Source organism: Armigeres subalbatus, chromosome 2 (genome assembly GCF_024139115.2).
Source record: "Armigeres subalbatus isolate Guangzhou_Male chromosome 2, GZ_Asu_2, whole genome shotgun sequence".
NCBI lineage: Eukaryota > Metazoa > Arthropoda > Insecta > Diptera > Culicidae > Armigeres > Armigeres subalbatus.
Window position 1 is genome coordinate 392,214,856 of NC_085140.1, and position 72,089 is coordinate 392,286,944.

At 38.2% G+C, this 72,089-nt stretch overlaps 1 protein-coding gene across 2 annotated transcripts; it reads left to right on the top strand.

Annotated features, from left to right (window-relative positions):
• The first annotated feature begins 21,375 nt into the window (after positions 1–21,375).
• LOC134217391 (tetratricopeptide repeat protein 8) lies at positions 21,376–37,439 on the top strand. 2 transcript variants are annotated; one of them, XM_062696139.1, is made up of 5 exons: positions 21,376–21,511; positions 21,609–22,449; positions 35,998–36,155; positions 36,288–37,142; positions 37,221–37,439. In XM_062696139.1, exons 2-5 carry the CDS (start codon positions 22,269–22,271, stop codon positions 37,431–37,433), a joined length of 1,407 nt encoding a protein of 468 aa, XP_062552123.1. In that variant the 5' UTR covers positions 21,376–21,511; positions 21,609–22,268; the 3' UTR covers positions 37,434–37,439. The 2 variants fall into 2 exon arrangements, with proteins under 2 accessions (XP_062552123.1, XP_062552124.1); XM_062696140.1 differs by having other exon boundaries at positions 21,502–21,556.
• The last annotated feature ends 34,650 nt before the right edge of the window (positions 37,440–72,089 follow it).

Here is a 72,089-nt window from a genome sequence, read left to right on the forward strand (position 1 = left end):
AGATATATCAAGAAAGCTTAAATGCTTTTCTTTGTAAATTGCTTCTCCCTTCATGTCTTTGTCATGTCATGCCTTAATTTTTCTTTCATGAAGTCCTTCACAGAAAATCAAAATTCGAGAAGCGCCTAACAATATAGGGAAGGATTGTGCAAACACACCCGAAGGGCAAAACGGCTCAGACATAAAATAACTCGTAAAATCGTTTATATTACATTTCTGAACAAATTTTGACGTTTCATTTAAAAAATTTAACGATTTGCGGTTCTTTCTCAAAACAACCATGCGTTCACCATTTGTCATGCATCACAACTCGGGCGTTGGAAAGTCACTAAAACCTTATTATTTTCAGTAGATTATTGTGAAATGTAGCTAGTTTTATAATTTTTAAATTTTTAGATTTTTAGATTTTTAGATTTTTAGATTTTTTGATTTTTAGATTGTTAAATTTTTAGACTTTTAGATTTTCAGATTTTTAGATTTATGATTTTTAGATTTGTAGATTTTTAGATTTGTAGATTTTAAGATGTTCAGATTTTAAGATTTAATTTCATTTTCAGATTTAAGGATTTTAGGATTTTTACATTTTTACTCTTTAGGATATTTAGATTTTTAAATTTTTGGAATTTTAGATTTTTAGATTTTTAGAGCTTCAGATTTTTAGATTTTTAAATTTTTAGATTTTGTTGATTCTTTGATTTTTAAATTTTTAGATTTTTAGATTTTTAGATTTTTTGATTTTTAGATTTTTAGGTTTCAGATTTTTTGATTTTTAGATTTTAAGATTTTTAGATTTTTAGATTTTTAGATTTTTAGATTTTTAGATTTTTAGATTTTTAGATATTTAGATTTTTAGATCTTTAGATTTTTAGATTTTTAGATTTTTAGATTTTTAGATTTTTAGATTTTAAGATTTTAAGATTTTTAGATTTTTAAATTTTTAGATTTTTAGATTTTTAGATTTTTTGATTTTTAGATTGTTAAATTTTTAGATTTTTAGATTTTATTGTTAAATTTTTCAGATTTTAAGATTTATGATTTTTAGATTTGTAGCTTTTTAGATTTCTAGATTTTAAGATGTTCAGATTTTAAGATTTAATTTCATTTTCAGATTTAAGGATTTTAGGATTTTTACATTTTTACTCTTTAGGATTTTTACATTTTTAAATTTTTGGAATTTTAGATTTTTAGATTTTTAGAGCTTCAGATTTTTAGATTTTTAAATATTTAGATTTTTAGATTTTTAGATTTTTAGATTTTTAAATTTTTAGATTTTTAGATTTTTAGATTTTTTTTAGAGTTTTAGTTTTTTGGATCTTAAAATTTTTAAATTTTTGGAATTTTTTAGAATTTTAGATTTTTAGATTTTTAAATTTTTGGATTTTTAGATTTTTAAATTTTTATATTTTTAGTTTTTGAGATTTTTAAATTTTTATGTTTTTAGATTTTTAGATGTTTAGACTTTTAGATTTTTAGATTTTTAGATTCTTAGATTTTTAGATTTCTAGATTTTTGGATTTTTGGATTTTTGGATTTTTGGATTTTTAGATTTTTACATTTTTAGATTTTTAGATTTTCATAGTTTTAGATTTTTAAATTTTTAGATTTTTAGATCTTTAGATTTTTAAATTTTTAGATTTTTAGATTTTTAGATTTTTAGATTTTTAGATTTTTAAATTTTTAGATTTCTAGATTTTTAGATTTTTAGATTTTCAGATTTTCAGATTTTTAGATTTTCAGATTTTTAGATTTTTAGATTTTAAGATTTTTAGATTTTTAGATTTTTAGATTTTTTAGATTTTTTGGATTGTTAAATTTTTAGATTTTTAGATTTTTTTTTTAGATTTTTAGATTTTCAGATTTTTAGATTTTTAGATTTTTAGATTTTTAGATTTTTAGATTTTTAGATTTTTAGATTTTTAGATTTTTAGATTTTTAGATTTTTAGATTTTTAGATTTTTAGATTTTTAAGTTTTTAGATTTTTAGATTTTTTAGATTTTTAGATTTTTAGATTTTTAGATTTTTAGATTTTTAGATTTTTAGATTTTTAGATTGTTAAATTTTTAGATTTTTAGATCTTTAGATTTTCAGATTTTTAGATTTTAAGATTTTTAGATTTTTAGATTTTTAGATTTTTAGATTTCTAGATTTTTAGATTTTTAGATTTTTAGATTTTTAGATTTTTAGATTTTTAGATTTTTAGATTTTTAGATTTTTAGATTTTTAGATTTTTAGATTTTTAGATTTTTAGATTTTTAGATTTTTAGATTTTAGATTTTTAGATTTTTAGATTTTTTGATTTTTAGATTTTTAGATTTTTAGATTTTTAATTTCTTAGATTTTAAGATTTTTAGATGCTTAGATTTTTAGATTTTTAGGTTTTTAGATTTTTAGATTTTTAGATTTTAGATTTTTAAATTTTTAGATTTTTAGGTTTTTAGATTTTTAGAGTTTTAGAGTTTTGGATTTAGATTTTTAGATATTTAGATATTTAGATTTTTAGATTTTTAGATTTTTAGATTTTTGGATTTTTAGATTTTTAGATTTTTAGATTTTTAGATTTTTAGATTTTTAGATTTTTAGATTTTTAGATTTTTAGATTTTTAGATTTTTAGATTTTTAGATTTTTAGATTGTAAAATTTTTAGATTTTTTGATTTTTTAATTTTTAGATTCTAGATTTTTAGATTTTTAGATTTTTAGATTTTTAGTTTTTTAGGTTTTTAAATTTTTAGATTTTTAGATTTTCAGATTTCTAGATTTTTAGATTCTTAGATTCTTAAATTTTTAGATTTTCAGATTTTCAGATTTTAAGATTTTTAGATTTTTTAGATTGCATGGATTTTTTTATATATCTTTTTTTTTTCATTTTTTGTGATTTCAGGTTCGATTCAATAAGGATTTGTTCGCCGCTCCGTTGGATTTTGTTTTTTTTTCTTCGCCTTCTCAATTTACTGAGTCTTCAGCTGGGATGTGACTAGAGCTTTTTGAATCGTTTTCGGTGTTACGGACAATTCGCGAGGATATTGGTGGTGATAGCTTGGTGATCGATGCTCCCTGATGTTGCCTGATATTTCTTCGAGTCGCATACAAATTGAACAGTCTATTCACCAGTGTCCGAAGACAGTTGTTGTTGGTGAGATGTTGAATGACGATCAATTTCATTGTTCCACAGCTCTAGCAGTACTACTTATATTTGAGTAAAAAAGTCAAATCCGGGTGAGACGCCACATCTCAGGGGGAGACACGTAGACAATGTTGGAGAAATGAGATTATAATTTGTTTTTGACGTTGAACTTACTTTTTCAGAAAAGCATAATCAAAATTTAATATAAAAATGAAAAAAATCAAAAACTCCTCGGTTTTGTTAAAGAATGTTTTGAAAATCCTCAAAATTATCCGAATTTTATTTTGTTGCCCCCTCAAAATAATATTTTTTGGCAAAAAAACGAGGGGGGGAGACAAAATAGATTTTAAATATTTGTATCGGCCTTAGTAGTGAACACGATTGATTTTTTATAACAATATAAAACGACACTGATTCGAAATCGTTCCTTGTGTAAATATTATCAATTTCGGAGGTTGTTATCAATAAAGAAACATATAGCCAAGAACGGCTGAATTTTTTGGGCAGGATTCTCCTCCCAATCCTTTTTTTTAGATTTTAGGCCAAGCGAGAAAGGCTTAGGAATGCCAATAAGGAGATGGCGATTTCGACAGCCTGGACAATAATGTTTCGGGTAGGAATTTTCGACATCATAGATCTCAAACGAATTTAGGTAAGGTAAGGTTTTGCTCTATACGAAAATATAGTAAAACTATTGAAGTGCTCCATAAATATCTATTTTATAATTCGTTGTTTCAAGTTGCAATAGAATATAGAATATACGCAGATTGCCTTTTTTATCTTTTTATTTCCCCAGTTATGATTATTCAATTAAAAGCAATCACATGTTACACTCTCAAGTCACGTACCCATTTCGCATCGCCAGCCATCATTCTTGGATGCTGGGGCCTTTGCTTTGATTTTCCGGCTCCGATAAGAACCGTTTCCTCTACGAAACGCGTCGAGCAAGACGATCGAATCGCGACGGGCGGGTGTGGTAAACGAAAAAGTAGTAGAAATGAATGTTCGGATGTGCGTTGCGTCGTCGTCACTGATGGCCAGGTCGCGATTTGGTGTTGACCTGGCCAAGCCAAGCGCGTGTTCTTTCAAGGGCCGGGCAGCCGGCCTGCTTGTCTTAGTTGGTAACATTATTTCGCCTGTCATGCCACTGGTGTTGTGTAAAATTTCTCTCTTGCTGCTGCCTTCCGTCGAAGATCGTGTGTTCAATCTGAATAGCCCTCAGTTTCTCTCTCTTTCGCTGCCTCGGCATTGCTTGCCCATATGAGGAGGCTACTTTTACGTATTCAATATCAGGTGTCGATTTAAGAAAGATAATGGGGAAGCGTCATGTTGGTATCCTCGCGAGAGCTCAAGCTTCCAACTGGTATTACCCGCTTTACCAAGGCAGCCTTCCTCGTTCCGCATATCCTCCCTTAGGTAATGGTTTGCGATAGATAGCGAAAAATACTGGATAATATCAGGTTTAGCATTGTCCAGGAGAGATGTTAGTAGTGTGGGAATATATGCAGATATTATGTCTGAAGTTTGTATAATCAAATCCCCAAAATGGTATCCAGATCGAAAAACTAGAGCTAAAGCAATTATTGTTCAATGAGTCTTTATTACTATCAACGGATGCAAAGAAATTTACGTTATCCAACATGCTGGTGTTAAATTTGCTACAGAAAAGACCAAGTGGGTGCACTTTGGCGACCACCAATTTAAAATAAGATGAAAATCACAAATTAATTCATCCAGTAGGTAACGATATGTATTGCTTTTCTGGAAAGTAGCAACAACATCTTTTTGCTTGTCATAAGACGAGTTTGTACAATCCAATTGAATTCCACCACTTAATTGTATCTTGACAGATACGTATTTCGACCTCAACAGTAAGGCCATTTTCAGTGTCTCGTACTTGACTCGACTCGAAGTCGAGTCAGGTACGATACACTCAAGACGGCCTTACTGTTGAAGTCGAAATACGTATCTGTCAAGATACAATTAAGTGGTGGAATTCAATTGGATTGTACAAACTCGTCTTATGACAAGTGAAGACATTCCACTAAAAAGCTCAAAATAATTTTCTTAACAACATCTTTTTGGTTTTTCATTACTTTCTAATGCAAAGGTTTTGTCACTTGCCAAATGCAAATTATTGCGTTTGCTTTTATTTTGGAAAACCTGATACATTGTCAATAAACAATAGTCACACAAAAATATTTTAGAAAAATCTGGTAGTGTTTGAGAAGCTTTGGTGTAGTGTAGTGTAGTCGTATTTCTGCATCTACTACTGTTCCATAATAATTCTGAGAGAAGCTGGAAATGACATGTTCATTGTTAATTTAAAACTTTGGATGTCTATTTCAATAGCAAATGTCAATAAAATTAAGTAATTTTCATATGCTTAGACTTCAAGAAAAACAAATATCGAAAGGTCTCAACAATGATCTAAAATTATCTCAAAAGAGTTGCCCATCCACATACCATTTATCCCAAACCCCGTCACTGTTCTGAAGGTACCGAAGGTACGCTAAGAGGAAAGAATGTTCATTTTTGCACAAACAGAAAAGCAAACGGCATGCTCGTGCTTTCGTGATGATGCTTGGAACCCTGTCAGCTCACACCACCAACAACCGGCAGGTCTTTGACCTGGCCTTTCTGGAAAGTACAATCTCAATGCAAGCATAAAAGCGCGCCTTTTTTCGGTATGTGGGAAGGTACACAGCATCGCATCTACATTTTGCTGGTCGAACGGAACGAAATACGAGCGTTGCGATGACGATGACTACGCGGCTTATCGAAACATCGAAAGGTTGTGGAGGTTTGTGGTTACAATGTAATGTCATGTCATAACCGAAAACGATTAGGGCCCTAATTTACAGCGAAGATGTGCTGTGATCACAGTGATAATTTAAATTTATTATTTTCAAACTTGAAAATAATAGACTAACATCAACTCTATCGAAATACCGTTTCGCTTTAAATTATATTATCGATAATAGTTAAATGATTATCAATATTGAAGCAGTTAGAGACCAGCTTCCGGCGGAATAGAGACAACAACAAAATTGAAGTAGAAAAACATTTATCAATTGATATGAGTTTAGTTTAGGTGTGTTGAAAATAATTGCAATTGGAAAAGATCGCAACAAGCTAGAATCATCGCCATTTTCAAGCACCGCTCAAATAGTAAACTATGTTTACAACAAAATTGTTTCTAATATATTATTAATAAGATGATATAGAGCGAAATGGCACAGCACATGCAATCTCGTATATAATGTTTTGCGCTAGTTTTGTGAACAGTTCAATTCTAATCCAATCTTGTACAAATGTGCTGGACAGTCCAAAAAGATAGTCATTTTGAATCAAATACCTATTTTGCAGATATTTCATATGTCCCAGCAAACCAGCAATCGTATATGAATGTACAAAATAAGTTACATATATAAACAGATCAAATCGTAATCATATATAGATTTATCAGAAGTTGTAAAAAATTGTAGAAAGGTTACATATAATGCAAACATACAATCTAATTGCAATCTTTATCATTAGTTGTAAATATGCTAAGTTAAACTCACAACGAAATCATATATCATGCATAATTGAACAATTGTTTATATGCGCATATGAAATTGCATTGTCATTAAGATTTGATTGCATAGTCTTTTGGAATAATGATTGCAAATATACAAACATCAACTCTGGTGTTCTTTGAGTCTGTCGTAAAACATTTTTATTAGAAAATGCTCTCGTTTGTCATTGAAAACAAATGAAAACGAAAAAGCTGTACTCATAGGCGTTTCCGCACACATGGGTAATGCCACCATTTGTAGTCTATCATCACAATTTAATAGAACAACTTTTTTAGAATGCCTTTTATGGAACAGACAGGCGACGAATATCCGACAAATTAGTTAAATTAATCAACATGCATTTGAACGATAAATTTCTTGTCCTTATATCCTTTGAACATATACATACACGCACTCTAAAATATAGAATTTGATATTAAACAGCACTTGTAGTCACTTATTGGAAATTTTCTCGCATAACAACTGCTAAGATGAAATTCAACTATGTACTGCAAAATGCACTATTAGTAGGCTTCAAACAAGCTTTTTTTAAATTAGTTTTATTATAGCAGCGATGTTTATAATCTATAAAATAATCTGTAATATCGTGTTTATGGAAATGAGCTTTTTGGAAAATTTAAATATATCAGCAGTATTGTATGTCTCCTTTTAGAGATCATATACACGTTAACATGAAATTGTATATGTGCTCAATCAAATCGCATATGCTGCTTTAAGAAATCATTGTTGAGGATGTTGTACAAGATGCAATACAATGCTTTTTCAAATTGTATTTGCAGGTGCAATAGTATCATTAGGTATAAATAATCGCTTAACAGCTGTGTACAAATGGAGGAACGGATAGCATCTAGACTATGAACTAGAAGGTCAATGGATCGAAACTGGAAGCTAGAGGTTAAATTTATAACATAAATATATGCATCAACTGATAAGCGACTAACAGCATTTTAACATGATGATAGAATCCAGTTCCGTCCTAATAAATATTTTTGCTGTAAATACAATGACACGTTAGTTTATATTAATATAATTGATATATTTTTATGCATGCATATTTGGAACTGTTCTTGCCTCTTCTAGATTTGAAAGTTGTAACAGGCCAAATATGTAACTTCATAACTGAACATGTGCGATCTCTGATAAAAACAAGCATGATTGTTCAAAGATTCAATTGAAATCGGGATACGTCCTATATCTCGTTATGCAATAATATTGATTTGTACGTATATGGCCTCCACTTTTGTTCACATAGAGGGAATCTATGCATTTTATACAATCCAAATTCATCGTATATGAGTGCATTAAACAGAACTGAAAGTTAATTATGTGAACCAATTTGTTGGCTGGGGTGCTTTGAAGATAGGTATTCGAGATTTTGCGTCCGGCCCTCTTACCACTGCACTGAGATACAGAAGCTCCGAAAAAAAAAACATTTAACAAACTGCTGGCTACAGTGCTTCAATCCCATACTCAACAGACTTTCGAAATCATGCGCCAACAAGAGAATGTCGGTAATTTCCATTTCCATGTCATTGTAACTATAATTTCCTTGCAAAGAATTTCAACCATCATCCGGGAGCATCACGTAAGCGACAGAACGCACATGATGCAAATGAGCAAGGACAAACTAAAATTAATACGTGAAGCACCTCTTCGACTGACGTTCAGCTACCGGTTACAGCAGCCTCTGGTAAAAGGTAGGTACTTATCTTCTCAAAAATAATTATATTATTTAAATTTCATCTCTCCAGCCGAGATCCGAAGTGACTGTGGATGTTTCGGGGTACACGTTACACGTAGACCCCAAACAGCATGCATCGAGCGGTGAATGGTGAGATGGTGAAGTGCACATAGCAAGATGATGATGATGATGATGATGATACTGTGCAGCAGATTTGGAATTCGCGTCAACCTTCGAAATATCTTTTCTTGTGTCTCGAACTTTAATTCTTCAAAAAATGGAACAAAATTAAGAAGACGAGTGCAAAACGAGTGAGTAGTCCAACTCCAAACATCGGATGAACAAAACAGAGGGGGCTTCCTCGTTAACGGACACCTAAACCATCAGTTAAAAATGTTTTGTCGATGATACACCCCCGGAGATAATCAAAAGCCATTCGCTGATTTTCATACAAAATGGTCATGTTCGAGGACCAAAATCTCGATTTCTAGCGATTAGATTCAGGACATATTTGGCATCCCAGCACAAAATGACTTAAATTATCAATTAATGAAGTTTTTATACACGTTTACTGAAAAGGCACGTTGGAAATAATTATAAAGCCATTACACTTGTATGGAGCGCCATATAAAAGTGATGGTTTTATAATTTTTAATTTCCGACTTAAATGCGCCTTTTCAGTTAATGTGTATTCAAAAAACCACCATTAATTGAAAATGTTGGTCATTTTAGGCTAGAATGCCAAATATGTTCTCAATCTAATCGCTAGAAATCGAGATATTGGTCCTCAAACATGACCATTTTGTATAAAAATCAGCGAATGCCTTATAATTATACATACAGTATTATGTATACATTTTTCTTAAATTCCACTGGTCACTTTGTAGCCGGCTCTAGAAGCCTCTAAGGTACCATGGTCAAAAATTTGTTCGATAGGTTGTTTTCGAAGCACAGAAATATTTTTGGTTGCTGAATTACTAAAAATATCTGTACCTACTATGGAGGTATTAAAAATAGATTCTGCTTCATCACGTTCATTTGCTTTTGTCTCGTGTTCTAAGTGTATTCCGAGAATTTGAGCTGATTAGAAAAAAAAACGCAGGTTAATCCACCTAGCGGTGATGATGCCTTTCTCGTTCATTATAAAGTGTGTCGAAGCAAGTTCATTAGGGAAGTAAAAACAGCACAAATAAAAAGCAATTGAAGGCCTAGCGCTGGAAATGTATATACGGTAAGTTGTTTAGGACACCAGTTTGTGATTACAATATAGACGTCCAAACCATTTGGAATGAATCCACTACAGACTTCCAAAATTTGGACATTGTTCATCATTGTATCTTGTACATATTTGTTTCTGGAATAATGCTATGACAATATCAATACAAAATAATGAAAATAACAATTTTTCCAGTTAAATTAAAAAATTACAATCAGAAGCCTAAATGCATTGATTTGAGATGGATTAGAAGCCAGAAATAGTAAAAAAAATGCATTTTGTTCCAAAATCTGAACAAAATCCACAGAACTTTTAAAATATTGAGAATGCATATAACACTTTTTTGAAAGCCTATTCAGACGACGAGCTTTATCACTCGATATTATCTTGATGTCAAAATTCAAATATGTCAAGCTATATAGCTCGTAATCTGAATAGACTATAAGTATCATTTTTACTTTCATTCCATTTTAGAAAACTAACAATGTTTACCCATACAATAAATTTTGACAAACTATAAAATATTAAAATGTTTATTTGAGTTTCTGTACAATCATTGAATAATATTAAAAGAGTATAAAATTATATTACTTGATAATTTTCTCTCAAATCTATAGATGGTCATTATTGATGAAATTTATTCGTTCGACGATATTTTGAACTTTAGCATTAGCATTAGCATTTAGCAATTCGCACAAATTCGTAGGTGGTACAAGCCAAGACTATTGTATGAGAGTAGTATCACTTTCATCCGTTACCACAGATATTGATTTGGGACTAATCACTAACTCTTAGATGAAAGCAATGGACTCTCCAATAGTCGAGATCTGTCCTGGCCACGTCCTTGCGAATGCTGAGGAAGGGAAGGATGGTTTGTTGGACACCTACTTTAGAAAGATGCAGAGAACTCTATGACCTCTCATAGGTGCCACGGGAGGTTTTGGGATTGTGTGGAAGGTTATAACAGTAGGATTCGTTTTGGTATAACGCGAAACACAGAAAGAACTAAGATAGAAATACAAAGTAGGAAAGAGACGAGCCTGGAATTGAACCCACGACCTCCTACTTATAAGGCAGAAGCGATAGCCACTAGACCACCGAGCTCGTCGATTTATTCGTTCGACGATATTTTGAACTACGGACAAATTAACTCAGCCCATACATAAAAGTGGATTAAGCCAGAAACTAAGCGGGCGACGAATAAAGGATCACGATTGGAAGCTTGGAACATGGAACTGCAAGTCGCTAGGTTTCTCAGGTTGCGACAGGATGATCTACGATGAATTACATGCCTGCAATTTCGACGTCGTGGAGCTGCAGAAGGTTTGCTGCACAGGACAGAAAGTGTGGAAAAGCGGGCATCTAGTGGCTACCTTCTACCAAAGCTGTGGCACCACCAACGAGCTGGGGACAGGCTTCATAGTGCTGGGTAAGATGCGCCGTCGTATGATTGGGTGGTAGCCAATCAACGCAAGGGTGTGCAAGCTGAGGATAAAAGGCCGTTTCTTCAACTCTAGCATCATCAACGTGCACTGCCCACACTGCGGGACTTCAAAATCGTCATCGGTGACATAATCGCACAGGGAGGAAGGGAGGAAATGTATAGACCGGTCATCGGACCTGCACACCGTATCGAATGATAACGGCCAACGATGCATAAACTTCGCAGCCTTCCTCGGAATGGTAGTCCGAAGCACCTTCTTTCCCCGCAAAAATATCCACAAGGCCACATGGAGATCACCTAACCAAGAAACGGAAAACCAAATCAGCCACGTTCTAATTGACGATAAATTCTTCTCTGACATCACGAACGTCCGCACTTACCGCAGTGCGAATATTGAATCCGACCACTACCTCGTTGCAGCCCGAGCAACACACATGTTGTAAATCAGTCTATTATACTCATATAAGACTAAATTTGGTCATATATGAGTTATATCAACCAAATCAACGTGAATTGTGCTGCTAGGGGTATGCCTGCGCTCAAAACTCTCGACGGTGTACAACACGCGTCGAAGTCGGACGCCGTGGATTAATATTGGGCGGCGACAAGACGGTAGACTAGCCCAAGAATACGCGCAGCAGCTGGAAGTGGCACTCCCAACGGAAGAGCAGCTAGGCGCAGTGTCTCTTGAAGATGGCTGGAGAGATATCCGATACGCCATTGGTAGCACCGCAACCGCTGCACTTGGCACGGTGTCCCCGGATCAGAGAAACTACTGGTATGACGGCGAATGTGAGCAGTTAGTAGAAGAAAAGAATGCAGCATGGGCGAGATTGCTGCAACACCGCACAAGGGCGAACGAGGCACGATATAAACAGGCGCAGAACAGACAAAACTCGATTTTCCGGAGGAGAAGCGCCAGCAGGAAGATCAAGACCGTGAAGAGACGGAGCAACTGTATCGCGCTAATAATACACGAAAGTTCTATGAGAAGTTGAACCGTTCACGTAAGGGCCACCTGCCACAGCCTGATATGTGTAAGGACATAAACGGGAACCTTCTTACGAATGAGCGTGAGGTGATCCAAAGGTGGCGGCACCACTACGAAGAATACCTGAATGGCGATGTGGCAGACGAAGTTGGCGGTATGGTGATGGACCTGGGAGAACGCGCGCAGGACATAATTTTACCGGCTCCGGATCTCCAGGAAATCCAGGAGAAGATTGGCCGGCTGAAGAACAACAAAGCCCTTGGGGTTGACCAACTACCAGGAGAGCTATTTAAACACGGTGGTGAGGCACTGGCTAGAGCGCTGCACTGGGTCATTACCAAGATTTGGTAGGAGGAAGTTTTGCCGCAGGAGTGGATGGAAGGTGTCGTGTGTCCCATCTACAAAAGGGCGATAAGCTGGATTGTGGCAACTACCGCGCAATCACACTGCTGAACGCCGCCTACAAGGTACTCTCCCAAATTTTATGCCGTCGACTAGTACCAATTGCAAGAGAGTTCGTGAGGCAGTTCCAGACGGGTTTTATGGGCGAATGCTCCACCACGGACCAGGTGTTCGCCATTCACCAAGTACTGCAGAAATGCCGCGAATACAACGTGCCCCCACATCATCTATTCATCGACTTCAAAGCCGCATATGATACAATCGATCGGGACCAGCTATGGCAGCTAATGCACGAACACGGATTTCCGGATAAACTGACACGGTTGATCAAAGCGACGATGGATCGGATGATGTATGTAGTTCGAGTTTCAGGGGCATTCTCGAGTCCCTTCGAAATCCGCAGAGGGTTACGGCAAGGAAATGGTATTTCGTGTCTGCTATTCAACATCGCTTTGGAAGGGGTAATACGAAGATCAGGGATTAACACGAGTGGTACAATTTTCAATAAGTCCGTCCAGCTATTTGGCTTCGCCGACGACATAGATATTATGGCACGCAACTTTGAGAGGATGGAAGAAGCCTACATCAGACTGAAGAGAGAAGCCAAGCGGATCTTGTCGGACTTGTCATCAATACGTCGAAGACGAATTACATGATAGGAAGAGGTTCAAGAGAAGACAATGTGAGCCACCCACCGCGAGTTGGCATCGGTGGTGACGAAATCGAGGTGGTAGAAGAATTTGTGTACTTGGGCTCACTGGTGACTGCCGAAAATGATACCACCAGAGAAATTCGGAGACGCATAGTGGCTGGAAATCGTACGTACTTTGGACTCCGCAAGACGCTCCGATCGAATAGAGTTCGCTGCCGTACCAAACTGTCAATCTACAAAACGCTCATTAGACCGGTAGTTCTCTACGGACACGAGACCTGGACGATGCTAGTGGAGGAAAAAAAGCGCACTTGGAGTTTTCGAAAGGAAAGTACTGCGTACCATCTATGGTGGGATGCAGATGGCGCACGGTACGTGGAGGAGGTGAATGAACCACGAGTTGCATGAGCTGCTGGGAAAACCATCCATCGTTCACACCGCGAAAATCGGACGACTACGGTGGGCCGGGCACGTAGCCAGAATGTCGGACAGTAACCCGGTGAAAATGGTTCTCGACAACGATCCGACGGGAACAAGAAGGCGATTTGCGCAGCGGGCAAGGTGGATCGATCAGGTGGAAGATGACTTGCGGACCCTCCGTAGACTGCGTGGTTGGCGATGTGTAGCCATGGACCAAGCCGAATGAAGAAGACTCTTATATACCGCACAGGCCACTTCGGCCTAATAAATAATAATAATAATAGATATTTTGAACTGTTCTGGTCAGAACTCGTTATCTTTTTACTCACACTTAATTTTGTTTCTAAAAAGTTGAATAAGAATGTTGACTTACACCCGAGCCTGTGACAAGCGCGGCGTCATCATCATCAATAGACATAGCCCGTTGTCATCATTGAAACGCAGTATGGAAAACAATGTGCCCGGGACATCCTGGCTACGATGTGGTGATGGACTGAATGTTGCAAAAATCATTTTTTTTTCTCATGACACTTCACATGTCTTCACTTATTGTGACACTAGACACACTGACGATTTTGGCGCGAAATGGCAGCAATAACATTTTGCTGTCATGAATTTTTCGGTAACTGTGAAGAAAAATAATTTGTGAGCCGAAATTCAATCTATCGATGTTTAGATGATGACTCTTGTTGAGTGACGGAAGATGCTGGGTCATTAGGCCGAAGGTCATAAGGCCGAATGGTCATTAGGCCAGAAGTGAGAAGTGAGTAGTGCGAAGTTGTAGAACGGAAGAAGAAAAAAGGGAAAAGGAGGAAGGAAGAAGGAAGACGGAAGACGGACGGAAGGAGGAAGAAGGAAGAAGGAAGAAGGAAGAAGGCAGAGGAAGAAGGAAGAAACAGAATGCAGATAGAAGAAAGAAAGATGAAGGAAGACGAGAGTAAGAAGGAAGAAAACGGAAGAAAGAAGAAAAATGAAGGAAGAAGGAAGAAGAAAGATGGTAGAAGGAACAGGAAAGAAGAATGAAGGAAGAAGTAAGAAGGAAGAAGGAAGAAAGAAAAAGGAAGAAGGACGAAGAAAGAAGGAAGAAGAAATATGGGTGAAGGCTGAGGGAAGGAGCAAGAAAGTTGCAAAAAGAAGGAAGAACGAAGATAGAAGAAGGGAAAAGGAAGGAAGAAGGAATAAAGAAGAAGGAAGAAGGCAGCAGGAAAAACGAAGAAGGTGGAAAAGCTGATGGAAAGAGGAAGAAAGGAAATGAAGTAAAATGGGAGAAGAAGTATGTAACAAAGAAGAAGGAAGAAGAGAAAAGGAAGAGCTAAAAAGAAAAAAAGGAATAAGAAGGAAAAAGAAGACAGATAGAAGAAGGAAGATGCAAGAAGGGAGAAGAAAGAAAGGGTAAGATGTAGAAAGAACTTCTCATTGTTCATTTTTTGACAATTCGGCCTAATGGCCTTCAGGGCTGATGACCGTTCAGCGTAATGACCTTCAGCCAATTGGTCTTCGGCCTAATGGCCTGACACCGTTGTAAAATTGCTTTATACTAAAGACTAATCCTTTCCTTTTCTTCAAGTTCAAGCCCGTTCTTTCCTCATTTTTTTTTTCAATCTGAATCTTAGTTACCTAAAGTAACAACAACAGTGGTAGGCAGAAGACAGTGCCCATCAACTGAATATGTGCTAAATATGTCTCCGGTCTACTGGTTTTTCCGAGGTATTTTTTGCCCTGCTTTTGTAGAATTTAGCATATGACTGAGTTTTGATTGGATTTCCGGCGGAATCGAGCCCCGAACGTATGGAATCTGAATCTATTTTTCTGCCAATGAGTGTATTCAACCCATGAATAGTTCTTCAAAGAATTTATTTTTCTCTTCGTTATAAATGATTAGAAATCTAAAAATTAAAAGTGGCTCCTTGGGCCAAAAGACACCTAGCACTGAATATTGTGCGATTAGGAATCTCGATGAGTAGCTATCAAAGATGATTCGAAGACAATAAAACATATTTATAGATCGAATTACATTTTTATTTCATACTAGCTGTATGTACCCGGCCTTGCTCGGAGTTGCCAGTTTGATTCGCAGTTTTTTCACAATCGGAAAATGAATAAACCAATTGGTCAAAAGCATAATTGTGTATTCTTATTGAAACTTCATCATCGCCTTATTCCAGGCAAACGTCTATTTCTAAAGAAAGAAAAACATCCACCGATGCCTTATTCCGGGAGAACGTCTATTTTTAAAGAAAGGATCACATTCACCATCTAGAAGGAAACACATTAACCATTGATTTTCACTGGGCAAACCATGATTTCGATGAAGTGCTGAGTTGATCGATAACTGAACAATACAACTCCTCCATACCCTCTCCTGTTCCATCCTTAACCCACTATCGTCGTCTCCTTAATATGAAGAATGTGTGTTCCAAATTTGACTCAAAGCTTTTAAAATCCTTGGTAACACCTCACAATCAGCTTTATTATCATTCTCCTTTGAAACTATACCTCAAAAAACTTTTACCAGAAGTTTAACGCGAAAAAACTAGAAGAAAACCAATTCGCTGTTTTCAAGGAAATAACGTACAGCGCCATCTACAAAGGTTATAGAGCATAGGTGTCTATGGAGCATAAGTCCAAAATGTCAAAACAAACCACTTTGTAGAAGAAAGTTTTGCTCTATCTCGTTTCTATCAAAAGATAACACTTATCTAGGTAAGTTTTAACTTATCTAGATAAGAATAAAATTTATCGAAATGAAGCTTAGAATCACCCGCGATAGTGTGCTGAAGACACCAAAACTCTAGAACGTATTCAGAGAGTGCTAGAGGTTTTGTCCAACGAATACAGCGGTCTGCCACAGTGTGCGGCGATGAAATCGCTTAGGTCTGGGGGAGCCTTTATCTGTTTAGATGTAAGCTGAATGAATGAAATGAGTATGGAAATGTATATGGAGGCGCGTGATACCTCGTACATATGCGTTGCAAAAGTTGTACATAATTTGCATAAAATCTCAATTTTTCATTATTCTAATGCTTTTTCCTCTACTAGTCTTGGTTCCAATATGGTTATGAAAACCACGATAAACATGGGGAAACTCATTCAAAGGTTTTACATCCGAGGGTGTTATGGGGCCTCTTTTCTATCAAGATATCCAGCTATCCGCGTATCTACGTACCGTTATGTTCACAATTTATTTCAAGCAGAAAACGATTCATAGAGCTTGTCACTCGAACTATATCTTTCATATTATGATTCTAAGTTAAGAGTTTGTCTTTAAGTTTTCGCACTAAAAGCATGGCAGTTTGAATTATTTTGCCTAAATGGGTGTACTGACCAGAGTTATTAATACGAATCACATGTACCTCTTACACTTCAATGATACCCATATGAGTAAAGGTCAATATATTACTCGAGCAATGGATGAGGCAACCAATCATTTAGATCCTATGATATCATACGTGATTGCTATTGAAAAACATCGTTTCATCGATTTCATTACCATCACGGACTACACATGATTACAAGACACAGAACCAAAATAGTGACCCTATCTTATTTTTAAACTAATTCAGTAAAAAAAATGAAAACAAGACAAGATAAGCCATGCAATTTTTAAAACAATCGAAACTTGAGTGATCAAATCTTTCACAATAAAAAACTTGAGTGATCAAATCTTTCTCAATAATAAACTTGATTGTTTTCCGTAATGTGGAAATTCATGTCTTAATTACGCTTTTTAATTCTAATTTTTATCGCGAACATTTGAAAAGCCAAGACAAAGATGGTTACATTGCAGTATTTGATTCCATGCCTATCATATACCATTCCATAGCAAAACATAATGTAAAATATGTGATAAGTGAAAACATACCAAATTAACAAACCAATTTAGCTACTGTTTCTACCAACGACACAGAGAGTCACATCAACGAGTGAGAAACGCATGGTAAAAAAATGCAGCTTTTCCTTCTTGCAACCATGTAGTACTTTGTTTTTACCTGTCAACCGATTAGTTGACCTGTAAAACTATCTTACTATAGTTACGGCAGTATCCACCCAGGGGGGGGGGGGGGGTGTAAGGTGCTGGCAATGACGCGACGAAGTCTGACGAATATATTTATTGGGAAATTTTCGACAAAGGCCATACAGCAGCTGACCAAGCTGACAAGTACGAGAAAGAGTTTTGATATTACTTTTCTCTTATAAGAAAATCAGTTAAAAACGAGACAGATATCTTTACGGCATACGCACATCATATGGCTTTTGATAGATATTGAAGAGTTGTAGCATTGTGTTTCCCGTAGTTCACTTCGACGAAAGTCCTCAAATTTGCATTTACAGCAATCATTTTGTGACATACCTATGATCCAGCCAAACCCTAGTACAATACCAGTGGAATTCGAAGAATTTATTTGGCTGGCCATGGCATTTTTTACACATATACACTACGAACATCGAGATCATTTCTCCCGGCGTTGCGTTTCCACGAGTTCACGCTCGCGCGCCAATAAAGCCAATCGTCCAGAAGGAAGAAAGTTGAAAACAGAAAAAAGCACAACTCGAAAGCACAAAGATGATGAAAAAGAAGTCAACCATAAACCTAAAACTCCACCTTGGTTTGGCCAGGCTCCGACATGCGACGGTGAAGGAGCACCACGGGCAGCACAAACCAAGAGAGGAATGGAATGAGAAATTAAAAAAAAAAAAAAAACTTTAAAACATTCCTTTGAGCGAACATCTTTTCTTCAACATCTTCCTTCAGTATGAGCACCTATCTTATATTTTGTCTGCTTCTTCCATGGTGCTGTTTTCCATTTCTTATTAACCACATTCTTCTTGTGATCTCCTTATTCTCCAGCAGCTTTCTGCTGCTGCTGTTATAAGTGGTTGAGCGTAAATAAATTTTTATATTCCTCTTTCTTCGTTTTTATATCGTTTTATTTTATTATATAAGGTGAGATTGCCTAAAACGTACTCATGGGTCAAAAGTAATTAAGATTATCTTTCGTAGAACTATTTATACTGCATCCATGAGCGAATTGTTCGAACAGATTCAAATCTTATTTATCAATTTTTGAGGCTCTAATAATCTAATTTAGTTTTATTTCTACGTAAAGGGCTACACTTAATAAACAAAACAATTTGCGTTTCTATTTTTGAGATAACATTTCGCCAAGTCAGTTCGTCAAGCTCGTCACCCGGGTATTTTGGTAATCAAAGTCGCCAACCTAGTGCGTCCAGTCCTTAGTTATCCGTCCAAATCCGTTCAATCGCTACGCCATGATAGACAGCGTTCACCATATTGGATCGACAATTTATCGTCGCTCTTACATACTGAATATCGATACTCATCCTCGCGCAAAGTAGATTCTACATTTGAGTGTACATAGGACTAAACTTCGAAGCTTAAGGGGTGCATTTTGGACCATTTCTCCCTATATACGTATTATGTGTTCGAGGCATTTTTGGTGAATATCAAAAGCCCAGCATCACCTTGCTGACTATACACGTTGCCTGCTGCCATACTGCCAACATCATTTCCATCATTGGCATCCACCCCGACTTGCTCCGCTTGACGCTGGTTCAGCTGCAGCTGTTGTTATTGTTGTTGTTTGATCGCTCCGGATGGTAAAACTTCGCGAACGTGGATGGAGTTTGTGGATTGGATATGTGGACAGGTCGAAACCGACGGAGATCGTCGTCATTGTCGTTTCTCTCTTGATGTTTTGGACCATTTTTAGCCATTTTCACGCATTGCTTCGCGCAATGTAAGACTCCTTCTGATTGGAATTCACTGTTGAATTCTTTTTAGCAAACTACTCCAAATTTGTGACACGACAGAGATGTAAGAATATTTAAATAAATGAACTATGGCTAAATCACTTCCTTGGTTTGTACATTAAAATCGTCGTGTGTTTAATAATTTTTTGAGTGCTGTACAGATGGCGGGTTCGGTTCTCGGTACAGTCTAGGATGTTCTCAGTTGCAAAGCATTCTCAACTTCTCGGAAAGTGGGACATAGTGCATCCATGGAGCTTGACACATAAGATGTCATAGAAGTGCATAGAAATAGAGAAGCTTTGCATTTAACTATGAAAATACGAATGGAACACTAAGTTGTAAAGAAGACCATGTTTTATACTTTCGATTTCTTGTAAGTACAAATCGAAAACAAAAAATAATGAAGCAAATATTAAGGACTAGATTTTTTCCTGAGACTGTAGCTCATGAATTACTGAGAAGAACCCTAAATTCTGATTTTTTTTTGTTCCAGAGAAGAAGATGTAAGGTAACTGGAGGAAATGTTAGCCTATGATGTAAAGTTGGGTCATCACGAGAATTAATCAATAATTTAGCAATATTTGTTTTGTAGAGAGATGTTTATCACTGCTTCTTTAAAAAAGTGTATCAAGCATATTTTAGTTACATTACGTTAGATTTATGCACTTTTCCAACAAACCATTATGCCGAAACCCATCTGGCCGAAAGTCATTTGGCCGAAAGGGTCGTTTGGCCGAAAGTGTCATCTGGCCGAAAGGGTCATTTGGTCGAAAGGGTCATTAGGCCGAAAGGGTCATTAGTCTGGAAGGGTTATTTGGCCGAAAGGGTCGTTTGGCCGAAAGTGTCATCTGGCCGAAAGGGTCGTTAGGCCGAATGCGTCATTAGGCCGAAAGGGTCATTTGGTCGAAAGGGTCATTAGGCCGAAAGGGTCATTCGGCCAAACGGGTCATTTGGCCGAAAGGGTCGTTGAGCCGAAAGAGTCATTTAGCCGAATAGGACATTTGATCGAAGAGGTCATTCTCACTTTTCACAGGGTGGCCACTCAATTTCCGTTTTCAAATGGAGAAATGAATAAAACTTATATTGTGCAACATTCATTCTCTTCGTTACAGGGTTTTGTCTATTTCGACGTTTTGTCATATTCGACTTTTTGCTCTTTTCGAACTTTTGTCTTATTTGACCTTTTGTAACGTTCGACGTTTTGTCCTTATGACCTTTTGTCCTTTTCGACCATTTGTCTCTCCGACATTCTGTCTTTCGACCTTTTGTCCCTAGCCCCTGTGTATGTGCTAATACAATAATACAATACAATACAATAGTTTAATTGGAACTATGAATCAATTTTATACAATGATTGGAAAACAGGAATAATATTTAAAACTAGTCGAACCTGCCCGATCTCGCTCAGGTTGTATTTTTTTCTCGATCAAACTGTCAATAATTTAGTTGATTGCTGCGTCGCCCTCTAGATCAGTTAAGTTCGAGCCTGAACTCTCAAAAACGTATTATTTCTACATTTGCTCAACTTTTCCAGCGAAATGTTCTATCTTTTCATATGTATGAATAGCACATATGAAAACGAATCAATTAGTGAGAAAATCTTGAAAATCGGTTCATCCGTTCGTGAGTTATATTGCCCCAAAGGAAATGCAAACTCATTTATATATGTACCTTTATAGAAGATATCCTCAGAAAGAGCCAACTTTTGAATAGATGCATGCTAAAAAACATTACCAGAGTCATACAACCTGACTTTCGAACTTACTTGTTCCGCAAATTCAAATACACTGAACCGGTTGGGTATGGTTTTTGAATTTGTTTGTTTCAAATAACACCTGTGAAGAAGAAGATGGGACAATGCGATCTCATCTTGCAGACTTTTGGAATACCCACAGGAGTTAAAAACGAAACATGTCAGAAATTGCAATATTTATTATTTATTTCAAATTGGTTACCAATACACTAGAAAATAACCAAACAAATCATAACCTGAGGAATGTTTTGCTATCAAGCTGCCTTCATATGTACGAGCACTCCCAATTTGTCATGGATACGCTTGTATACAAACAAAAATCGAAAAACGTATCTACGCTGAACGGCTGCGCAATGCAAAGTGGGACGGAGCACAAAAGTGCCCACAAATAAAATTATATCGCTGGAAGTCTTAAAAAAAAGTTACCGCACGAGTTCATATCATCTAATAGGGAAAGGAAATTATCAAGCCTAAGGTATTCAAGTATCTGAATTTGCCTTCCTACCTGATCGAACGACGGGTTAGTGGTGTATTGAGTTTTAATTTGTGTGTACATTCTTTCGCGTCCACAGGAAATTGCATCACTCCAGAAAATTTGTACAGTTCATGGACTGTCAAAGCAATTTGAACGAATCAAGCAAACTTTGCATTGACGGAAGAAAATTTAATATATAAAATAACGAAATCATTAAAACGAAAAAAATAAATGAAGAAAACTCAGAAGAACGAAAATAATGCGGCCAAAGAGGTGTTTCTCGAATTAATTCATCTCCCATCCTGGTTCGAGCCACAAACAACATCGTGAATTTGGAGAACGGGAAAAAGGAAACGAAATGTTGCAAATTTAAAAACATCTACATTTTTGTTCGCCGTCCCTTTCGCGGACACGGGCCCTGGCAAAAAGTGGTTGGACCAGGCCCTGAAAATTTCCACACCATAATAAAAGATTGCCCGAAAGATTTCGGGACAGGTATCCGGAACAAGCGGGTGCGGGGAGCAACACTGCTGGTGCCCCGAAAACGTGAAGAATTTGCCCAACGAAATTAAGAGAAACGATCCAGCAGAAACCAACCAGAGATACAGACGGCTGAGAATCTCGCTGCTCGACCAAGACGACGACGATCTTGCAAAGGCGACGTGGTTTCTCTTTTTTTCCGAAACGATCGAAAATGACCAACAAATGACCAAAAAGCGACGACTGCTACAACAACCGCCAGAAAGAAAATTATATAATGGACAAATTTTTTGCAGCTGTATCATTATTTCGTCGACGGAAATATGATGAGTGCATCGAGGTGTGCAACGAGCTGCTGCAGAATAATGCCCTTCATCAAGGTCCTTGGGAGCTGAAGATGCGATCTATGATCCAGCGAGTGTACATCGACGATATCGAAGCGGACGACGATGTGGCGGGTAAGTCCTGGTTTTTGGTTGTCGGTTGCATAGTGGGAAAAACTGACAGAAAAGCACATGCTTCTATAGATTATTTTCAATTTCACGGCAGCACAGTTGACACAACATATCTTCTTCTATGAAACTACATTCCACCTGGAGCTTAGTCTCCAGCCACTTCGATAGTTAATAATTGAGCGCTTTTTTAAAGCCATCCATTGCATGAATATGGCAAGCACAACATATACTATAGGCTACAATTTTTCCGTAAACGAACGTTTCATAGAAGCCTCATAATGTCCCATAATGTTATATATCAATCGACTCATTCATTCACTTCAAAATTGTACAAATAACTTTGACCAAAATATCCTTTAACAGTACTACGCTGTGCCAGGGAGTGTAAGTTCAGTGGCAACAACTGCCCAACCCATCGCGCGGACTGTCTGATTTACACCCGGCTGGTCAGCAGCAGTTGCAGCATTATCATCATCTCGCTGAGTGCTACTGGCTGTTGCTCCGCTATCTGTACTTTCGTATCGGAATTTTTTATGCACCTTGATGGTCACTATCAGCTCAGCTTCCTTATTTTTATTTTATTTTCTTATCATTATCTTGATCATTATTTTACATATTTTTCAGAGCTTCCCTTTTTCATTACGCATACGTGGTTTTTGAAAATTGGGAAGTATTAAATCGGATTCGTCGTGATGTTTGGGGTGTCGAGCAAACAGCAAATTCATTTTTCGGTAAAATTTCGGTAAAAATAATAATTTTATGCTGACAAGAACAGAAAGGCATAATAGTATCAATATTGCTTATTAAGAAAACAACTTTGTCGCATTGCAATAGATACAGATTCCAGTCTTCAATGGCACTACATTCCATCTGGAAGTTGTCTGGTCTTCAACTCATGCTCTTTTTTGAATTTTAACAGTTATAAATTAAAAAACTTTTCAAAATTGTTTTCTTTAGAAGATTCAGACAAATACACAGAAAAAATATGAATAATTATTGGCTCAAGAAATGCAGATATGGAATGTTACTTACATCAGCGGTTCTCAAACTCTTTCTTGAGAGGTACCTCTTCAAACTTTCACGTTAATTGAGGTACCCTCTATGTTGTTTTTGCTGTAAATGAAAATAATCGTAACTCTTCAGATATATAAAAAATGAACTGAAAACTAAAGGAATATATGGCTCTCCATAAACTTTTCTGAAATTTTCATTTTTTTTAAACTTCCCAATTCAAATTAAGTTCATACATCGAGCATCATACAGAACTTTTTTGATTATTGAAGGCTTCCGAGCATCTTGAAAGGACGCCTCTGAGCTGCTTGAAAGTATGCTTCCAAGCCTCTTGGAAAAAGTATTCCGAGCCCCTTCAAGAGACGTTTCCGAGCCTCTTGAAAGAAGGCTTCTAAAACTTTTCAAGGGAGGCTATTGAGCGTCTTGAAAGTAGGCTTCTGAGTATCTTGAAAGGGCGCTTCTGAGCCACATGAAAATACGCATCTAAGTCTTTTATAAAAAGAATTCCCAGCTCTTGAAAGGAAGCTTTCAAGCCTCTTGAAAAGAGTATTCCGAGCCTATTGAATGGCGGCTTTTGAGCCCCCTTGAAAGGTGGCTTGGGAGTAATTTGAATAAACACTTTTGAGCCTTCCGAGACTCTTGAATGTTGGCTTTTTAGCCAATTAAAATGAGTCAAGGAGGCTTTCGAACCATTCGAAAGGAGGTTTCCGAGCCTCTTGAAAGAACCCTTCCGAGCTTTTTTAGGAGAACCTTCCGAGCCTTTTAGATGAAAGGATGTTTCCGAGCCACATGAAATAAGGGTTTCTGAGTATCTTGAAAGGACGCTTCTGAGGCCTTCAAGAGTATGGTTTCAAGCGTCTTTTAAGAAAAATTCCGAACCTCTTCAAGGAAGGGCTTCCGAGCCTCTTGAAAGGAGTCTACCAAGCCTTTTGAAAAGAGCTTTCCGAGCCTTTTAAAAGAGGAGAATAAAAAAGTTTTAAGAAGAAAGCTTTAAAGAAGACTTCCGGGCCTCTATAAAGGAGGCATCCAAGCCTCTTGAAAGTAGACTCCCGAGTCTTTTAAAAGTGGGCTTTCGAGCCTGTTGAAAAATGCCCTCCGAGCTCCTCGAAAAGATCCTTCCGAGGCTTTTAAAAAACAGCAGAACAAAAAAAAAGTTTATACAAAAAAGCTTAAAAGAATGCATCCGGGACTCATGAAAGAAAGTTTCCGAACCTCTTAAAATAAGGCTTCTGAGTCACTTGAAAGAGGGGTTCCGTGCCTCTTGAAAGGAGGCTTCTAACCTCTTGAAAAAAGGCTTCCGCTGCTTGGAAGGAGGTTTCCGAGAAGCGTAGAAGGATGCTTCCAATTCTCTTGCAACGAAGCAACTGAGCTTTTCATTGTCTTCTTCATGTCTCTCAAATGGAGGCTTCCGAATCTTTAGACTCTAGATTTTAGTAAAGAATCATATTCTTAACATATTATTCAACATTTTGTTTTGATCAGGTAGATTGCATAGAGGATTTTTAAGGTTTGTTCATTCGAGGTTTTGCCCTTTTGATCTTTTGTCTCACAGCCCTTTATCCATTGTACTGGTTGTAGAGGGCAGAATTCAATAGGTCATGATTTACTGATCGCCATGCATATTATGTACAAGACAATGTTTTGTAAATTTGTAATTCATCCGCCATAACGCAGTTTTGTCCGAGGTACCTCCTGAGCCCAGCGAAGGTACCGCCATGGCTTAATGGTCACTATGGGTATGGCCCAATGTAAATAAATACTATCTATCTATTCTCTATCTATTCTCATTGGGTATGGCCTAAATCCACCCTCCAGCTATTGCCAGACCTGGGTCCTCATTACGCATCTTCTTTCGACAGCTCTCTCGTATGACAGTTTGCATGGTTTGCTCGTTTCGAGTCGAGGTGCGAAATACCACCCCTGGACTGACAAACGTTACGTCAATACCACGGGGATGACAAGCTATGCCATCTTTGTCACATCTTTTCTAAGTCACCAATACGAGTGCACTGCGAATGCAACACAAACAACTTCCAGGGTGAAAATGATATAAAACGAACGAAGGCATAGACAGTGCCTTACGCAAGTAACATTCTAAAGAATTGAGCAAATAAGTTAAACATTCTTAAGTTTAAAGCATGGAATCGAGTCTAAAATAGTTTTAATTTATAGTTCGTTCATTTTTTCTCTATTTTCTCATGATTTTATCATGTTGCATTATTGAGTGAAATAGGCGTTTTGCATCATATTCTCCTGTAAAAACGTAAACATTCAAAATTCGCGCACATACTATTGCAAAATAAATCAGTATTGGGGTGATTTGACACTGGGGGATACATTTATCACCAAAAAAGCACGAACAGGCGAACCTGTCAAAATCCATAGTGAAAAAATTGGGTGTCGTTCCCCTGGTCAATACACGACTCGACTCCATTCATACACCCAAAAAAATATTGCAGTCGAAAATACCATTCCGCGGGTTATTTTAAGAATATGCACCAACGATTTTCAGCAGATAACAAATTTGTTTGATTTTATCATGCGCGCAGTAAGAATCAACTGTGGTCCCTGCGGAATGTTGTTTCATGAACTGAATAAGTGGTGAATTTCTCTGAAACCATGGTCAATTTAACTGAAAATTTATGGTAGTTTTAAAAACAACGCGTAGTCTACGAAATAGTAGTTTTTACCACGGAACTTTTTTAGTTTTTACCACGGAATCACCTGTAAAAAATGATTTGCTGCAAAAATATGTCCGTTCTGATTTCGGGAAAAAAACTTGTTTTGTAGCTGATCCCAAGACATGCTGGAGCTGAATATTATCAATGCTCAAACCAAGATGAATACACCACTAGGTGTTCCAATCTGTCAAATTCACGATTCAGCCATTTTGGATTTTAGTATGGGAGAGTCAGCTGGTTTATTTATGTTTTGCACCGAAAATGAATTTTTCACCCCCACCTTCTTCTCGTCCATAAATTGGGCACATTGAAACACCTAGTTGTGTATTCATCTTGGCTCAAACGGTTCTATGTGTTCAAGGGGCTCATACAAAAACCTGTGATCGGTTTGAAGCTTCAATTCAAATTCAACTTCAAAGATAATGGTTTTTTTGGCGGTAGGTGAAATAATTCAAGCTTTCGAACCTGTTCAGATTGCTTTAGAACTACTCTGCCGTGAGTAGTACTCCACACTATATGAAGCTGATGTGGCGCTCCAATTTATCAAATCAAGCCACAGTAATTTCCTCCAACTTTTTCGATGCTCTCAAAGAACAAATCCAAGCTTTTAGTGGAATGTCTTTACTTGTCATAAGACGAATTCGTACAACTCCACTTAATTCCACCACTTGATTGTCTTCAGTGTCTCGTACGTCGAGTCGAGTCAAGTACGAAATACTGAAAACGGTCTTACTGTTGAGGTCAATATACGTATTTGTCAAAGGTAAAATCAAGTGGTGGAATTAAATGGAATTGTAAGAACTCATCTTATGACAAATATTATTTTCACCCAAAAGTTCAATTTTTTTCCCCTCCCCTCGGATATGTTACCTTGCCGCAGTGGGTCGGGTTACGCCATTAGCACTGATATGGCAACCAAAGACATATCCTGTCGTGGTGGTATCACATGTTGGCTATTTTTGTTTGGTGCCGAGTTACATATCTGGCATTGACGCACTAATTCACGGCATATGCATGTAATCCAACGGACATCGTGTCTTTTTTTTTTTTTCTTTTTTTTTTCCATTTTTTTTTTTTACAAGGGAGAATGCATTTACACACTAACCCAGTACACGTGCATTGTAGTTGCCAAACTACCACACGGAAGTGTACTGGAGTGTCGGACTCGACCATACCGGTAATACCGACTAAACTCCCTTGGGCTCCACCATCGTTTCCCCCAGGAACTACCTCGCAGTACTACTTCTGGAGGGATGGCAGTACTAAGCGTACTCGCTCATTATCGCTCACACAGGCACTCGTCCCACGCGAGACTGACTTGGGTGCTCGCACACCATTCACTCCATTTGAGTCTTACTTGGATGCTCTCCCGGGCGCTCCGCTGCCATGCCTCGAGGTGTCAATAGCGGTAACTGCCTGGGCCTACAGATATTACGCTATGACACTCCTGCCTAAGCACGAGCAGATCAATCACACCACTGCCGAAGCAGACCACACGCTACACATTGGAACAACTCAGAAAAAAGACGGTCAAAACCTCATTGTGGCGTTTAATACAGATTTAGATTCATGATTTTTTCATAGAATGTGTTCAAAAAGCTGCCCGACAAAATCTAGACCGTGAAATTCACTATTATGTTTTAATGCGATACCCGAGCAAAAATTTTTTTTCCACAATTTTTTTTTGGTCGGGTTTTTGACGATGTTTTAGAATATTGTGTTTTGAGAAATTTTGCTAAAGGTACTGTATGTTTTCTTCCTAATTTTAAAGGTTGAATCGTTGTTTTTCGATACTGCTGTCCAAAACTCATATAAAAATCGATTTTCAGTACTTTTAAAATAAATATACAACATATCAACACGTTTTATATCACAAAATAAAAAATGGCACTAATATACGATCGTTTTCAGATAATATGGTCTTTCTGATTTGAATTTCAGTCAACTAGAACGGTTTTATTGAAAAAATAGGCTAATTTCTTGATTAAATATCAGCCTTATAGGCACATTTTGGCAGCTAGATTTCCGTTATTCTAAAAGCTAATTTTGTATAAAAGAAGCCAGTGGCTAAAGCTCAGTTGGGTCTGATGAGGCTCACTGATTTTTGTTCCAATTTTTACAGTGTAGTTTTCGATAAATATTTCTCTTTCTCATCATGTACTCATTTCATCGACCTTATTGTGGATCTATTTATTATTTCTATAAGTGGGGTGAGCGTACCCTTTGCTTATAATTCAGTGCCTAATTTAACCAACTTTTGAAAAACATTGTATTCAAACTAAATCTATTGGTTTTAGAAGTAAATTTGGCTAAATAATAAGTGTATCTGTGTGTGTGTATGAGTGTGTATGAGAGCTAAAACATCGCCAAAACTTCTAAAATATTTTTAATAAATGCTCGAATATGGAGATATGTCCAAAAATAGGTACTGTACCCGTATAATACCTTATTGGTTAAGATACTTGCACCTTAATGCGGAAATAACTGCTTAATAATCAATTAAAGGCAAATTAAATTATAATAATCAATTAAACATCGCCAAAACTTCTAAAATATTTTTAATAAATGCTCGAATATGGAGATATGGCCAAAAATAGGTACTGTACCCGTATAATACCTTATTGGTTAAGATACTTGCACCTTAATGCGGAAATAACTGCTTAATAATCAATTAAAGGCAAATTAAATTGATAGTACAAACTGGGTACAGGTGGAACAGAACCTATTTTTTCGAAAATAACACTTTAAAAAATTGGAACAAAAATCAATGAGCCTCATCAGACCCAACTAAGCTTTAGCCACTGGCTTCTTCTATATATAAAATTAGCTTTTTGAATAACGTAAATCTAGCTGCCAAAATGTGCCAATAAGGGTGATATTTTTTCATGAAATTGATCTATTTTTCCGATAAATGTGTTCCATTTGATAGAAATGTCAATAAAAAAATGCCATATTATCTTCAGATTAGCGTATGTCAGTGCTATTCAATGTTTTGTGATATAACACGGGTCAAAACGTTGTATATTTAGTTTCGAAATATTGAAAATCGATTTTTATATTAGTATAAGACTGCAATATCGAAAAACAACGATTCAACACTTAAAATTAGGAGAAAAACATACAGTATCTTTAGCGAAATTTCTCAAAACACAATATTCTAAAACATTGTCAAAAACCCGAACAAAAAAAATTGCGGAAAAAATTTTTTTTTTTGCTCGGGTATCGCATTAAAACATAATAGTGGATTTCACGTTCTAGATTTTGTCGGGCAGCTTTTTGAACACATTCTATGAAAACATCATGGATCTAAATCTGTATTATCTGTATTATCTGTATTATCTGTATCGAGGGGCCCTCCTTAGCCGTGCGGTAAGACGCGCGGCTACAAAGCAAGACCATGCTGAGGGTGGCTGGGTTCGATTCCCGGTGCCGGTCTAGGCAATTTTCAGATTGGAAATTATCTCGACTTCCCTGGGCATAAAAGTATCATCGTGTTAGCCTCATGATATACGAATGCAGAAATGGTAACTTGGCTTAGAAACCTCGCAGTTAATAACTGTGGAAGTGCTTAATGAACACTAAGCTGCGAGGCGGCTCTGTCCCAGTGAGGGGATGTAATGCCAATAAGAAGAAGAAGAAGAAATCTGTATTAAACGCCACAATGAGGTTTTGACCGTCGTTTTGCTGAGTTGTTCCAATGTGCGCTACCCTGCCGAAGCAGGGACACTCCCCATGCACCACATGTGCACAACTGTAGGTGTGTGGGTACAACCCACTGCTACCCTGCCGCCGAAGCAGCTTCTCCAAAGACCATTCGCTCCATGTGACCCTTTTTCGGGTGCTCACTCTAACACTCCACTGCAATGCCTCGAGGTGTCGATGGGTACCTCGACTCCTACCTCAGCATGTGCAGCCCATACTCAGACTTCTGCTGCGCTTCGAGGTGACAATAGCGGTGACACGCTATGACACTCCTGTCTCAGCACAACCAGATCACTCACTCCCTGCCGAAGCAGCTCACGCGCTACCCTACCGAAGTAGGGACACTCCACAACTCACTCTAACACTCCACTGCCATGCCTCGAGGTGTCGATAGCGGTATGTAGGGACAAATCAACCATACTACGCTACGACACTCCTACCTTAGCATGTGCAGTCCATACTCAGACTTCTGCTGCGCTTCGAGGTGACAATAGCGGTGACGCGCTATGACACTCCTGCCTCAGCACAGACAGATCACTCACTCCCTGCCGAAGCAGCTCACGCGCTACCCTACCGAAGTAGGGACACTCTCCATGCCAATTGACACTCCCTGGGCTTGTGCTTTTGAAGCGGCACACAGTCGCTTTGATAGTCTGATTACGGGCACTTGTGGTTTTTTGGGAGGGATTTTAGCAGAGCCCACTGCTAAATCCCACCACGCCCTAGCCAGTTCTCTCTCGGACATCGTGTCTTGGAGCCTTGAATGGTAGTGCAGTCAGGCAGAGGCCTTTTTCATCAGTGATAATGATGTGAGTTCTCTTCTATTCGGCAATACTTTTCTGATGCGTTCCCTGTGACGCTGAGTCGTTGCCATGCTTAAGCATATGCGGTATTTCGAAAAATTTCGTTTCAGGTGGTTCGAAACGAAATTCCGCGGAATTTCGCGGAATTTAAGCATGGCGAAATCTGATTTCTTGATTTCGTTTCGTTTCGTAAAATTACAAAAATTTCGCTAGAAAAAACTAGCTTCTAACGAAATTTAACGGAATTCCGCGGAATTTCGAAACAAATTTAAACTTAAACCATACTTTATATGATCAAAAATTTTGGCTGCGCCGCTGAACTATATCGTAAAGTTGTTTTCAAAACTTTAGGTTATACATTTTTGTCTATTAACGCTTACTACATAACCCCATTCTTAGTCGACAAATACGTATGTAGTTTTCTTCTATAAAACGACTTCAGTGTTTCCATAATTCAAATTTAAATTTTGTGATATTTTTTCACTATTTGCACAATATGAATACGGAATCGATTGTGGGACGGCAGTGAGTGAAAAAAATCTACCTCGCGTAGCAGAAATTTGTTTAACCCAGCCAGCTAATATGGGAGAACATGAAATGATAAAACTAATGTCTGCACCGAAGAACACAAAATTATTTAGTGCGGAATCGATCGTGTTGTAGAAGCTTATTAAACGAAGCACATTGATCTTGCGTTAGATTGATTTGAAACACAATTTTCGTCTCCTTTTTTTGAAAATAACTTCGTTTACAATAAATAATTAGTCGCTTACCAAAGGGCTTCACATGAGTTACCTTCTCAACCTTCTCCCAGAGCATTCCTCGGTCTCTTATAACAATGAGTGGTTAACTAATTTTCCGCTCCTAATCCTAAATTGACTGTAAGGACATGACCACCATCGTTATCTAATATGTAAGGAACATTACAGATTTGTTGGAATTTCAAGATCGTCGCATGGAATTTGCAAAAAGATCCAGAACGAGTTGAAAGATCATTAAAATTGCTGAAAGCTCTTTACTTATGATTGCTTTAAGCTCATACTGACAATAACAGCTGTTCTCATATGCAAAGGACACACAGACAATAGCTCAGTTCGTCGAGCTGATTGTATATAAGACTATGGATCTGTGAAATTCAATCTGAAATACATATCTTTATGCATTGTAGAAAGGTGCTTCTGGTGAGCAAATGTAGGGGAAGAGGCACCAAAACGCCCCCCTCCCCGGGGCAAAAAGACTTTCGGGTATTTACTTATATTTACCATGTTTGAGAAAGCCTTAATAAAACTAGACGTGAAATTATATAGGTTAGGCGAAAAAAGTGTCAAAATAATAGATAGGAATGTAGAAAAAACTGAAATTTTCCACATTTTGATGAAACATCTAACATTTCGGCGAGGCAAAACGCCCTAGTGGAACTATCCTACAATGTACTCGCGTCTCCACGCACTGTCCATACCAGAACGATGAAGCGCCGACGCGTGGTACGTTGTTCCCTATAAGCTGCCGGCTAAAAGGCGTTTTGCCTCATGAGTTTTCCGGCAACGAAATATCTCCAATTTTTCGAAATGTGAATATTATCAATATGATTGAGATTTTTTCTAATTTTAATATGGCATCAGCTAGCTATATTGTTTAACTGTTGCGTGAGGTCCATAAAGGAAAAAAATGAACGACTAAAAGGAACGATCAATCGGAAAGAAAGAGGCGAATATGGCAACGCAAGGTGGGCAACGGAAATCGTATTCAGGTGTCGTTATCGGATTTGATGCAGCAACCCGTCAGAGATCATCGGATGCAGCGTAGAACGGCGTAATTGAAGTGGCTAAGGAAGAAGTGGTTGGATTGGATACCGATTCATGGCGTTCAACTGGTCTGCAAGGACTCTTCTGCCATTACCCTCTCTATTATCGGCCTTGGATTGACTTGCGCTCTCATTGCCCCACCAAACGCTGCAAACGCAACAAATACCGGTATTTTTCTTGTATGTTCGGTATTAACTCCACCAAATACAGAATACGGATTTTTATCAAAAATTGTCAATACCGACCAATTTTGCATGACTATTGTCGCAATAAATAACATCGAATGCCAAAGAGCTGTTAAAATGTTACTTGGACCAGAGCTTAAAATATTCATCTTCATGAAGCAAGTTTGGATCGAATTTTGAAAAACATCGCATGATTATTCAAAACATAGAATGACATAATCAGATGACTACTCTACAAACTCATTCATTTGACTTTCACTGAGTGTGCTTACTATGCACAATGGTCCCAGAGTCGAATCTAGCAAGACAAAAATGTTTGCGCCAAAACTATTAGTTTTAGATATATAGTGTCTTTGGGAAAAAAATTTCATATTTTTTGACGATTTTTTTCCATGTAGTGAAATTAGGGTGGTACCTATATTTCAGAAGTTCATAATATCAACTTTTTAATTTTTCGATAAAGACTTGTGCAATGTTCCACAAAGTTTTAGAGCAATTAATTTTGAGCAACTTTGCCGAAGAAACCATTTTTCTATCACTTATGCTTCACAAGTTATGAGCTTTTTCAATAAATACGTTAGGGCGGTCCCTTAAAATCGGTATTCTTCACATAACTTTTTATACATTCATTTCTCGCAAAAACTTTGTTCCGAGCACTTTTAGGACTTTTGAAGACGCACATTTTTGTTAAAGAAGCATGGATCTATCTCTTATAACACACAAGTTATTCGAGTTTTTGTATGAAAAACATGTTTTTTTCATATGCGTATATTTCAAAATGGAGCAAACCGATTTCCAATCTATTGGTTCTATTCGAAAGCTCACACTTTTCTGCGTTTATGGTGGGAAAACTGAGAGAGCGTTTTTGTTTAAAGCGTTTTATTTCATTTTGAAAAAAATATGTTTTTAATCGAAAAACGGCTATAACTTGATAAATAAACGAGATAGGTCCATGGGTCTTCAACAAAAAGATGTGTCTTTAGAAGTTCTAAATGTGGTCCATACAAAGTATCCCTCAAAAATCAATACATAAAAATATATTTAAAAAAACGGTTTTCGTAGAGAAATAAACATTAGATCGATCAAAGTAGGCTGAACTAGAGAGTGCATTTTCTCGATTCACCGGTTCATTCATACTGAATGTTTACATACGCATTGAGACTGCCATGTCGTTTGTGTGCCATGCTAAACATCAAACAAAAAATCAGGCTACTATGCATATTAATGGTAGTAGCTTGGTTTTCTGTTGGATATGTAGCGTTAAAAGTACGTCACTTTTGAAGTACAGCCTTTGTTACAAGCCTATCTTGTTTTGATTAGATTGTTTTCGGTATCGCCAGTGGGAGAAAGTGAAGATGACCAGTGATTAGCTACTGAAATGTTTTTATTATTATTACGTTAAAATCAAATCTTCACATTTGACCGCCACGTGGTGCATCCTAGCGGTGAATGCTTGGATAGCACGTGCTATTTGTACTGCGGAGAAATTTTTCACATCTATGAGAGCTTTGGAAAATTATCACGAAAGTTGTAATTTTTGTTGCAAGGCACAATAACGTCAAGAAAAATCAAACGCTCTGTCGACCAGCCTACTTTGATCTAACTAACGTTTATTTCCTTACGAAAACCGTTTTTTATAAATATATGTTTATGTATTGATTTTTGAGGGATATTTTGTATGGACCACATTTAGAACTTCTAAAGGCACATCTTTTTGTTGAAGACCCATGGACCTATCTCGTTTATTTATCAAGTTATAGCCGTTTTTCGATTAAAAACTTATTTTTTTCTAAATGAAATAAAACGCTTTAAACAAAAACGCTCTCTCAGTTTTCCCACCATAAACGCAGAAAAGTGTGAGCTTTCGAATAGAACCAATAGATTGGAAATCGGTTTGCTCCATTTTGAAATATACGCATATGAAAAAAACATGTTTTTCATACAAAAACTCGAATAACTTTTGTGTTATAAGAGATAGATCCATGCTTCTTTAACAAAAATGTGCGTCTTCAAAAGTCCTAAAAGTGCTCGGAACAAAGTTTTTGCGAGAAATGAATGTATAAAAAGTTATGTGAAGAATACCGATTTTAAGGGACCGCCCTAACGTATTTACTGAAAAAGCTCATAACTTGTGAACCATAAGTGATAGAAAAATGGTTTCTTCGGCAAAGTTGCTCAAAATTAAATGCTCTACAACTTTGTGGAACATTGCACAAGTCTTTATCGAAAAATTAAAAAGTTGATATTATGAACTTCTGAAATATAGGTACCACCCTAATTTCAATCATTGGAAAAAAATCGTCAAAAAATATGAAATTTTTTTCCCAAAGACACTATATATCTAAAACTAATAGTTTTGGCGCAAACATTTTTGTCTTGCTAGATTCGACTCTGGGACCATTGTGCTATGTGCAGAAAAAAAAACTTATTAGCATTGTTTATATTGATGTTTACCGTTGAAAGTGCCTCGCGGATGAAAATCGGATTCAGTTCTATTCGATAGATTACTCTACTCATTTGAAACGTATTCTGGTTTCAGATAATTTATCAGCTTGTAGAATGTGCATAAATATTCAATGACTGATATTCAACTGAATACTGACAGTCCAGAGCCGACTATGAATTCTGTCTAGAAGTGAGCTGACCAGTGAAGAAAGATGGACTTCAACAAACAGTTTCGATTATTTGAAACTCTGCTTGGAATTGTTACCTGACGGAGGCGCGTGGTGCATCGTAAATAAGTGCCGCTAGGGCTAGGCCGTTTGTTTCTCCAACAAGTTTAGACATTTCTTCCAAATGCAAAATTTAGGTTTCCTCTACCTTCAAGTCTATTACTTTTACATTTCTTATTATAATTTTAGCCTTTTGTTTCATCCTTTTCGGCCATGATTCATATAAGTGAATATCTAAATAGCGTTTTGCCGCGAGGGATCAGGAAATTCTTTGGAATTCTTCCCCTCTATCGTACAAGTGAATGGAATAGAAATATTTGCAATCTGTAATTGTATAACTTCCGCTCACCTTGTTGAAAATAATAAATTATAGTTTCCAATGCTTTCACAAGGTGGAATAAAATATGTATTTCCATTAAGATGTAAACATGTTGAGTTCATAATGATTATTTCACTAAATTCTACCTAAAACTCAATCCAATAAATCGGCTTATGCGAGTATATGATGTGCTAGTTTGCCATGCTGTCACGGATGGCCTGTTTCGTTTTTGCACTGTGTATTTTTTTTCCTATCCCTTTGGATGCATTCCAAGAAGAGCACACCGTGGCTGTACCCTTCCATACTCGCAACAGATGAAAATGCATTTTCGTAAATTATACCTGAAATTACACACATTCCTTTTTGCGCGCAGAGGATATTCTGGACACGCAGACCATCGCAACGGCCCCCAGACCGGGCACTTCGATCCGCACGGCAATGGCAACAGCAGCCGCTTCAACCGCCGCAGGAAAGGCAACGGCAGCTGGTGCTCGACCGCGAACTGGAACTGGGAGACCAATTACTGGCATTGTAATCAAAATCATATTAATAGGCTTTTAAAAATGATCTACTGATGTGTGTTCGTTACTCTGTTGTTTATTCCTTTTCATGCTTTCTCGTGTTGTTGCATGTCTTTTGACTGGTGGATGCTGCTACTGCCAGTCCCGTCCGGGTACGCTTTCGCTTCAACGCCCTGGATCTACCTTGGGCAATAAAACTGCGATGAAAACTGCAAGAACAGCCGGATCTGCACGGAACATACGGCTCGGTTCGGCGTCGATGTTTGCCGTTGGCGATCCAACTGGGCCACTGTTTCACATTTCACGGCTCCACCCGGACAAATATGCCGACAAGGACTCACTCTCGAAGCCACTGTTCCAGTATCTGTACTATCACGAGGGGGAAATCCGGAAGGCGATGGCACTCTGCGATGCGGTGCTCAATTTGAAACGATCTGCTGCCGGCTGGTGGTGGAACACGCAAAAGGCACGCTGTCTCATTGCTACTGGAAGTCCACGCGAAGGGGAGCAATTTCTTAGAGCGGCCCTCGCCGAGGTGTTCCACCCAGATACAGTGCTCCTACTGGCGAGGATCTATATCAAAATTGATCAGCCTTCGGCTGCTTTGGAGGTTTGTAAGAGTGGTCTGGAGAAATTGCCGAACGATATTACCCTACTCACTCAGCAAGCAAGAATTCTCGAACTGGTAGGAAACATCGCTGCCTCCGTACGGCGATATCGTCAGATATCTCAGTTAGATTCAATGAACACGGAAGCACTGGCCTGCATTGCGGTGAGTTATTTCTATGGCAATCAACCGGAAACTGCGCTGCTTTACTACAGACGGATTCTGTCGATGGGCGCTCACAGCGCTGAACTATATTGCAACATTGGAATGTGCTGTTTGTACGGTGGACAGCTGGATTTGGTATTCCCCTGTTTTCAACGAGCTATCCGAATGGCGACCACTCCAGAGTTGAAAGCAGATGTTTGGTACAATTTGAGTTTCGTTGCATTGGTGAGCACCAGTCAAAGTGTCGAAAATAAAACTAATACTCATTGTTCAACTTTTCATTTTTAAATTGTTTTCTTTTAGACTACTGGCGACGTTCATTTGGCGCGTCGTTGTCTGCGACTCTGTATCGCAACCAACGGTTCGCATGGTTCTGCCCTCAACAACATGGCCGTAATGGTTGCCCGCCAAAAGCAGTATGCCAAAGCCAAATCTTATCTGATGGCCGCCAAGGCAGCCCTACCCATGTGTGATGAGATCATAAGTAATTTAAAATACATAGAAAACTTTGAATAAATGTAACTTGCTACGATATCACTCTGCTGAACCATCAATGATTCATTTATCACAATCTCGTGAATTTTCTTTCATTCTGAAAAACTATCCAACAAAGCAAATCATGTCAGTATTTCATCGCGCTATTGATGATTTTTTTTCCGGTTTTGTGTGCAAAATGATTCTGCACTAAATGGTATGGTGGTTGACAAAAAAAAACTTTCCTCGTTTGCTGCAGAAATCTGGATCCGCATTCAACCACCTGGCCATTAGTTTGAACAGCGATAATAAATTAAAGATTTATTTTTAGCAAATTGTTGTGCCCAAGCTTTCGGGTCTCCAGATGAGAAGAGGAAGAAGAAAAGAAAGACACCAAACCACGCAATGCCTCTGCATCGATCTTCTTCTGCATGTATCCATTTCGATCATGGTCCGTCGATCGCCACAGTGAAATAAGTTTTCTAAAATATGAGGTAATAAATACGTTCACATTATTGAAGAAGCTGAAACAATTATTTTACGGTAGCCCGATCTTTTCTGAATATCTATGCTGAAGGAGCATTAAAGACAATGGGATAACCATTAAAAAAGGATTTATTTCAGGGCCGATGTAAAATTAAGGTATGGCCTAATTTGAGTCCGTTTGACTGTCGGCATTGAGAAAATTTATTTTGAATACCGGAAAAAATGAAATGTAGAAAACATCTGGTGTGGTCTGTTATATTAGTGAAATTGACAAGTGACTATTGCATAAAGAAAATACAAGTAGAACTTATTAGCGTTGGCTTGTAGTTTCTTCTACAAGTTTGAATGGTGCTGTAATTTAATTTACAAGTAGTTTTTATTTTATTATTTCAGCTGTGCAAAGCAAAGCAAAAGCACATCATTTAATTGTTTTTAACGCCTTAACAGGGAAAGAAACTATTATTCTAAGTTCTTCAAATTACCATTGAAAGAAATACTATGATTTAAGAATACATCTCTCGAATCAATACAAAACTGAGAATTATCTGATGATTTATCTGTCAAGTAAAGTTTTTCCTCCAAACTTAGACGTTCATTTCCCATAAGACGAGTTTGTACAATCCAATTTAATTCCACCACTTAATTGTACCTTGACAGATACGTATTTCGACCTCAACAGTAAGGTCGTCTTCAGTGTCTCGTACTTGACTCGACTCAAGAATTTTTAGAATGGCGATTGTGCTCTTGATTCAAACTGTTTTGATCAACTAATGTACCCAACCGGAAGAATAGATTGCGATCTATCTGGTAGTAACATCAGTTGAACGAAATATGCTCAACAGAGAGAGTATGAGTCGTTTCAAATTTAAAGGTCAAATACTGTTACGCCTCTTTGAAAAAAGTTCCTATAGTAGTACTTTTGTTATACGATTTAGATCCAGATATTTCATTAGTAAGTTAATGCGCTCCTTAGAAGGTATATAGCTTAATGATCGATTCCTCTAAAAGTGAGACGCCAAGTTCGTAATTTCATTAATTCTGGAGATTACTGTTCATGCCTACAAGCTTTATCATATAAAAATACAGGCATATGGAGACGCATGGTACATTGTTTCATCAACTCCTTTGGACTAAACTTTTTGTGCAAAAATCAAAGGTTTATAACATTCTGCATACCAGTGAGAGCATATTTGCATTAAATTATGACAAAAACAACCTGACATGTTAAGGACAACCCTCGCGGAATCCAAAATTGAAAGTACTCGCGTTTTTAAGGGCACACCACTAAAAACGGAAGCCACGTACAACTGTCATTTTTATTATTCCAGCTTTGCTGCGTCGCAGCATGCATGGAATAATAAAAATGACAGTTGTGTATGGCTTCCGTTTTAAGTGGTGTGCCCTTAAAACGCGAGTACTTTCAAATTTGGATTCCGTTTTTAAGTCCCAACAGTCAGTGAATGGCGTATTTTAATATAATCTATAAAGCTTCATAGAACATGCAAAAAATGTAGAATTGAAAATAAAAAAGATTTGATGCAAAACCTATTTTTAGGGGTATGTCATGTTACAAAAATAATGAAATTACGAACTTGGCGTCTTCGACAAAGTTTTTCAGGGAAAGTTTTACTACAACTTTTGTGAAGACAAAAACCTTGCATGCCGGAAAATGATAAAAAAAACTACTCATCTTGCAAATTTGATTGATCATTAAGCCGAATAGGGGAAGAGGCCCCAAAACTCCCCCCCCGATGCAAAACGCCTTTTGTGGTTTCCCTCATATTTACCGTCATTAAGATGTCCGTAACAAAACTAGATCTAAAATTATGTAGGATAGGCGAAGAAAGTTTCAAAATAGTGCATGGGAAGGTCGGAAAAACCGAAATTTTCCACATTTTGAAGAAACATCTAACATTTTGGCGAGGCAAAACGCCCTAGTGGCAATAACCTATAAAGTACTTGCGTCTCCACGGACTATACATACTAGAATGCTGATTCGCCGACGCGTGGTACTTTGTTCCCTAGGAGCTACCAGCTAAAAGGCGTTTTGCCTCATGAGTTTTCCGGCAACAGAATATCACCACTTTTTTTTAAATGTGAATATTATCAATATGATTGAGATTTTTGACAATTTTTGAATGGCATCAACTAGCAATCTTATTTAACTGATGCATGATGTAAAAATACCCATGAATAGCGTTACAAATAAGACAATAGAGCAGTTTTTGCTTAGCTAGGGCATATTGCCCCCCTTCCTCTACCTGTAAAGAGACGCAGCAACTTACTCATAAAATGTCTACGCTAAAATTGCATAATAAAGGTACTATTAATTAAACGCGCTAAAACTTTCCGTTTCCAACTACTGGACCGCGTGTTATTAAACTGAAGACCATAGGAGTATGAACAAATTATATGCAATATTTTATTGCAGTTTTATTACCACTCTTAATACGGTTTTAATAACTTATCGTAGAGTGGTTTATTTAGCCGGAAAGCTATCTTAACGATATTATGATGAGGCTTTGGTGGAGTTTTTAGTTTTATTAGCAACTGGTCATGAGCATAATAAATCCTAAAATGTTAGTTTGGTATCACAATATAGTAATCCAATTTTCGAAGAAAAAAAAAAACAAATTGAGTCCCACGTTGAAAAAAAAATCAGTTTTCTGAATTCGATTGGCAAAAGTACACCCATTTTTATAGTGATGAAATTTTGTGTCAAGGTAGGTAATTATGTTCCCTATTACCCGTTGATTCTTCACAAGATATGCACCACCAACAATAACTTTTTCTTGCCCAATATGATTTTTTTCAAGGGTGTCCAGCGTTAAACCAGTGTCAAATCAGCGAAGATCATTATCATCACAGAATCCAATTAAACTCAATTTGTATAAGATTTTGTCTAATTTAGCAAGTAAGTATACTTTTATTTATCGAGAATTACATTTGAAAGGTTGGTATCCTTGGAAAAATATTATATGATTCTTTACTCTCTTATTTAGTTTTGAGGTAATATGAGGCAGGAAAATTTATATAAATATAAAACTGAATGTTTGTATGTTTCAATGTATATTTTTATGTATTTTTGTATATTCCAGCATAACCAGGGTTTGCAGAAATTGCTAACAATAGATAACGAACATCGATAAAAGAAAGGTAAAAACTTTGCCGAATCATTACAAACCATAAGAGAAAATGTATCGAACTTGTATTAAAGTGCGAAATAAAAAAATAAGATATGCAGCCCCCACCGAAAATTGATGACAAAACTCTTTACTCACGCTAATTTTGTGTTGGGGACCACATAGCTGTATGAAATATGTTGAAATCAGAACAAGTACCCTCAGCTTTTGTAGCTTTTTTAAAGAAATTTATCATGGAGTATAGTAATTATTTCGGGAATCAGTTATTTATCATGACAGCTTGAGAAAAAAGTCTCTCACGGTATGCACATAACGAATATGTATACAGAGATGATTAAGCGAGTGATATTTTTTATTCTCTCTTAGATTCAACCTTTTTTTCTTTTTTCTTTTTTTATGGTTAGATTCAATCCCTGAGCATAACTTCTAAACGCTTTTAACGATTTCAACCAAATTTGGAACACTCATTCTTTATCTTAAGTAGACGACTATATGGGTAATCTGCAGGGAGGGGTATTCTTTAGAAAACGAACAAATCAGTTTAACTTTTGAGCCCCTTGACCGATTTACACTAAATATGGAAATAAGGGGGCCCTCCTTAGCCATGCGGTAAGACGTGCGGCTACAAAACAAGACCATGCTGAGGGTGGCTGGGTTCGATTCCCGGTACCGGTCTAGGCAAATTTCGGATTGGAAATTGTCTCGACTTCCCTGGGCATAAAGTATCATTGTGTTTGCCTCATGATATACGAATGCAAAAATGGTATCCTGGCTTAGAAACCTCGCAGTTAATAACTGTGGAAGTGCTTAATGAACACTAAGCTGCGAGGCGGCTCTGTCCCAGTGTGGGGATGTAATGCCAATAAGAAGAAGAAAAAGAGGATGGAACATATATTTTCTGTCCTAAGGTTTATGTCATAGTAGGGAAGACAGAGTCATTGGAAAAGAGGGGATATTGTTTAGCTTTCGATCAACTCAGTGTAACTTCTGAACTCCTCGACCGATTTCTACCAAATTTGGAACACATATTCCCTGTCCTAAGGAGTGCTAAGGAGAGGAGAGTCCTAAGGAGTGGGAGGGTCAGTGAAAAAGTTTTCAACAAAATTTGAAACACGTGTTCCATATCCTAAGGAAACGATTATAACGGGGTTGGGAGGGTCATTTGGAATGAGGAAGATGATTGGGGTTAAGTATTGTCTAAAAAACCGAAAATGCAATATAACTTTTGAACTCCTTGACCGATTTTCACCAAAAATAGGATACATATTCTCTATCCGAAGCAGACGATTATATAAAGAAGGAGTGGGATGGAAAAAAAGGTATGATGTGTGCGAAGTGTAGAGTGCAAGGTTGTGCATAAATATGAGAGACGTAAGAATGAAAACCAGTTCAACAGAATGGAAAACTCCTCAAAAATAACATATCCTTGAAAATAACATTTTACCAAAAATAATATATGTATACCAAAAATAAAATTTCACCAAAAATGACATTTACCCAAAAATAACATTTTCCCGAATCCCTTGATAACAATATTTCCCTGGAAATAATATTATCTACAATTTAACAATAATTTTTGTGGCTTATAAATTAAATACATACTAAAACATTAAATTTTAAAGCGTAACCTGCCTTTCTTTAATCATTTGATGTTCTTTGGCGTTTTTCTATTTTGCGTAATTACTGGATTCAAAAGTGAAGTCTTGCTTCTTCCCATCACCAGATGATCTTGAGCCCACATATATCATCATGCGGTAAAATATTAGTAACACGATAGCTACGTTTACCAATCGGTTTCATCATTTAAGCTGGTATTTTAGGCTGAAGAAGCTAATTTTGAGTAAAATAAGCCCTTTATCAGTTTCCAATGTTTGATTTACTCTAAAACAAGACCAATCAACACTTTCCTACCGGGATTTAGTTTTTTTTCCGAAGGATCGATAGATTTTTTTGAGCGCAAAGAAAAGCTTGGAATTTCATGAACACTGAAGAACAATATTTGGTTTAAAGTTCAAACAGGTATTAAGTTTAAAGTTTAAACAGGTTTAAACAGGAAACAGGGTTTCATACTTTTTTTTAGCAAAGGTAAACGAATATTTGTATAAATACACCCCCCGGGGAGAATGCTCAGATTGTGTGAGGAAGATCCAAGATGTTAGGTACGTGTAATTCTGCCTTTTTTATGTCATAGGATGTTATGTGAAGCAATTTGTGCCTTAGGTCATTTATGCCTAACGTCCATTATGACTAACGTACTTATGTTTGACGTGCTTATGCCCAAAGGACTATACCCAAAGTGGTTGTGAGTAGTCATAATTGTTCTTACCCGACCCACTTACACCAAAATCCTTTACACTACTCCTGATACCCTTAGCCCGCAATACAGAAATATATCAGGTGCAGACTGAAGGGTTTAAAACTCTTTATTTAACACGTTCGTCCCCAACCCCCATTTTACGACAAAACTCAAATTCAAAACCACGTAGCTCAGCCAATTTTTAACGGATTTTCAAGCAATCTTCTGGGATCGATCACAAAGGTCCTATAGTTTTAGGAACCGAAATCAATTTTCGTGCAATGACCATGGTTTCGGATATATTGCGGGGAGTACTGGGGTTACCTCCCTCCCGGACAAAATGGTCACTTGCAAATCGGCTTCGAAATCCATCTTGCGACATATCAAACTTCATGATTTTGCAAAACAAGTACTTAACTTACTTAACTTATGGATCCTGTACACCTCCGGTGGTGCAAAGGGCCGACTTGAAAGATCTCCATCCTGAGCGATGCCCGGCTATCGCTTTAACCTGTTGCCAGGTTAGATTTCGGTCTACTTCTTTTATTTCTTTATTGAGGCTTCGCCGCCATGAGCCTCTGGGTCTGCCTCTGCTGCGATGTCCCGCTGGGTTCCAGTCTAATGCTTGCTTACAGATTTCGTTTCCGCCCCTACGTAGAGTGTGGCCGACCCAGCCCCACTTCCGATCCCGAATTTCTGTTGTTATCGGCCTCTGGTGACAACGACGATGGAGCTCGTTGTTTGAGATCCAGTTGTGAGGCCACCAGGCCCGAATTATATACCGCAGGCATCTGTTAATGAACACCTGCAGCCGTTGAGTGTTCTCCACTGATACACACCATGTTTCGCTAGCGTATAACAGCACAGATTTCACGTTAGAGTTGAAAATTCGTATTTTGGTGCGTTCACTTATCTGCCTGTTTTTCCAGATATTTCTTAAACTCGCAAAGGCAGCCCTTGCTTTCTTGATCCGTGCGCCTATGTCGATCTTGGTACCGCTGTCTGACGCCATTTGGCTACCAAGATATTGGAAGCTTTCAACATTCTCCACTGGTTGTCCGGCTACTGTGAAACTGGAAGGAGTCACCGTGTTTACATCCAACGATTTGGTTTTGTTGACGTTGATGACTAAACCTGCCGAGGAGGAGCGATCGGCAAGGTCGTTGAGCTTACTCTGCATATCAGAGCGCCGTTGCGCGAGTAGTGCAACGTCATCCGCCAATTCGAAGTCGTTTAGGTGCTCCATGGTTATAGGCTGCCATAACAGCCCGCGGTTTGGTTCACGGTCAATCGCATCTACCAGAATCTCATCGATTACGATGAGGAACAGTAACGGTGATAGAATACATCCTTGCCTCACACCAGCTACGACCCGGATAGGGTCGGACAGGACCCCATTGTGCAGCACTCTACACGAAAAGGCCTCGTACTGTGCTTCGATGAGGCCGATGATTTTCTCAGGAACCCTCTTGCGTCTCAGGGCGCCCCATATATTATCGTGATTGAGAAGGTCGAAAGCTTTTTCGTAGTCAATGAATCCCAAGTAAAGGGACTCTTGGAATTAGTTGACATGCTCAAACCTGATGCGGAGCGTGACAATATGGTCCACACAGGATCTTCCGGCACGGAGTCCGGCCTGCTGCTGCTGGAGAGTCGCATCGATCTTCTCCTGAATCCGGGCTAGGATAATTTTGCACAGAACTTTGAGAACGGTACACAGCAACATAATGCCTCGCCAGTTATCGCATACAGTCAGGTCACCCTTTTGGGCACCTTCACTAAGATACCTTGCATCCAGTCGACCGGGAAAGTTGCGGTGTCCCAGATATTACGAAATAAACGATGCAGTAGTTGAGCGGATGTCATGGGGTCAGCTTTGAGCATCTCGGCTGATATGCGGTCGACCCCTGGGGCTTTATTCGATTTCATGCTTTGGATGGCTGTTTGAATCTCTAGCAGTGATGGAGCTTCGGTATTGACGCGTGTTATACGTCGGATCCTAGGCAGGTCATGCCGAGGTGGTGATGGCCTGGCTGGCACTTGAAAAAGTTGATCGAAGTGCTCGAACCAGCGTTTCAGCTGGTCAGTTGGGTCGGTCAATAACTGATCATTCGCGTCTTTCATCAGGCATCGTTGCATTCATCTTCGCCCCGCTTAAGCGTCGTGAGATATCGTAGAGGAGGCGAATGTCCCCGGTTGCGGCGGCTCTCTCTCCTTCGTCGGCCAGAGAGTCTGCCCACGCTCGCTTGTCCTGTCGACATGAGCGTTTTACTTCCTTCTCAAGAGCCGCGTATCGTTGACGGGCTAAGACTTTGGCTCCTCTGGTTTTCGATCGCTCTATCGCGGCTTTGGCTTCTCTTCGCTCCTCTATCTTTCTCCAGGTCTCATCGGTGATCCATTGTTTTCTCTGGGTGCGTAGTTCGCCCAGATTGTTCTCGCTGGTGGTGATGAAGGCATTCTTGATGGCGGTCCATTGGTCTTCCACGCTGCCACCTTCCGGAATATCTGCAGCACGCGTCTCCAGTTATTCAACGAAGGACCGTTTCACCGTGGCATCTTCCAGTCGGCGTGTGTTGAATCGTCGTCCAACTCTTTCCTCCTGCCGACGAATCCGCGCAATGCGCAGGCGTATTTCGCCGATGAGGAGGTGATGGTCAGACGCGATATCGGCACTACGTTTATTCCGTACATCAAGAAGGCTCCGTTTCCATTTTCGGCTGATGCAGATGTGGTCGATTTGATTTTCTGTAAAGCCGTCACGGGAGACCCACGTGACCTTGTGAACCGGTCGATGAGGGAAGAGCGATCCCCCGATCACCATGTCGTTATTACCACAAAATTCTGCGAACAGCTCTCCGTTTTCGCTCATTTCTCCGAGACCATGGCGTCCCATAATGCGCTCATGGTTCGAGTTGTCGGATCCGATCTTCGCATTGAAGTCGCCCAAACAGATCTTGATATCACCCTTCGGAATTCTATCTACGACGGCATTGAGTTGACTGTAGAAGTTCTCTTTGTCTTGCAGATCGGCAGCATCGGTTGGCGCATAACATTGGATTATAGTAAGGTTTCGGACCCGTGTTCTAAATCTGGCAACGATTATCCTTTCACTTATAGGTTCCCACTTCATAAGCGCAGAGTGTGCCTGAGCGCTTAGTAGGAAGCCAACTCCGCGATGCCGGGGAGCGTGTTCACCTCGTAAACCAGAGTATAGCAGAACTTGTCCCGACGGCGTTCTGTGTTCTCCAAAGTTTGGCCAACGGACTTCACTCAGTCCCAGGATCTCAAGCTTCATGCGGCGTGCCTCATTGGCAAGTTGTGCCAATTTACCCTGCTGGGCTAGGGTTAAAACGTTCCATGTTCCTATTCGTGTCCGTTGTTTCGCGCTAAGAGTCGTCGCCGTAAAATCAGTCCGTATTCTTTCATTATCGGATTCTCGAACAAATTGATGTTTCGGGAACAGTAGGTTGTTGGCCCAAGGTTCCCTATCCACCGGGATGGGGCTGCCATCTTAGGTATAGCTTCCGCCCCTTCCCGGATGTCAACTCACCATTTCGCAGCCCAAGCAAAACAAGTACACTGGAGTATATTTCGGCGATTTTCGATCGAATTGGCCCCACTCCGGGTACTTTCTGGGTCTGATTCCCTTTGGTAAGCGGCCAATTTTCGTTCAATCCTGGAATGCATCTTGCGGCATGTCAAACTTCATAATTTTGCAAAACAGGTACACTGGAGTACATTTCGACGATTTTTTATCGAATTGGCCACCCTCTGGATACTTCCAGGGCCAGGTTCCATTTAAATCTTGGAATCTACCTTGCGGCATGTCAAACTTCATAATTTTGCAAAACAAGTACACTGGAGTAAATTTCGGCGATTTTAGATCGAATTGACCACATTCCGGGTACTTCCAGGTAGACCTGTGCGCTGATTGAAATTTTACCGGCGGTGGCGTGATACATCATTTTCGGCCAGCGGCGGCGGCCGGGCGTCGTCACGCTGTTGGTGAACGGCGGCGGCGTGGATCGGCGTGAACCAGTTTCAAGCGCCAAAATTTCTTCAGAAGTACCTCCGGAAATTCTTCCAGAAGTTCCTCCACGAGTTTTTGAAAAGATCGACAAGAAATTCTTTTGGACATTACTTCAGAAGTTCATCCAGAAACTCCTCCCGGAATTCCTGGAGGAACTTCCGGAGAAATTCTGGGAGGAACTTCCGGAGGAATTCGTGGAGAAACTTCCGGAGGAACTCCTGGAGGAACTTCCGGAGGAATTCCTGGAGGAACTTCCGGAGGAAGTCCTGGAGGAACTTCCGGAGGAATTCCTGGAGGAACTTCCGGAGGAATTCCTGGAGGAACTTCCGGAAGAATTCCTGGAGGAACTTCCGGAGGAATTCCTGGAGGAACTTCCGGAGGAATTCCTGGAGGAACTTCCGGAGGAATTCCTGGAGGAACTTCCGGAGGAATTCCTGGAGGAACTTCCGGAGGAATTCCTGGAGGAACTTCCGAGGAATTCCTGGAGGAACTTCCGGAGGAATTCCTGGAGGAACTTCCGGAGGAATTCCTGGAGGAACTTCCGGAGGAATTCCTGGAGGAACTTCCGGAGGAATTCCTGGAGGAATTTCCGGAGGAATTCCTGGAGGAACTTCCGGAGGGATTCCAGGAGGAACTTCCGGAGGAATTCCTGGAGGAACTTCCGGAGGAATTCCTGGAGGAACTTCCGGAGGAATTCCTGGAGGAACTTCCGGAGGAATTCCTGGAGGAACTTCCGGAGGAATTCCTGGAGGAACTTCCGGAGGAATTCCTGGAGGAACTTCCGGAGGAATTCCTGGAGGAACTTCCGGAGGAATTCCTGGAGGAACTTCCGGAGGAATTCCTGGAGGAACTTCCGGAGGAATTCCTGGAGGAACTTCCGGAGGAATTCCTGGAGGAACTTCCGGAGGAATTCCTGGAGGAACTTCCGGAGGAATTCCTGGAGGAACTTCCAGAGGACATGTCGCAAGATGCATTCCAGGATTGAACGAAAATTGGCCTCATCCCGAAGGGAATTAGGCCCTGGAAGTACCCGGAGAGTTGGGGACGTACGTGTTACAGCATCAGGCCTATTATCCAGGCCAGTTCATACGTGCAGCCTTTTCTCAGTTTTAGCTTTTGATTTTTTAAATAGTAAGAACACAGACAAATAGACGTAACACTGATGGAATTACCATCGTACATGCTCTATAAATGATTATTTTAAATCAAACTGATTACTTGTTTCATACCTAGAGACGCGCGCATCGTTTATCTTTAGAATTGATATCTCACACTAGCGCCTTCTGTTGACATTGTCGTACTAAACAACATTTCGGGCAACATGCACGCGAGATGGTGATAAAGTAACTGAGCGATGGATTTTTCTGGAAATTTTCTAATCATTACGTCTGTTTGTCTGTGGTTAGAAGCTTAAAAACATGGGTTTCTTTTAAATGCCGACTTTAAATAAAGAAAGGTCAATAAAATTGACTTAGACAATAGAACGAGATACATTTTTAACGGAAAAGGCAATTACTACGGCTATGTAAAACAAACATACACCGTAAAAACATTTTTTTCTTATATATTGAAAATAGAAAGTTTTGTCAAAAAGGATCCCTAGACATTTTTTTTACACATATATTAGCAAATATTCATGAAGATGGTTTGAAGATTAAATTTTCTATTTTTTCTAAGTGCTTTGATATATTTATTCATTGTTTTTCCTTTATTAAGGGGTCGTACACTAATTATGGACGTTCCGATACTTCAAAATATCGATATTTGATTCGATACGATAATCGAATCAAAGTATCGATATCACCGATATATTGGAATGAAAATATCGATATATCGGAAAATCATATGATATTTCAAAAATGAGAAAATTTAGAATATATTTATTGTGGTTATTCAATTCCTATCGTATTACCGTATTACCCCTTCACAATAATTATTAGAAATGACTTTCCTATTAATTGATCCAATCTGTTTCAAGAGTGTACCAGTCCAAAAATTATCGGAGCCGTCGTACGTCATAGTTTTAACTATTTTCCGTTCGCTCGTATTTCTCCACAGGTTATTCTAATTCTTGACAACCGAGAATTTCAAAGAAAAATCAGAATTTTCATAAGAGAATGCATTTAAATATTCTTAACTAAGAAGGAGACTCTCTAAGACATTCACGGGAAATTATCTTTTTGTTTCACATGGAATTTCCTTGAATTTCGGCAGGAAATTCTCATGAAATTCTCACGGGCCTTCTTCAAAATTTACGCAAAAAGTTTCATAGGAAAAAAATAAAATTTTCATCCGAAAACCCGTAGAAATATTTAAAGGAAATTCTCTTTAACTCCTACGGGGCATTATTTTTAAGGAAATTTTCATATATTTTCCAATTCTTCTAAATTCCCATTTCCACAAATCACTACATAATACCTAAAGCTAATTTATCTAATTTATTATTGGAACACGTCAAATATATGATTGAGTTCGCATAAGAATTCAAGGACCAGCGGACAGATGTTGCACAACTGCGCGTCAATGCAAAATGTCGAGTTGCCAAACCATTTGTGATGGCAGCGCACACCTCGACCTCATACCACCCGCGCTACCAAGAAAAATCATCTGAATCATTAAAAAATCGGCATTTCATTTCCTGATTCAATATATCGATATCGAAAGCAAACATATCGATATGACCGATTTATTGAAAGCAAAATATCGATTCAAAAATATCGGATATCGAAACAAAAATATCGATATTCCGATATATCGGAAGTATCGGAACGTCCCTAACACTAATTATGGGCCCTCCTTACTGCCGCTAACCGCAAGTCGAGCACATCTGTATATGGAGGCCCATATACAGATGTGCTCGACTTGCGGTTAGCGGCAGCTTTGCCGAGCGGTAAAACGCGCGACTACAAAGCAAGACCATGCTGAGGGTGGCTGGGTTCGATTCCCGGTGCCGGTCTAGGTAGTTTTCGGATTGGAAATTGTCTCAACTTCCCTGGGCATAAAAGTATCATCGTGCTAGCATCATGATATACGAATGCAAAACTGGTAACCTGGCTTAGAAACCTTGCAGTTAATAACTGTGGAAGTGCTTAATGAACACTAAGCTGCGAGGCGGCTCTGTCGCAGTGTGGGGATGTAATGCCAATAAGAAGAGAAAAAGAAAACTATTTTTTTTTGGGGCTTTAACCTTTATATTGGTTATTGGCCCTAGAACACTAATTATGTAAGCACTTATGCTGGAAGGTGGCGTCTGCCTTTTTCTTAGAATCCATATAAATATAAAATGATATGTATGGTAAAAATTGTATCTGAGTTGGGTCGAAAAACCCAGGAAAATTGCTTACGTAATTGGTGTACGGACCCTTTTCAGGTTTCTTATTAAACTCTGGATACGGTGTGGCTGAGTTATTTATCTGCAGTTTATCTATTTTTTCACATTGTTCCGAAAGCCACCGAAAGACAGCAAAAAATAAAGTAAATTATTTTCGACTATTTTTTTAGTAAGAGAAATCGGGAAATAAAGAGTAGATAGTTCATTTTGCATTTTTACTTACACACTTATCGTTAGACAGAAGGCTCTTTCGCTTCTTTTGGTTTATAGCCGAATGCCAGAAGATATTATTAAAGGCGAATCACAATGAAAATGGGGCCTTTAGTAGCTTGATGACTACGAGGCAGATATCCTGAAGGTAACTGCGGGTTTGAATTCCGGATATTTTTGGGATATTTTTTTAATTTCCTTGAGCATCGTCTTTTTCTTGAGAGCTAGTTAATCATTGTCCAAGTGCTCAAAGAAAACAATGTCTCAGAAATGATGCTTAGCAAACCATAATGAAGATGATGAAGAAGCCAATCATCAAAATTTACCGAATAAAAAAAAATAGTCACATGAGCGCAAAAAACAGGTTTCTTGTCTGAAAGATTTTCTGATGGTTATTTTTAGACCGCTGCTCCGGTTTTAAACTTCAATCTGGATCGATTCAGACAGCAAAAAAAAAGAAAATATGCCGCATGATTTACCCCTTGCTGTGAAGCCTCCAAAGTGGGCACGTGGCCCTTCATTGAAAAATTGGTGCATTCCATGGCGATAATGCCTCGCGCGCTCGACCGAGGCGCGGGAGACCCATCATTCGTTTTAGGTTTCAATAACTGGCAGCTTTTACCATTGTTGATTGAACACACAGTTTCAGCAGCATCCGGACGGCTTCGTGAAATTTCGCATTTCGAAAATCGATCGAAAACAAGGCATTTCGTGACTTATTGAGGTCACATCGAAATTTCATGACCTGCACGTATAATTTGGGCAGTCCATGTTTTCTGAAAAATTTCACCAACCCACCACGGGGTGATCCCTTGCAACATGGACTGTGTTTCGTCCACGCACTCCACGTTGTTGCTGAATTGATTGTGACTGCTTTGGCATACATTCGAGGAGTGTGTAGAAATATTGCCATACAGGTGGAATGGCATAATAGTTATTAAGCATGCGAAACAAAAAAATGTAGAATAAATTATATTTCGAAACACTCAAACGTTATGACTTAGTACTTACTGATGGAATATTAAGGCCTTGTTTCTCTGAGGGTGAAGTAAAAAGTGATTGTGATTGTATTTTTTTTCAAATGGCAATTAAGCGAAATAGCCACTCGCAAGGAAGGAAAGCAAGAAAAAAAAAACGATTGAAATTAGTTTTCGACAAAATTCACATTTAGGAGGTACCTAGATGATTTATTTATTTCAAAGAAATTTTAAAACATTCTACAAAATTGTTGGGTTTTTCATTTTATTTTAGTAATTATTTGTTGTTTTACACCGCATCCGCCAATCAAGAAGCACTAGGTTATATTTATGTAATTGGAAATATGTTCAACAGCCTTGATTTTTGAATCAGTGTTGGAAGAATCATGCTTAATTCTCCATCACCGAGGCCACATACTCGAGCTAACTCGATTGCAATTCTGCAAGGAGAGCATCGCGCATGAGTTTTTAACGCAGAATCTCATCGTTTCGCTCATTTGACGAAAATAAATTCGTTTCAAAAAGCGTCAAAAATCAATCGAAACTTATTTTATCTTTACGTATGGAATTTATTATCCATTATTATAAGCGAAAAGAGTTAATTCGACGCATTCAACAAAGCAGGACACGTAAAAATCATGCGATGATGCAAATCGCGGGTCGAATTAAAAACGATTCTGTGGGTCATGATCCCGGTGGGATTTGCTTTGCATCGTGTATGAGATTTTAGAATTTGAGTTCTTACCAACACCGCTAGACGCTTTTGTGCCTAAAAGATTTAACGCAACAATAAACTTCATACGAAACGATGATCGAATTTTATTCCAAATGACTTTATTTCGAATGACCCACGACCAGTGGTTACACATTGCTGCTCTTACCCTCTCCACGGTTCGACGTCAAGGGAACGAAAACGAACCCAAGAAGACATCGCCCAGGCTCCACGGGAGCCAATCTCCAATCAGCAGACACTGCCGAACGTACGGTAGCACTTTATAATTAATTAAACCTGCTTTGGTGAATTTATTGATTCCGAAGACGACAACAACTGCGAGGTCGTTGGCATTGCATTGTGCCATGCTGCGGTAAGGATGGTAGGCGAAGGGCGTAAATTACCATCTGTCGAGGGCCTCCTTCATTGGTGTACCATGAAAAATTCGGCAGAGTGTGTTATCAGCAGGGAAAAATAACGATGATTATCTGCATCTCTGGATCGAGAACGGGATGATGGATGGACTTCCTGAATTGGTTATCTTGGAGAGTGTCCTTCCTTCGACTTTGCAATTGAGCAGAACGTATATTTTGGCAAACAGTCAGGGCGTTGGATTTACATTAGGGATGTCCAAAAAGTCTGTACTGGATAATATAGGTGAACTTCGTTCAGTGTGGAACTGTACCCAAATGATGAACACTAATAAAACTTAACTAGAATACAATACAAAATTGGAAAAGATCGATCATGCATTTGAATCTGATATAAATAATTTTAAAGTGTGCGTATACCAAGAGTGAAACTTCCAGCTAGACAAAACCTAAGAAAAGAAGCATGAAATGAAAAAAAAATCACATTGCTAGACTGTACCATTTTATTTTATTCCACCATGTTGTAATCTTTGCAGATACGTATCTCGACCTCAATAATTGTAAGGCCGTCTTCAGTGTCTTGTACTTGACTCGACTTCATCGATGGAATAGTATTAAAATCGTCTTATGGCAGTAAAGTGTGTACTCAGACTAAGGCCATAGTGGCCTGTGCAGTACACAAAAGTCTTCTCAATGCAGCTCGGTCCATGGTTGCACGTCGCCAACCACGCAGTCTGCGGAGGGTCCGCCAATCGTCCTCTACTTGATCGATCCACTCACTGTGCATCTTGCCTTCTTGTTCCCGTTGGATCGTTGTTGAGAACAATTTTCACAGGATTACTGTCCGACATTCTGGCTACGTGCCCGGCCCACCGCAGTCTTCCGATTTTCACGGTGTGAACAATGGATGGTTCTCCCAACTGGTGATGCATTTCGTGGTTCATTCGCCTCCTCCACGTACCGTCCGCCACTTTCCTTTCGAAAACTCCCAGTGCGCGTTGGTCCTCCACGAGCATCGTCCAGGTCTCGTGTACGTAGAGAACTACCGGTCTAATAAGCGTTTTGTAGATAGTCAGTTTGGTTCGGCGGCGAACTCTATTCGATCGGAGCGTTTTGCAGAGTCCAAAGTACACGATTACTTGCCATGATTCGTCTCCGAATTTCTCTGCTGGTATCGTTATCGTATATCGAGGTCACCAGTGAGCCCAAGTACATGAATTCTTCAACCAACTCGATTTCGTCACCACCATTACACACTCGTGGTGGGTGGCTCACGTTGTCCTCTCCTGAGCCTCTTCCTATCATGTAGGTACTTCGCCTTCGACGTGTTGATGACTAGTCCAATCCGTTTAACTTCGCTTTTCAGTCGGATGTAGGCCACCTCCATCCTCTCAAAGTTACGTGCCATAATATCTATGTCGTCGGTGAAACCAAATAATTGGACGGACTTCGTGAAAATCGTACCACTCGTGTCAATCCCTGCCTTTCAAATTACTCCCTCCAAAGCGATGGCAGTAAAGACATTCCACTAAAAAAGCTTAATAATTTTCATTTTAAATATTTAGAGGTTTTAGGGGATTATCTTTATTTGTCATAAAACGAGTTAGTGCTTTTTTCAATTGCCCACCCGAGCAGGAAAAATTGGCTCAATAATACCTAATTCTTTTATTGATACCATACTCTGTTATGAACTAGCCCTGCATAAGAGGTAAAATACTAAAGGAATTAGGGGCCCTCCTTAGCCGTGCGGTAAGACGTGCGGCCACAAAGCAAGACCATACTGAGGGTGGCTGGGTTCGATTCCCGGTGCCGGTCTAGGCAATTTTCTGATTGGAAATTGTCTCGACTTCCCTGGGCATAAAAGTATCATCGTGTTCGCCTCATGATATACGAATGCAAAAATGGTAACCTGACTAAGAAACCTCGCAGTTAATAACTGTGGAAGTGCTTAATGAACACTAAGCTGCGAGGCGGCTCTGTCCCAGTGTGGGGATGTAATGCCAATAAGAAGAAGAAGAACTAAAGGAATAATACCAGAAACTAATATGCACAATACTTAAGCCATAACATGCTCAGTTATTAAATTGAATTTCAATACCAAATGCATAACCAATTATTATTCGTTTGGTATTGAAATACGTAAGCATGTTATGCCTTAAGTATTTTGCATAATAATTTTTGGTATTATTTTTTGGTATTTTACTTCTTACGTAGGGCTAGTTCATACCAATTTCTGTTGTCGAGGCCGTCGCTCCTGCTCGGGTAGAGCCTGTCTAGGATCGTGTGCCGCTAAAAGCGCACTAGCCTAGTCCTGAAGTGGAGGGACTTTAATCAAACCTGCATGAGCGTGTGTTCCTCGTGTTAAGGGCGGCCCAAAACAGCTTCTGACACGTAGCGAGCGGCTGATCTAGAAATGCGGTGTCATGTCAGTTATTCCTAATATGGCAGCCACATTACGTGGCTATGTATCGAAGCCCTGGTAAGGCATACCGAAAAACCAACAATCAACCTCGAAAAATGTAATTGAAATTACAATGTTTTACGGAAACTGATGGGATACTCGGTACTTGGAACGTAAGGACCCTGTTGAAACCTGCACAAGTTGCCTTCTTTACTCGAAGGCTGAAAAAGGTGAAGGTGGAGGTTGCAGCACTTCAGGAGGTCCAATGGCGAGAAGGTTGAGCATGGAGTTGGTTTCGTAGTACTTGGTAAGCAGAAGAATCGAGTAATTCAATAGATGCTGGTAAGTGATCGTATCTGTAACATGTGGTGTGTCTGTCATTTCGAGATGTGTGAGATTTTCGCGTTTTTGTTCCGTATTATAAATGTAGTAAGACACCAAAAACACATTTGAATATGCGTGAAGCATCACAACCACCCATCACCCACCGGAAAGGATGCAGCCACACCACACACGGTTCCGCTATTCACCACCAGTTGTAGGATCACGGAAAACTGGGCGGCCATTGGGGGGTGGCGTAGAAGACGCCATGACGAGCGAAAAGCTTGGAGGGGAAATGAGCTAGGTCGAGGGTATGAAAAGGAGATGCGCCATTGCTAGGAATCATTATCCAATCGACAGCCTGGTTCGACAGACGTGAGCGATAGATCAATTAAGTTAAAAAACCAAATTGAAAATTATAAGCAAAGTTTGTGAGACAGTGGAAGCGACAAAGTGGAAAAACCATCCAGGTAAAAAAAACCTCGACCAGAACTCAAACCCCTCCCTAATTAAAACGGTACTTATTACCACCTTTCCCCAATGTGCTCGCAGGACCCCTCTTTTACTTGGTGGTAATTCTTACCGTGGGCAATACCTGTGATCTCCTTCCGATCGGGTCAGAACTGACAGTGATCACGTTTCCGGCCAGAAGTGCGAGGATTCGGAAGCGACGCTCGAGGCATCATTTCCGATCGAGTAGATCCACAGAAGCCTTGTTCGTGGGCGCCGCCATTTTGGCCATCAGTTTCGGGACGCTGTAAAACCTGTCCGCGATCAGCTCGAGCGTGAAAGAACCATTACGGCACGGGGAGGAGTCGAGAACTCCACAGGAGTGTCCCTGAAAGTGGTAGCGGCGATAACGGGGAGAAAGCAGGCGGAGAAGCGGAACGGTGAAGGGGCCCCGCCGACAGTTGGTGCAACGCGAACAGTGTGGAGGTAGGAGATAGACGGTTAAGGAAGTGGGAGAAGTGAAGGTACCTGTGTGCTTAATAAAGTGAGAAGGTTGCTAAACAGTATTCAGGTGTTTTCTTGGTCGCGAGAGAATCAAGCGCGTATGCCGACCCTGAGGTTTTGAGGAGGGAGTCTCATGTGTGCCGAAGTGAGGGCTGCCCCATTAGTTACATATCTGCGTATTGAGAACCAAGGATAAGTTCTTCAACTACACAGTTCGAACAAAACCTGTAAATTTCCGTTCAAGTAGATGTAACAAATTGACCTCCATGTTTAACAACATAAAGTTAAAGGTTCTTTTAAATTCACACGTGCTGTAATTTATTTGATCCTTTTCTTTATTGGAAAATAAAAAAAGGGCCAACATGGAGATTCGAACTTTGATCCGCAGAGTGAGAGCCTATCTCTTTAACCACTCGAATATTTCCACTTCTTGAAAGCGAGTCGATCCAGACTCGCTAACAATCATACACATACACATAAATAGAACGTCATCATTAGCGTAATTCCACACGAAATATAGCCTAAATGTATACAATATTTGACGTGAACCATCTATATTGCAAGATGTTAGCAATCTGGTTAGGAAGAGGACCATTTCAGCGAAGAATAGTGTAAATATCCGCATGACAAATTTAATGCGCTGTTTACTTTTCATTATTTTTTTGTGTCAGGTTAAGCGTTCTGGTGATTCAACTCTCCAGTAGACTAAACGATAGCTTAAATTTACACGACACGGAATCTCTTCCGAAACGGAACAGTCGGAGATTGTGTTTGCTGAAAGCATCACAGATTTCTCGTCGGAATAGGCAACAAACAAAAAGTTATAGTGATGAAATGCAGCGCAATAAAGGCTGCTTTGTTTTTATATGTGCAGATATCAATTTTGGTTGATGCCTATTTAAATAAAATAGATGCCAGCTGCGGTTCGAATGAAATGCAATGAAGTTTGTTTTGATTTGTTTTGACAGCCACGTGCTGGCACATCAAGGTTTCTGATAGAATCATGTAAAATTAAAATAAACTGAATTGAAATTTCAATGATTTTATCGTTTCCATCACAGAATTTAAAATTATGGTCTGGTACACATACTGTTACCGAATTTTACATTCAAATTGTCAATAATATTTTACTGTGTACAGCTTGATCAATGCATACGCACCAACCAACGACAAATCCAACACGCTATGTAAACATTCGAACCCATAATATTGTGTTCAATAGCCTTTAATTTTACATCCAACTTTTTCTTGTACGCAATATTGAATACAAGCTCCATAGGAACAACGACCTATAATTTTAAAAAGTGATGGAAAAATGAGTCGAATCGAACGGAGCCTTTTTGTTACATCATATATGCTGAAACATTTTTATACTGTGCACAGTTAGAAATTCTGAATATTACACGCCACGGAAATATTTGATCCCATATTTTTGTGTCCTTAGCCTCTAATTTTATAATATGCAATATTGAATACAAGCCCCATAGTAATGATAAGCTGTAATTTAAAAAAGTGATGGAAAATGAGTCGAATCGAAGCCTTTTTGTTACATCATATGCTGTAACATTTTTATACTGTGAAGTCGATCTGTACCTGGTCAGCCCACCTCGCTGAGATCCATGCCTGCTTGTATGTGCGAAACGGAAACGAACACCATCTTTGCAGGGTTGCTGTCCGGCATTCTTGCAACATGCCCTCCCGGCTTTAGCTACCTGGGTTCGCTGATGCTGGGTTCGCCGTAGAACTGGGCGAGCTCGTGGTTCATTCTCCTCCGCCAGTAGTTCTTGGTATTTTCCACGTAATTTCTTTGAGAAATCCTAGGATAAGTTTTTTAGGATTCCCATGGGAAATTCATTTGAGTCTCCACGGAAAGTTCTTTGAAGTTCTTCGGTATGTCATCCGGAAGCTTTTTTGAATTTCCTTGACAAATTTTTCACATAGGTTTTCTTACCTCATTCCCGGTATATTATGTGTACAACTGCATTTATTAATTGATATTATTGACAGGAGACTGGCGACGGGTGGCCCAATAACGAGCGACCTGGAATAAGACATTACATTCGTACATATATTTGAATTGAATTTTGTAGGCTGTCTTATATTCCAATGGAGTTTACTTACTTTTGCTTAAAAAATAGCTGTCTTTGTACAATATCGTTTAAAAAATCTATTAATTGATTCAAATTTCCGAGTTGTTTGACGATACAATTTTAAATGTATTTTATATTTTTTATTAATTCTATAAATTAAACGAATAGAAAGGATTGAAGTGTGTAAAAAAGATTCATTGTTTAGTGAATTATAGCTTTAAACAATATTTATATCGGTTTCCAGGTACACAGATAATTTTTTTGAATATTACACGATATGGAAATATTTGAACCCATATTTTTGTGTTTAATACCTTTACTGAATTATTTGATTATCGGCTTTATCGGTCAGTTCTATTTAAAGTATGAGGGAGTACGTTATCGAAAGATAATTGAAAATCAACAGATTGAAAGCCGTTCGCTAGGGCGCGAACAAGTACGAAACGATCAAATCATTCATTACAATCACGGTCGTAAAATCTGTTTCAATAGCCTTTTATTTTACATCCAACCTTTTCTTGAACACAATATTGCATACAAGCTCCATAGTAATGACAACCTGTAATTTTGAAATGTGATGGAGAATTGAGTCGAATCGAATGGAGCCTTTTTGTTACATCATATATGCTGTAACATTTTCATACTGTGTAGGGTAAGACGGTATAATATGCCCTCCCCCCTAAGGCAATACCTGTAACAACTTTTTTCTTTTCAATGCAAGCTTTGTGTTGTTTGGTAGTCCCAAAAGTCGCATTGCCTGTGAGTAGTCATATGAAAATATTACAGAGAACACGTCATAAAGCTTTTTTGAAAAGTAGTCCCCACCACGCGCCACCTTAACCAAAAGCCCTTCATTAGTTTTTTGTCTATCCCATATCTATCCCAGGCTGGCTTGCATACTAAATCTGTTGAATGTTCGGAGGAACATTCCCCCTTAACTGCCGAAGGTTCATGATAGTGCATAGTATTGCGTAGAGTCGCTTGCTGGCACTCGGATGATGATTAGACGCAACTAACATGGGCCTTAGACGCTGTACCCAAACAAATAACATCCGAAAACAACAATTTGGAACGCAAATTGCTTTTTTTTGTAAATTTGTCACCAGTGAGGCACGCATGATAGTAATAAAAAATGCCTTAAAACCACGTGGTTTCTGGACGACCCCATACTGTAATTCCTGCCGAGTGGTATGTACTAATGACCTTTTCAGAGCATGGAATGCGGAACAAAAAATTTGATACAGAGCGATGAAGGGAAGCATAGGTATTCGTTTTCTTCTGCGAAATAGTATGCACATACCTTTTATGCTGTGAGTTGGTGCGATGTACATGTTAACGATGGGACGAAGTGGTATCGGTAGCTCGATCTTGTGGAGAGTAGGTTCATCATGAAGCGTTTCGCTGTTTCTGTAGCGTTAGTTCATATTACCTAATATAGAGAATGGCTGTATATTTGATTAACCGCGCAGCGATAATGAAGTTTGAAGTAGCTTCGAGATGAGATGAATATGTGATCACGGAAATGGGAATAGTTCACCGTTACTAGATTCACATGCTTCTTTTAGTTGAAATTGGGGTCACTAGTTGATATGAATAAGAATTACTTACCAAGCCTTCTTTTTAACCTAAATATTCAATTTACAATGGTCTGAAAACTGTGGAAGATGAAAAATGTATTTGAGGTAACCACGCGATCAAAATCATCCACATAATGTACATATTTACATTTAAGTTTTCAGAACATTGTTATTTAATGTCCAAGTCGGGTGGTTTAATAGACGGAACATAGGCAATTAACTTTAATGGAACTAAATATTCAAGCCATTACATGATGTTTTAGATTTAAATATGTACAAATAGTACACAACTTTCATCAAAATATTTTAATTTACATCAGTGAAAAATGTATACATTTTGTAAATCACATGCTGTGTGAAAAGGTATTCGAACATTCAAACAGTGATTTTTCTGTTCAATACTATTTTCCAAGGTATTCTTGTATGCAACTTTGAATAGAATCGCCATAGTGAAAAAAGACAGCCTGAAATTTCAAAATAAGTTGGAAATCTAATGAAGCCTTGTCACATCTCTTTAAAATGGGAAGTGTTTAGTTAACGCTCAGTTAATTTGCTTAAACCGAGATTAACACAGCCGAGACCGGTGATTGAAATTGAGTGTGTGGTGCAATTTGGCGAAATAATATTGTTATTGAAAATTGGTTTTGGTGCTACTTACCGGGAATGGTAGCCCAACCGAGAACTGTCCTATCCCATTTTGTCACTTTTTTCGAATTATAAGTATCAACTTTAATGCTTCTATTCCGTAATAGAAAATGTTGTGTTTTGGTGGACATCTTATTGCAAGATGCGTTAGTCAGTAGTAAGCTCAGTGTTCGACATACGGTATAATGCAAGGCGCAGCTTGAATGTTGATCGCATTATCAATGATGCCAAAACAGAAAAGTTTTTCATTGCAAATAGAAGAAGTGGTACCTAATGTATGTATGTATATTGTATATCTGAAATCAGAAATATTAAGACACTTTTGAGTTTCACTAAAATTCAGTCTTTCGTTGAAAATCCAGAAGTACGCATTGGGGTTGCTTTTCGCGTTGATTTTAGTTGATTATAGCCTCCTGTTTTGGGATTCCAGTGAAGAGGAGTTGTTCAGATTTTTTCGCTTGTGTGATATTTTATATTTTATATCACAATAATAATATTTTATATCAAACGATCACGATTTGTCTTATTAAGGCTATTCTACAACAATTTTTGTTTCGTTTTCACTCAAGATCACTACCGTTGGCTTTACACTACTGGTTCAATCCTTCGTACAATTGACCTTACCCGTTAAAAATTGTATCTCGTTTTATTGTCTCAGTCGATTCTTTGGCTTATTTAAGGTCAACCTTCCCGAAGAACCTATATGTTTAAAGCCACTAGCTATTTTAAAAATTGAAAAAATGCTACACGTGTGAACCGATCTGAAAAATTTTCCCGATGTTCGTTCAAAATTGGACAAATGTTAGGGCAGTCTTAAAAAACAGCACTTTTTCGACTTTTTGTTTTACATTTAAAAAATACTTAGCGGCGTCAAGAAATATGGGTTCTTTGGAAAAGTAGACCTTAAATAAAACAAAGAATCGATTGAGCAAATAAAAAAAATGACGGGAAAGGTCAATTGTTCGATTAACTTTTACACAAATGGTTCAGAACTAAACCAACCTTCCCGACGTACTTAAAACAAAAAGCCCCCTATCGCTGTCCGAAGCTCTCTAACAACTTCTTGAAATTCAATCCATTCAAAGACATTGCACCAGCCTTGTAAGTAGAAGTGTAAAATTACCAATCTTGTAGAAAACATTCTTCACTCCCTGGACATAGTCTATCAAATGACCAATAGTGGACCCCCAAGCAGCGGAATTTTGTACTTCCTGTCATGAGGCGAGCAAATTTCCAACATAACTATGTCGCGTGATATTTAATAACAAGTTTTGCATCTCCCCTGTACGAACCATACAAACAACATTCAATTATGCGTCGTTATTCGTTGAAATTAACATTTGAATGTCTGAATTTGCTCTATATAGTAAACCCGCTAGGGGTCCATAATAGGACATTGCTTCCCTAAAGTAAACTTTTGCTTCTTCTTCTATGGCTCTGCGTTCCAACAGCATTTCCTCAGTTATTAATTGAAAGCTTTCTATGCCCATGAGTATGTATCTTGTGTGACAAGTACAATGAGTACACTATGCCCCGGGAGTCGAGAATGTTTTCCACCCGAAAACATCCTTGACCAGACCGAGTAACGAACTCGCCATCTCCGGACAGGCAATCCTACGCATTTTGCTCGCAAGGCTACCGGAGATCCCCCCCTATAGTAAACACTCCATTTGATTTTCTTGTTCCATTTCGGTATGTTCTTTTTCCTTTATATGGACCCCCAAAATGTTCTTATGATGGACACTCAGGTGTTTATTTTTTACGAAATTGTAAAAATCATATATTTTTACATTAATGGCGTTTCTAATGCATGTAATCAAATCAATAGCATTTAAGTTAGGTTCTCCCTATATTATGCTGATATTGTATTTGTAATTGAAATTCTATTGAGTACGTTATCCAGTTATCCAGTTACACCTTATATCAGGACAAGGAAGCTGTAATAATACAAATATGGCTAGAGGGTCCACTAACGGTAAGAGGTCCACTATTGCCATCGCACATGCATGGAAGCAGCGTGCACATAAATTCCAAACCACCACGTGTAGGGGAGATAAAATGCCCCGGTTGGGTAAAACCTTCTCTTGGTTTATAGCCCAAATTTCTTCTCAAAATCGTGAGCAGCTGAAGACAAAAAAACATTTGTATGCCGTCAAACGAAAAAACTCAGTCAAAAACTCTGTATGACAATTTAAAAAAAAAATATTTTGAATCATTCCAACATAATTTCGGCATTTACGTCCTCAATGCTTTTTCCTTAGACACAAAAACTATTTTCTCCTTATCAGGGGAGATATGCACCCCCTAAGCTAATCACTTAATTGATTGGTAATTTTCTCCGAAAACATGTAGGGGAACTGTTCCGATCTCAATCTCACTGTCAGGCTTGTAAAATGTCATCTGCATGTCATTTGACTAATTTGTTCATAACTTTATTTAGAAGCAAAATTTCTTCCATATTTTTTAATGTACTCATAACGCTTGAGTAGGGTTATATTTTTGTCCAAGGGTACATTGCTCTAAGTATAACATCAAAGGCTGGAGAGTGAAAACTCTCCAAAATGTCACGTGTCATTTGACATAATGTCATTTGAATGACATTTTGCCTCCCACGCCCCAGATTACATATTTACAGCAAAGTCTCGTTAGACAAAGTTGTAGGCCCATTTAACCGCTATAAGTTCGTCATACAACATGAATTGATAGCTACCTTCTGAAAAAAGTTCTGGGAAAATTATACAAACGAATGCAAATGACATTTTACAACACTGCTCACTGTACATATATCTATCTAATCGCAAAACAAAGAAATACGGCACCAAATTCGTCGCTTCTTTTTGTCAACATGCGTGCTCACTGGTGAAAAATATTGGAATATTTTGATTATCATTTTTGGGTGGGATGCTATGCAACATTGATTTTGGAGTGAAATTCTCAATTTTGAAATATGTAAAATTGTTTTGTTGCAATATTGCTGGATTTACATGGACATTTTTGACCATATAATGACAACGGGGCCCTCCTTAGCCGTGTGGTAAGACGCGCGGCTACAAAGCAAGACCATGCTGAGGGTGGCTGGGTTTGATTCCCGGTGCCGGTCTAGGCAATTTTCGGATTGGAAATTGTCTCGACTTCGAAGAAGAAGAAGAATGACTGATATGTTGGATTATTGATAAAAACTTTGAAAACACATGTTTTCGGAGGAAATCACCATTAAATTAGGGAGTGAGTGCTAGTAATGGACCCCTTAAGGACGGAAATTTACTTCAATCGCTTCGCTAGAGTCAGACTCATTCTGTAGCACTAGATGACAAGTAACAGTTATCAGCAATGCGTTTCGTACATAACACATGCTAAAACATTCATTTTTACTACTAAAATAAGTATTTCAAAATAATGAAGCCAGATTGCCTATTATGGCCACCTTCGGGACCATAATACGCAACATAGAGTTTGTTTACATACGTACTATGTTCCCCCCATTTGATTTACATGTTCCATTTCCACATGTTCCTGTTGTCTATTATGGACCCCCTCTTGTGTGCTAGTAATGGACCCTCTAACGTATTTATTTTTACAAATTCGTTAATATAGCTTAATTTTAGTATTCCATGCCAAAACAATTGCATGGAAAAACTACCCTGATATGTGAAGCAACTTTATCCAATGGAAATTTGCAGGAAATCGTTGATTCCAGCGTTAACTTTTGGTTTTTGTTCCATTATACGTACGGGGTCCATTACTGGCACTCACTCCCTAAGTGATTAGCTTAGGGGGCGCATATTGACCGCAAAACGATGTCACACTCAACTTCATTCAACGACAAATAACAATCGATTGACGTCTACAATGCATAACAGCTATCGACCGGCTTTCGCTCAATGAATTTAGTCATGTTGGATTTATCCAATTTCATATAACTGGGATCATACATATTCAATTTTGTCTACATATCCTTACTAACGTTATTTTTAAATGTTTAATGCTCTTATTTTCAAAAAAGCTCAATCTGAATAAGTATTGTTAAAATAATAATATTTGGTCATTGATGTTATCTTAGGCCGATACAAATATTTTAAAAATATTTTGTCTCCCCACCCTCGGAATTTTTAATATTTTGAGGGAACAACAAAATAAACAAATCCGAGGATTTCTTTGATTTTCTTTTTTCATTTTAATATTTATTTTTTATTAACACCCCACTCCCCCCTTGACCTTTCGGAGACCAGTAGGACAAAATGTTAATTAAATATTTGTAACGGCCTTAACAAATATTGTTAAAACAATAAATTTCGTCGTATTTGTTTATGAAATGTGATGCGTTTTTTTAAGCCAATGCAAACAGTTTTCTGTCCGTGTATTTGGTATCTAAGGTCTGGGCTTCATCTGTTCATAAATTTTATTTTATCTGCGCATAGCTGTTGCTTCCATTTACATAATTTAATGAATCAATGTTGGAATGACGGCAGCGTTTCTATTGGAGTACAGTTTCAAATATTCATGGAATGAAATAGGGGCGGTACCTTCATCAGTGCTGGCATCTAGGAAAAACTTGAGTAAAAGTAGAAACACGGAAATTTGACATAGCATGATATAGGAAACTTCGATTGAAATGCTTTTAAAACGTGATGAAGATTTTTCAGTCGAGCAGTTCTTGGTCTGTATAAGGTTAGAAATTCAACAATCTTAAAATTTAGCGGCTTTTTGAAAGATAATATAAAAATCGAGACAAAATACTCATTTTGTGTGTTTTAAAAATTCTAATCCGTTATACCAAGAATCCTTGGAATTTAAAAAAAAAAAATCTTTTATAACAAAAATATACGTCATGTCCTATACCAACCCGTGTTAAATTTCCATGGAACTGCTTTTTTCTCTCGGTGACAGCTGTTGGTTTTCTCCTCCCCTATGCATATTGTTTCTAGTACATATGTAGGCAAATATTGTTAACAGTTTTGTTGACTTTAAACCTGAATAATAACAGGCGCCTTTCAACCAAAACATTTATGTTTTTGCCAGAGCATTAGTGATTAATCATAGATTTAATCATGATTATTGAATAATAGGTTATTTGATTATTATTCATTAATCATAATCATGCAAGAAATATGATTTAATCATTAATCACTAATCTTTAATCATAGAATTTAACATTTAATCATTAATCACTAATCATATTCATAACTGTTCTGAGCTCATTCATTCATCACCAATTTTAATCATTGCATACATCGCTTTTATTCATTAATCTTTAATCATAATCACATAATTTTTATACCTTTTAATAACCCAATTTGGTAGATAGGTTACTTTATTATTGATAACTTTGCAATTCAGTCAATTTGATTATTCATAATCATTAATCATATCGATCGTTAATCATTAATCATACGCATATTGTGTCAATATTTAATCATGATCGGTAATCGCTAATCATACTTCTAACGTTTCATTATTTTTTTTTATAATCGTTAATCATTGTCAAAATGAATATATCTAGACCAACATTTGAAAAGGGCGTAACAGCCAAAAATTATTCCTTCTGGTTCTTTGTCCACATATATAGCTTTATATGTAGACGAAAAATCAGATGGAATAAATTTTGGCTGTTACGCCCTTTTCAAATGTTGGTCTAGATATATCATTAATCATAATCTTTAATCATAGAGTTGAATGATTTAATCATAACAAATTTATTCATTAATTGAAAGCTTTATTCATTAACGCTCTGTTTTAGCACACCACTAAAAAACTGTGTAGAATGTAGGGGACCGGTTCAGCACTTCATCTCATAGCTCACATTTCTATCCCATCAAAAACAAAGCAATGAAAAGGAATTCGATTTGTTTTTTTTTTATTTTTGTGATTTTTTAAGCAGTGAACACGCTTCTTAGCAAAAAGAGCGACAAGATTGGAGCTGTATTTCTCTGTTTTGCGATGAGATGAGTATATGTTCAGTGAGATGAAAAATGGAACAGTTTCCCAAGGAACACGAACCAAGTAATTTGGTTTATGGTTGTTCAAGTGATAAACTTTTGAAATGGCAACAGAAATGCTGACCAATGGCTAGTACTAGTAATATATGCAGTGTATATATGCATTAGTTTTCGTCTGACATTTCTATGTTCAGGTTGGTAATCTTAAGCCCATGTGTTGATTAAAGTCGTAATTTGCTCATAAATTCGTTGTCAGAAGCTCTTCTTAATTCATCCAAGAAGTGTGTAGTAAGTCAATGGAAAACCATGCGAAAGTAATAAACGATAATTGGAATTAGATTTCAGAAACTTGATTATAGGACAAGGGTTTGATCGTTCCGCAATGAATGAATGCAGCAGTCGTTGTCTCCTACCGATCCTATTATGATGTCAGAATGCCACAAAATTGATTAAATTTTTATGACAGAGCCAAACTTTTAGAAGTGCATAGAACAATAAATAATCATAACCCGCTGAGTGTGTATGGGAGTGCCATAAATAGAAAGAACTGTAATCATGACTATTGCAATGTAATTTCCAGCACCACATATGATGGAAAGCTATAACTCAATAGGGAACATGCTGGGGAGGAAAACATTATCGTCGCTTCGTCTTATTTTTACGTATCAAAAGGGAAGTTTGACACAATTTTTGGAAAGAATGACATGGCCTGCTGTGAGCCCTGATAGTAGGGACTTTATTATTCGACACTACATTTTTCGGAAATCAGGATAAGAAAGTTGCAGTGCCGGAAAAATCCATTAGATATTCCAATTTGTAAATATCTAGTATCTATTTCTTTTTCAATATTTGTATTAGGTATCTATATAAATTTTGAAGAAAAGGCACACCCGAACAGGAGAAGGAAAACCCTTTGTGCGTTTTAAAGGGACTCGAAAACGGCATAAAACTTGGACCACACACACCTCCCAATACCTTGTCGACATGACTAACCATGCCATGTGTTGGTGCTCATTAAAGATTAACAAAGTATTTATCGAGAATCTTTATTTTTGCCTCCGAAAACGAACTTTTTATAGAAGCCTCTGAGACCCATAGTATTATATACCAATCGACTCGGCTCGATGATCTGAGCAAATGTCTGTCTGCCCGTGTGTATGTATGTATGTATGTGTGTGCGTATGTGTGTACACAAAAGCTATAGAAAACATTAGACAACTTTTCGTATAGTAATCCTTAACCGATTTACTCGCAACAAGTTTCAAACAAAGACAAAGCCTTGCTGATCACTATTGAATTTCATAACGATCGGTCATTTCGTTTAAAAGTTATGAAGAAAATAGTACATCGGACCATATAAACCCCATATAAGGTTGATGTCTTAACTAAATGCGAGAAAGGCACCACCAACACTAGGTGGATTAATCTGGCTTTTTATTAAATAGGCCGCTGTGGGGTACACTGTACACTGTAGACGCACTGCCGGGTTTAATTGCCTAGAACTTCACGCAAGAGTAGGGCGAAGTCCCTTGTAGTTTGACAACACGCAATAAAATTCATTATCATTTAGCATATTTAGTGATACGATGTGAGCATCAGATAAACCAGTTTTTGGCTGTTTTGATTCTGTGTTCCATTTCACGATGCTCCATTTTTGCTTTCTTCAATCCACGTGCTAAATGACATTTGAACACTTCTTAATTTGAACGATGTTCAAACCAAACCAAATGTTCAAATTAAAATGGTCATATTACCGGGGGTCCATAGCAGTAGCAACCGGACAAAAACTTCGTGCTACAGAGACATTGCAGTACAGCTAGCTGTTATGTTTCACCCAGATTGAGGTTCAAGTACTAATGGCATTGTCGGCACTACTTAGCATTAGTGCAGCGCTGTAGCCACACTCACCGCATTTTCTGTGCAGGACGGCACTTTTTCAAATCACTGGAAGCAGATTCAAATCACCAGGATTGATCTCTATTGTCACAAATTGGCATCAAGAAATATTCAAAATAGCATTGACAGCATATCCCTTGAGAGGAAAAGCATTGGCGTAAATAAGGGGGGGCTAGGGGGGGCTTAGCCCTCCCTAGAAAAAAATTAGCCCCCCTAGGATTTGATAAGTTAGTTAGCAGTGATATCAGTTTTCAACATATAGCATAATGAATTACTGAAAAAATGTGAAGACAAAAGAGTTATCTCTCATATTCACTCTATCATACTTAATGAAATGAGTGGAAGAAAAATTAGCTTGTTTCTGAATTCTGGGAAAGATTCCCATCAGCATCCGAGAAGGATTCTCATCAGAATCCGAGAAGAATTCTCACTTTAATCTTTAAGGAATTCTTTTCGGATTCATCGAAGTATTCCAATCGTAATCCAGAAGAAATCCTACTGGATTCTTTCCAGTATTGTTAAGCAATACCCTTGGGAATCTGTGAAAAATACCCTTTAAAATCCATGGAGGATTTGCTTTAGAATCTCTCGTTGATTTGCTCCGGAATATCTCCAGATTCGTTTTAAGATTGATTTAGGAATTCCTTGACAAATCAGAATCCTTCGGCGATTTGCTTCGTAATCCTTTGAAGATTTAATTCGGAGTCTCTCGACGTTTTGCAAATGATCTGCGCTGGGATCTCTAGACGATAAGGAATCCGGCTGACGATTAGCTTCGAAATCCCGCGAAGAATTGCTTCAGAATCATTCGACGTTTCGTTTCGGAATACATCGACGGATTGCTTATGAATTTATCATAGATTTTGTTCAGAGTCCCTTAACGATTTTTTTTGGAACCATTCGACGATTTGCTTCGAAATCCATTGATGATTTGCATCGGAATCCCTCAAAGATTTTCTTCAACATCCTGGAGGATTCTTTTCGAAATAACTGAAGGATTAATTCGGAGTCGCTCGACGATTTGCTTCGAAGTCCTTCGACGGTTTGCTTCGGAATCCTTCGACGATATGCGTCTTCATCCCTGGAACATTGCTCATGAAATACCTGGAACCATCATATTTAAATTCCTGGAGGGTTTTCGACGAAATCCCTGGAATATTCCCCTTCAAATTCCTGAAATATTCCCGTCGAAATTCCTGGTGGATTCCCTTCATGATCCCTGGAGGCTCCCATCGGTATTCTTGAAGGATCCCTGTCGAAATATCTAGAGATTCCCATCGGAAACCCTGGAACATTCCAGTCAGGATCACTAAAGGATTCTCATCAGAATTCTTGGAATATTCTCGGCGGAATCCATGGAAAGTTGGATTTGGAAAGCACTATTTTTTTTCATTTGAGATAGATAGAATATTTATGAAGTATGCAAATATATCCACTGCCTGACGCTAGTCGAGCGCAATTAAACATAGACTGTGAGTTGTGCTCACACGTGCACGTGCTTGAGAAAAGAGAATAATATGAATGAGTGTGATTGATCCGCAATTGCCTTAGGTGGTTGGACTGCATTTGTCACATTACCGCTGATAATTTGATGAGGTGTTAAAATGTTCGAGAATTTTTGAAAAGAGGGTCAATTTCGAGAAAAAATATAAAGGGGCTATAGCCCCCCCTAGGCATCGGAGGTAGTTACGCCAATGAGGAAAAGCTAACAATGTTTTAGTCTAGTCCCTTCAACCTACTCCTAACCATAATGTCTAAAATGTAAACGCCCCATGGAAAGTTGAAAACATGCTGTAGAAAATATGATATCTACCAAAAATTGAAAAATAAATAATGTGATTTGCAAGCATAGAAAATAAAACAAACAAAATGTCGCAATCTATATACATAAAAATGAATTTCTGTCTGTCTGAACCTTATAGACTCCGAAACTACTGAACCGATCGGCGTGAAAATTTGTCTGCAGAGGTTTTTGGGGCCGGGGAAGGTTCTTAAGATGGTTCGTGACCCCTCCCTCCTTTGGAAAGGGGGGCTCCCATACAAATGAAACAGAAATTTCTGCATAACTCGAGAACTAATCAGAGAATAAATCAATTTCAGGCGAAACGAAGTTCGTCGGGTCTGCTAGTCCTAAATAAAAACACCTATAGATATAAATATACGTATATCGAACTGCAAAAAAAAATTCTGAATCAAAATTAAGTCGAATGAATTTTCTTGTCTTAAATCTGAGTAAAACATCACTGCCAGAAATAAAAATTCTGATTCCATAACAGTACAGCCATGCTTTAAATTTCTATACATTGTGTTTATATTCAGCTATTTAAAAAAAAAATTCTGCATATTTATTATTTGTGAATTAATTTTTAAAAGCATTTTGCTAATCCCAATTTAACATTTATTCCGATTTGTGGTTTAGTAATTGCAGTCTACCTTACCTTAACCTGAAGGTGGCTGGTCCAAACAAGAATAATTAGCAAGGAAATTTCATCGACTTATAGGCTTATAGACTTAGAAAAGTATACCTATATGATATGCAAATGAAAAAGTGGTAACGTTTCTTAGAATGTTCTTAAGGAACAATGCCAACAAGGGGAAATAAAAAAAGGAAGAATCAAATTTTAAATATTTTATTTGCTTTTTTATGTGGAAAAAGGATGTTGGATAAAGTTTTTCTTTGACATTTTTAACCTGATTTACTTACAATTCATTTATGAATGATTCATGATAATTTAATATTTGAGCATTTTTTCCAATTTTCTATAAAAAGTTAGTACTGCTGCCATCAAAGATTATCTCCATCGAGGGACGGACCAAATGCCAAAATGCCAGCTAGGCACGTCGTTCCACCTAAGTAAACGAACTTCTCTGTTCGTTCTCAGCCTTGTCGACTCACTTCTATGTCTGTTAAATATTTATGTGTGTACCATATGAAACAGTAATAATCCGAACGAATATATTGTGCACTTTATTATGTCTTTCCGGGTTGGTTTTAGAGCAAGAGGTATCCCACATGGTCTGTAGCCAGTCTGTTCGCCTGCACCCACAACGATAACTTTAACTCGACCGGAATTTCAATGTTGGGGGTATGTTTTCCACCACTCGAATTCGTGTTAGAACAAAAGTGCTTAAAGTCAAACTAGAAGGCTTGATTTTTTATCATTTGTTAATTTGGGAGGCTCATTTTCTGTCAATCGTTACAGATTTGTGTATCAAAATTCTTATTTATCATTTTTAGCTTTGGAGAATCGATAAACTAGTGAGTTAGTCGAGCTTAGGGAACATAGTATAATAGAATGAGGGGAAGGGCGTTTGGGATACT

What these genes read in the sequence shown, in the direction of transcription:
- LOC134217391 (XM_062696139.1), top strand. Translation starts at nt 22,269, where the DNA reads ATGGACAAATTTTTTGCAGCTGTATCATTATTTCGTCGACGGAAATAT. An exon ending in AGCGGACGACGATGTGGCGG is followed by an intron (nt 22,450 to 35,997) that starts GTAAGTCCTGGT and finishes TTTTGCGCGCAG; the next exon opens with AGGATATTCTGGACACGCAG. An exon ending in ATTTGAGTTTCGTTGCATTG is followed by an intron (nt 37,143 to 37,220) that starts GTGAGCACCAGT and finishes GTTTTCTTTTAG; the next exon opens with ACTACTGGCGACGTTCATTT.